Raw genomic sequence first — 72,089 nt, forward strand, 5'->3', positions numbered from 1 at the left:
TCAATCTCATAGGCATGACCGCATGAAGCAACCAACCCCAAAAACACTCTAGTAAGTTACACAAAAAATTATGACTTGATGAATAATTTATACTGTATAGTTTATACATAATTGATAAATAAATAATACCCAAAAATAAAACAATTCATAATTAATAACCAAAAGTTGGTCTAAAAGTCTACACACAATCTCCACTTTTGCAGTTTAATTCCTACTTCTGTCAAAAGATGAAACATACCATTCACAATTACAAGATATTCTTAAGATTGATTCTATTAATGCAACATTCACTCTCATCATGTTAGTCAATACTCCTATACCATTTCAACAAGTACGAATATAAAAAAAATCAAGCAAAAATATTACAAAGTTAAACAAGTAAATAAGCAAAACCTGTCACCCTTAGGTTTCCTTATGCGATCTCCAGCACTAAAATTAGCCATGTTGTACTCACGCCGAACCTACAGACATACAAAGCCCATAGACAGAAATTAAGTTTTCATTACAATGGATATAAATCCACTAACAATACACTCAATATATTATAACTCAAAATAAAAAAATCTACCAGAGCATGGCTACTAATTTGTTGGCTCCTATTTTGCACCTGAAATGCATAAAAGTTACTAAAGAAAAATAGAAAATCATCTAAAGCTCAAATGCAACTTCAACACTTTTTTGAACATTAAGCCGGTTAACACACATAAAAGATATTAACCCTTCTTCATTTTATGTAGATAACAATGAATAAGCAAAGTAAATAATTAAAAAGTACCTCTCTAGGGCCATAAACAGCAACAATAACTTTTGTATTACCCATCTCAAAAATGGCATAACTGATTCCAAAATGAAAAAAAAAGGTTAAATGCTTCAAATGAAATCACAACTTAATTTTTAAAAAGCTAAAATTCATTTACCCGTCTGCTTTGGATACAACACCAATCTCTGCACGGATTTGTCGCATCTAGGATATACCAAGAGGGGGGAAATGGTAATGACAAAGATCAGAAGAGAAAGAAACACAAATCATATATTTTGGTTACCCTAAAGTGAAGGGAAGTGTACAATAGAGGATATAGTGCAGTAATAGTTGTTTAGATTTTAACATCATAGTTTGTGATACATGTATTGTCTGCTTATCCTTAATCAACAGTTATGACTTCACCTTATACTTATCCTCTAAAATGCATCACCTAAGTTCTTGTCTGCTTACGGTGAGCCAGACCTTCTTGATTATTGTTTCTAACCTCTTCGAATTCCACTAAGATAATTTGATTCCAAATGTGTCCTTGGTGTACTTGGTAACACATTTTTTCTAGTTCAATGCCCCCTTACACATTTCCATTACCTATGGCCCAGCTATGAACAAAAAGCCACTACAAGTTGTTTCTATGTAAGAATTTATAAAGTTCAGCATTTAATGTGCTAATGAAACTTTAAAATTAGAATAAAAAAGGGGGGAAAATAATAGTAGTACCTCCATGCGTCAACGACCATCCAAGCGAAGTCCTTCTGGGCTGACTTATTCCATTCTCAGTGTCAATCTGTGCAGTGTTGTAGCGAACAGGGTTTTGCAAATAGGGTTTATCAATTTACAAAGGCATACTTCTGTGCTTGTTCGTGACTCTTCAGTTAATTGCCTCCTCCTTTTCGTTTCAAAAAATAAAAGAATTTCTAACTCGAACCCAGTTTTCAAATAACCTAGCGGCTAGGAGGTTTAACCCAGAAACTAGATCTTTGAAAAAAAATGCAATTAAAATGAAATAATATTTAACAACGAAGGACTCATCAACAATGAAGGACTTACACAACATTTGAAACTGGTGCAACTTCCATGCGATCGTATGAATGTTATTCAGAGAAAAGGCTTAATAGGGGTAGAGAAAACGAATGAAATCGTGAAGGTAAGTGATGGAGGACCATTCTTGAGACATCATATAGGGCCTATCACAAGGTCCATGGCTAGGAGAGTAGAGGAAGATGAAGAACACACCACACCAAAAGCCATGATCATCATGTGTGTGGATTTTGGGCCCTCTCCTTAGCTTGTTGCTTTCCTTTCCTATTTTGCCCTTATATTTTGGGGTACATTAGCTATTAGGATTTTATTGTGTATTTTTATTTAGCCTTTGTTTTATGCGGCAAAATTAGGCTTAGGATTTATTTAGGGACTTAACCTTGACTAGTAAGGTCAAAAGTCCATTTCTTTCATTTTCTAGGACTAAGGGTGCTTTAGTCTTTTTGGAGAGATGAGAGCCATTTCATTTGGGATGCATCTAGGGTTCATTTAGGGTGCATTTGGGCTTGAAATTTTTGGCCAAATGCTCCCAAGAAATCATAGGATGCTCTCCTCTCTCTATAAGTACTCTAGTCCCTCCACCTTGTACCCACTTTGGAATATATGCATTTTGAGTGAGCCTTTGTGCCTCAAAATCCTTCCTTAGTCTCCTAGGGTCCTCATGCCTAACCGCCTCTCCTCTCTATCCTAAAGAGAGTTTGAGTTTCCCTTGAGTGGCCTCCACCAACCCTTGGTGGAGAGAGCGAGTCAAGAGCACCATAAACACCTTCCACCTTCTCTTCTCCATTTTCGCCCACCTTGACCCCCACCTCTTAAATATTGTTTTTCCACCACCCTTGAGGAACATCCAGCCATCATCCTTCTTCCTAGTCCGTGGAGAAAGAGGGAGCTCCTCCTTGGAAGCCAAAGACCACACCATGGAAGGAAGAAGCCCATCAGTAAGGTGAAGCTAAATGAAGAGAATGAAGGGTAAAAGGTGTATTTATAATGAGAGCATTGGATTCCATGGTAGCCCAGAACGGGCCGTTCCAAAACCAGAACGGGTCATTCTAGGCTACTAAAAAGGCCTGAAACCCTATTTTAGAACAACTTGTTCCAAACAAGCATCTTAAGGCCTTTTTAGTAGCCCAGAACGGGCCGTTCCAAAACCAGTACGACCATTCCAAACTAGGGTTTAAGGCCTTTCTAGTAGCCCAGAACGACCCGTTCCAAAATCAACACGGCCCGTGCCAAACTATTAAACAACAAAGCTTTCTTTATCGAATTTTGGCGTACCTATTTCTCCAAAATTCAAGGCAACTTATGAAATTAAACATCAACGTTCTTTAGCAACGACCAAACTTAACCAACCCGCTAAAAGATTTTGGTTCTAACTTTAGATAATTAATTCTCCATTTGTTAGAGTGCCAGATTCAGATCCCTAGTTCCACTCGACATGCCTTCTACTTTTGGGGGACTTTCGTTAAAAAACGAACATTAACTCAAAATAATTCATAAATTTGCTACTTCAGTCGACAAGGCAAGTTGGAAGAAATGAGAAACCAATTCTACAAACTACAGTTTACGTTTTAGTCAGCGCCGTATACAAAAATAAATGTTTCCAGTAAAATAGGAAAAAAATAGAAAGCATTAAATGGAAGCAAATAAGAAACAATACTTTTGCTACAAAACTATACACCTCGTCGATACTCGAGTTGATTTGTGTTCTCCAGTAAAATATGCCAGCCAACAAAATCGGGATTTTAGTAATGAAATGAGTGTGTACTACGTTTTGACTCCTCTTAGTATAATCACAATTGACGATAGTTCTTACTTCTCTAATGTAGTTTGTTATTGCTTTGCAGCCTTCAATTGCCAATTGCATTACATTTTCCAAAAGGTCAATTGGTAGTTTAGAATCTATCTACAACTAGTAACAAGAAATTAGTGCAAATAAAATTAAACTAAAAGCTTTTCCCCTCTAAATTATGGAATGACAGTCAGTGAATACTTGAGAAAATTTGATAAAATAAACTGGAGTTCAAAAGAAAAGCACTGCATGTTGCTCATGATAATGCTACTCAAGGATTAAAACTCTGAAGTCTGAACTATTCCCACTAAAGCACAACCATTACTTTAAATGAGCCAAATCCAAAATCTTGCACACAAAAATTTTGGAAGGAGGGAGAGGCATAACAGCTTGAAAACCAAAAGGCTTATCAGTGAAAGAAAGCAATAGTTGAAAAAAGATGGGTCAAGAGCTCAAGGGCTCAAAAGGGTAATACCTAGAGTAAAGACGACAAAAACTTTCTAATGGCAACTCCAAGTGGAATTGATTGATGTTCTCCACTCCTTGAGTTTCTCGGCCTTATGATCACTTCCCTTGAGGTGATGAAGAGATGGATTGTTCACGGAAGGAAAGAAGAAGATGAAGATGGAAGGAGAAGGAAGCACTTGAGCTAAAGGAGCAAAAGATTGCTCACAAAGTTTGACCTAATTTCCTAGAAGAAAGCTAAGAAACTTTCGATCAAGGTGACTTTGAGGGAGAGACTTGGCTGAATAATTTTCAGAAATCTCATTAATGATTCAAAGTCCTTACAAAGAGTGAAGGAACAAGCACTTATAGATCCTAGAAGCAAGCTAGGTGGCGCCAACTTCACTAGCCAATATTGGAGCCAAAAATTCAAATTTCAAATGGAAATTTGAATTCAAATTCAAGGCTCCATGTGCTTAGTCCGTGAATATGGGGCTGCCATGCATCTAAATGTCATTTAGGGGACATTTAGAGTATATTTGGAGCTGCACATGTTCAACCATGCTTGGCAAGAAACATGTGATCCAAATGCATCTCAAATGACTACTAAATGAAACCTAGATTTTAGCTTCTTGGTCTATTTTACTATTCCTTCAATATTCTTATGCTAATGGCCTAAATACAATGGCCAAACATATACAAATATTAGGAAATAATAAAAGAAATAAAATGAGCCCAATATTGGGTACCGAAAGACCAAAGGCCCATGAAGCCCAAAACTAGGCCTAATAAGCTTATGGCCAAAAATGATAAACTATGTGGTCCAAAATACAAGACCAAAATATGTGAAACCTATACTAATATAATATGTACAAAATATAAGAAAAAATGGATTTATCAAGAGATGGCCCATGTGAAGCTCAACTTGGGCCTTCCAAGCCCATCGGGCCCGTTGGGCCTTGACTGGCCCAACCCTTCATGTCTAGCCAACTCCTCTTGGCTCCTTCAATGTGTCACCCCTTGCCTTCCTAGGCATGATTCCATCACTTTCACAATATACAAGCAAGAGCAACACACTCCATCACTTATTCAGGAATTTGCAAGGGAGCATAAAATTTCTCCTTTTTCCTGAATTAATTTACTTTTCTGGATACGAAACAAATAGAGAGAAAATAACAAGACATGGAAGATTAACCTGGAGAAGTGTCACTTTATCCAGCTTCGGCAGAATTCCTAGAGTTACATAAGAACCTCCAGCACTATCTTCTACGAAGTTCAAATCTGTTCATATTCATTGACCAACTTTTAATAATTATGATAGAACAAGATTCAAATATTGACTGAAATAGAAGTAGACACACCACCCTTGGATTTAGCCAGTTAAAGTTTCAAGTAAAAGATAAATATACCGAGCAGAGGGGTGCTATTAAGGTATCCAGCACTATAGGAAGTTACAAGAGGACGCATAGGGATCCCAGCATAGGCAAGGGCCAAAGTTGCAGTATTTATACAAGTAGATCTAGTTCCTGTCAGAGGCATGTCAAGAACAAAAGTTATATAAAAGTACAATGACATATTTTAACCTTGCCAAAAATTAACCCACATGTTATAAGAGTAGAAAAGAGAGAATATAAAATGGCAATCACAAGATCCCATTATCAGGTTTTAGTTACCTCCATCTGCTTGGAGAACTTGAACATAAACATCTATCTGTAAATTTAATAATTAAAGCATAAAAAATTTAAAAATAAAAGACAATTTACATTTATACAAAAAAAGTTCTGAATGTGTAATAAAACCTAGGAACACGGCAATAAATGTGTTAATATACACGCTTCCATGGTTTGGCAAATAACCAGAAAAATTTCAGTTGATCTCCTGTAGCATGAGAAAACTTCAATCAACCAAAGTAGTAAAAACAAGAGGTCATCACATTATTCTTGTGTAAGAGTACCTTACAAGGAAAACCAAATTAAAAACTCTGAAGGAGAAGCAAAGCAAGCTAAAATTTATATCCACAAATGTTGATGGTTAAGCAAGTTGAAAAATATATGCAAATTTTGGCCACAGATGACTATAAAAGTTAAGGCTCAAAGAAAAGATAAAAAAAAATGAAGGGGGGTATAATTATGCTAAGGGTTTTACTTTTCATTGTTCTGTCATACATAACCCATTACTCAGCATGTAGTCATCAATCTCATAGGCATGACCGCATGAAGCAACCAACCCCAAAAACACTCTAGTAAGTTATACCAAAAATTATGACTTGATGAATAATTTATACTATATAGTTTATACATAATTGATAAATAAATAATACCCAAAAATAAAACAATTCAAAATTAATAACCAAAAGTCGGTCTAAAAGTTTACACCCAATCTCCACTTTTGCAGTTTAATTCCTACTTCTGTCAAAAGATGAAACAGACCATTCACAATTACAAGATATTCTTAAGATTGATTCTATTAATGCAACATTCACTCTCATCCTGTTAGTCAATACTTCTATACCATTTCAATAATTACGAATATAACAAAAATCAAGCAAAAAGATTACAAAGTTAAACAAGTAAATAAGTGAAACATGTCACCCTTAGGTTTCCTCATGTGATCTCCAACGCTTAAATTAGCCATGCTGTACTCACACCGAACCTACAGACATATAAAGCCCATAGACAGAAATTGTTTTAATTACAATGGATATAAATCCACTAACAATACACTCAATATATTATAAATAAACGAAAAAAATCTACCAGAGCATGGCAACTAATTTGTTGGCTCCTATTTTGCACCTAAAATGCATAGAAGTTACTAAAGAAAAACAAAAAATCATCTAAAGCTCAAATGCAACTTCAACACTTTTTTAAACATTAAGTTGATTAACATAGATAAAAGATATTAACCCTTCTTCATTTTATGTAGATAACCATGAATAAGCAAAGTAAATAATTAAAAAGTACCTCTTTAGGGCCATAAACAGCAACAATAACTTTTGTATTACCCATCTCAAAAATGGCATAACTGATTCCAAAATGAAAAAAAAAAGGTTAAATGCATCAAATGAAATCATAACTTAATTTTTAAAAAGCTAAAATTCATTTACCTGAATGCTTTGGATACAACACCAATCTCTGCATGGATTTGTCACATCTAGGATACACCAAAAGGGGGGAAATGGTAAGGACAAAGATCAGAAGAAAAAGAAACACAAATCATATATTTTGGTTACCCTAAAGTGAAGGGAAGTGCACAATAGAGGCTATAGTGCAGTAATAGTTGTTTAGATTTTAACATCATAGTTTGTGATACATGTATTGTCTACTTATCCTAAATCAACAGTTATGACTTCACCTTATCCTTATCCTCTAAAATGCATCACCTAAGTTCTTGTCTGCTTACGGTGAGCCAGACCTTCTTGATTATTGTTTCTAACCTCTTCGAATTCCACTAAGATAATTTGATTCCAAATGTGTCCTCGGTGTACTTGGTAACACATTTTTTCTAGTTCAATGCCCCCTTACACATTTCCATTACTTATGGCCCAACTATGAACAAAAAGCTATTGCAAGTTGTGTCTATGTAAAAATTTATAATGTTCAACATTTAATGTGCTATTGAAACTTTAAAATTAGAATAAAAAAAAGGGGAAACTAATAGTAGTACCTCCATGCATCGGCGACCATCCAAGCGAAGGCCTTCTGGGCTGACGTATTCCATTCTCAGGGTCAATCTGTGCAGTGTTGTAGCGAATAGGATTTTGCGAATAGGGTTTATCAATTTACAAAGGCATACTTTTGTGCTCGTTTGTGACTCTTCAGTTAATTGCCTCCTCCTTTTCGTTTCAAAAAAATAAAAGAATTTCTAACTCGAACCCGGTTTTCGAATATCCTAGCGGCTAGGAGGTTTAACCCGGAAACTAGATCTTTGAAAAAAATGCAATAAAAAACTGAAATAATATTTAACAATGAAGAACTCATCAACATCGAAGGACTTATACAACATTTGAAACTGGTGCCACTTCCATGCGATCGTATGAACGTGATTCAGAGAAAAGGCTTAATAGGGGTAGAGAAAACGAATGAAATCGTGAAGGTAAGGTGAAGCTGAATGAAGAGAATGAAGGGTAGAGGGTGTATTTATAATGGGAGCATTGGATTCCATGGTAGCCCAAAACGGGTCGTTCCAAAACCAAAACAGGCCGTTCTAGGCTACTAAAAAAGCCTGAAACCCTATTTTAGAACAGCCTGTTCCAAACAAGCATCTTAAGGCCTTTTTAGTAGGCTAGAACAACCCGTTCCAAAACCAGAACGACTGTTCCAAACTAGGGTTTAAGGCCTTTTTAGTATCCCAGAACGGACCGTTCCAAAATCAACACAGCCCGTTCCAAACTATTAAACAATAAAGCTTTCTTTATCGAATTTTGACGTACCTATTTCTCCAAAATTCAAGGTAACTTATGAAATTAAACATCAACGTTCTTTAGCAATGACCAAACCCAACCAACCCGCTAAAATATTTTGGTTCAAACTTTATATAATTAATTCTCCATTTGTTAGAGTGCAAGATTCAGATCCCTATAGTTCCACTCCACATGCCTTCTACTTTTGGGGGATTTTCGGTAAACAATGAACATGAACTCAAAATAATTCATAAATTTTCTACTTCAGTCGACAAGGCAAGTTGGAAGAAATGAGAAATCAATTCTACAAAATACAGTTTACGTTTTAGTCAGCACCGTATACCAAAATAAATGTTTCCAGTAAAATAGGAAACAAATAGAAAGCATTAAATGGAAGCAAATAAGAAACAATACTTTTGCTACAAAACTATACACCTCGTCGATACTCGAGTTGATTTGTGTTCTCCAGTAAAATCTGCCAGCCAACAAAATCGGGATTTTAGTAATAAAATGAGTGTGAACTATGTTTTGACTCCTCTTATTATTATAATCACAATTGACGATAGTTCTTACTTCTCTAATGTAGTTTACTATTGCTTTGCAGCCTTCAATTGCCAGTTGCATTACATTTTCCAAAAGGTCAATTGGTAGTTTAGAATCCATCTACAGCTAGTAACAAGAAATTAGTGCAAATAAAATTAAACTAAAAGCTTTTCCCCTCTAAATTACGGAATAACAGTCAATGAATACTTGAGAAAATTTGATAAAATAAACTGGAGTTCAAAAGAAAAGCACTACATGTTGCTCATGATAATGCTGCTCAAGGATTAAAACTCTGAAATCTGAACTATTCCCACTAAAGCACAACCATTACTTTAAATGAGCCAAATCCAAAATCTTGCACACAACAATTTTGGAAGGAGGGAAAGGGGTAACAACTTGAAAAACAAAAGACTTATCAATGACAGAAAGCAATAGTTGAAAAAACATGGATCAAGAGCTCAAGGGCTCAAAAGGGTAATACCCAGAGTAAGGACGACAGAAACTTTCACAATATACAAGCAAGAGCAACACACTCCATCACTTATCCAGGAATTTGCAAGGGAGCATAAAATTTCTCCTTTTTCCTGAATTAATTTACTTTTCTGGATACGAAACAAATAGAGAGAAAATAACAAGACATGGAAGATTAACCTGGAGAAGTGTCACTTTATCCAGCTTTGAAAGAATTCCTAGAGTTACATCAAGACCTCCAACACTATCTTCTACGAAGTTCGAATATGTTCATATTCATTGACCAACTTTTAATAATTATGATAGACCAAGATTCAAATATTGACTGAAATAGAAGTAGACACACCACCCTTGGATTTAGCCAGTTAAAGTTTCAAGTAAAAGATAAATATACCGAGCAGAGGGGTGCTATTAACGTATCCAACACTACAAGAAGTTACAAGAGGATGCATAGGCATCCTAGCATAGGGAAGGGCCAAAGTTGCAGCATTTATACAAGTAGATCTAGTTCCTGTCAAAGGCATGTCGAGAACAAAAGTTATATAAAAGTACAATGACATATTTTAACCTTGCCAAAAAATTAACCCACAAGTTATAAGAGTAGAAAAGAGAGAATATAAAATGACAATCACAAGATCTCATTATCAGGTCTTAGCTACCTCCATCTGCTTGGAGAACTTGAACATAAATATCTATCTACAAATTTAATAATTACATCATAAAAAATTTAAAAATAAAAGACAATTTACATTTATACAAAAAAAGTTCTGAATGTGTAATAAAACTTGGGAATGCGGCAATAAATGTGTCAATATACACGCTACCATGGTTTGGCGAATAACTAGAGAAATTTCAGTTGATCTCCTGTAGCATGAGAAAACTTCAATAAACCTAAGTAGTAAAAACAAGAGGTCATCACATTATTCTTGCGTAAGACTACCTTACAAGGAAAACCAAATTAAAAACTCTAAAGGAGAAGCAAAACAAGATAACATTTATATCCACAAATGTTGATGGTTAAGCAAGTTGAAAAATATATGCAAATTTTGGCCACAGATAACAATAAAAGTTAAGGCTCAAAGAAAACATAAAAAAAATGAAGGGGGGCAGTAATGATGCTAAGGGTTTTACTTTTCACTGCTCTGTGATACATAGCCCATTACTCAGCATGTAGTCATCAATCTCATAGGCATGACTGCATGAAGCAACCATCCCCAAAAACACTCTCGTAAGTTATATAAAAAATTATGACTTGATAATAATTTATACTGTATAGTTTATACATAATTGATAAATAAATAATACCAAAAAATAAAACAATTCATAATTAATAACCAAAAGTCAGTCTAAAAGTCTACACACAATCTCCATTTATGCAGTTTAATTCCTACTTCTGTCAAAAGATGAAACAGACCATTCATAGTTACAAGATATTCTTAAGATTGATTTTATTAATGCAACATTCACTCTCATCCTGTTAGTCAATACTCCTATACCATTTCAACAAGTACAAATATAACAAAAATCAAGCAAAAAGATTACAAAGTTAAACAAGTAAATAAGCAAAACCTGTCACCCTTAAGTTTCCTCATGCAATCTCCAGCGCTAAAATTAGCCATGCTGTAGTCACATCGAACCTAGAGACATACAAAGCCCATAGACAGAAATTAAGTTTTCATTATAATGGATATAAATCCACTAACAATACACTCAATATATTATAACTTAAAAGAAAAAAATCTACCAGAACATGGCTACTAATTTGTTGGCTCCTATTTTGCACCTGAAATGCATAGAAGTTACTAAAGAAAAACAGAAAATCATCTAAAGCTCAAGTGCAACTTCAACACTTTTTTAAACATTAAGCCGATTAACATACATAAAAGATATTAACCCTTCTTCATTTTATGTAGATAACCATGAATAAGCAAAGTAAATAATTAAAAAGTACCTCTCTAGGGCTATAAACAGCAGTAATAACTTTTGTATTACCCATCTCAAAAAATGGCATAACTGATTCCAAAATGAAAAAAAAAGGTTAAATGCTTCAAATGAAATCACAACTTAATTTTTAAAAAGCTAAAATTCATTTACCCGTCTGCTTTGGATACAACACCAATCTCTGCACGGATTTTTTGCATCTAGGATATACCGAGAAGGGGGAAATGGTATGGACAAAGATCAGAAGAGAAAGAAACACAAATCATATATTTTGGTTTCCCTAAAGTGAAGGGAAGTGCACAATAGAGGCTATAGTGCAGTAATAGTTGTTTAGATTTTAACATCATAGTTTGTGATACATGTATTGCCTGCTTATCCTTAATCAATAGTTATGACTTCACCTTATCCTTATCCTCTAAAATGCATCACCTAAGTTCTTATCTACTTACAGTGCGCCAGACCTTGTTGATTATTGTTTCTAACCTCTTCGAATTCCACTAAGATAATTTGATTCCAAATGTGTCCTCGGAGTACTTGGTAACACATTTTTTCTAGTTCAATGCCCCCTTACACATTTCCATTACCTATGGCCCAAATATGAAAAAAAGCTATTGCAAGTTGTGTCTATGTAAGAATTTATAAAGTTCAGCATTTATTGTGCTAATGAAACTTTAAAATTGGAATAAAAAAAAGGGGGGAAAATAATAGTAGTACCTCCATGTGTCGGCAACCATCCAAGCGAAGTCCTTCTAGGCTGAAGTATTCCATTCTCAGGGTCAATCTGTGCAGTGTTGTAGCGAATAGGGTTTTGCGAATAGGGTTTATCAATTTACAAAGGCATACTTTTGTGCTCGTTCGTGACTCTTCAGTTAATTGCTTCCTCCTTTTCGTTTCAAAAAAATAAAAGAATTTCTAACTCGAACCCGGTTTTCGAATAACCTAGCGGCTAGGAGGTTTAACTCGGAAACTAGATCTTTGAAAAAAAAATGCAATAAAAAACTGAAATAATATTTAACAACGAAGGATTCATCAACAACGAAGGACTTACACAACATTTGAAACTGGTGCAACTTCCATGCGATCGTATGAATGTGATTCAGAGAAAAAGGCTTAATAGGAGTAGAGAAAATGAATGAAATCGTGAAGGTAAGGTAAAGCTGAATGAAGAGAATCAAGGGTAGAGGGTGTATTTATAATGGGAGCATTGGATTCCATGGTAGCCCAAAACGGGCTGTTCCAAAAGCAGAACAGGTCGTTCTAGGCTACTAAAAAGGCCTGAAACCCTATTTTAGAACAGCCTGTTCCAAACAAGCATCTTAAAGCCTTTTTAGTAGCATAGAACAGCCCGTTTCAAAATCATAACGACTGTTCCAAACTAGGGTTTAAGGCCTTTTTAGTAGCCCAGAACGGCCCGTTCCAAAACCAACACGGCCCGTTCCAAACTATTAAACAAAAAAGCTTTCTTTATCGAATTTTAACGTACCTGTTTCAACAAAATTGAAGGCAACTTATGAAATTAAACATCAACGTTCTTTAGCAACGACCAAACTCAACCAACCCGCTAAAAGATTTTGGTTCTAACTTTAGATAATTAATTCTCCATTTGTTAGAGTGCCAGATTCAAATCCCTAGTTCCACTCCACATGCCTTCTACTTTTGGGGGATTTTCGGTAAACGACGAACATGAACTCAAAATAATTCATAAATTTGCTACTTCAGTCGACAAGGCTAGTTGGAAGAAATGAGAAATCAATTCTACAAACTACAGTTTACGTTTTAGTCAGCACCGTATACCAAAATAAATGTTTCCAGTAAAATAGGCACTACTAGAAAAATTAATATTTGTGACGAATTTTTGTGACAGTAAAAATAGCGTCACTAATAGAGACGATTTTTGTGAGGGAATTTTAATTTTTGTGACGAACTACCATTTATTGAAGTTTGTAACAGATTAAATTATCTCTAAAAAATTCGTCACAATACACCAATTTTAGTTTTGATCTCCCTAAATATACTCAACTTCTATTTTAGTCACCCTAAGTATATACTTTATTCTTGCTTTAGTCCCTATATGCTATAACGATTAAAATGCAATTATGATGTATTTATAAAGACTAAAGCAAAAACAAATTATATTTATAGAAACTAATTTTTTTTTTGCTATATTTTGTTGACATGTCTAATGGTAAATACTAAAAAGAAAATAAAGGGGCAAAACGAGCAAATATTATTTTTAAAAGAATTAAAAGTGAAAGACTCTTATAGAGATTTTATTTTATTTTATTTTATCATTTCTTATATCGTATAGACTGAAGATATATTTATATATTAATATTTTATTGTGTGAATTCACCATTGTACTCACCTAAAAGGTTTGGTTATCAAGTGACGGACATTGAATACGTGTGGGAAATGAGATTTCTAATTAACGTATATAAAACCTTTAATTTCGTGCCTTTATTTTTCTTTAGCCATACTGACATGTTTGACTTCAGTTTTAAAATTTTAAATGATTTTAAAATAATTAATTCGTGTTTAGGAATGATATTTAAAAAATATAAAAAGGTTATTTTAAAAATGAACTCACTAGAAAGGGCATAATACCTGTAAAAAAGGGCATAATATAAATTTATGAAAGAACTGTTGTGGAATTGAAAAAAGAGTTTAATTATAACATGGTATAAAATATATATATATTATTTTTAAATAGTTACCACATTGTAAGACCCCTTTCAACTAAGTAGTAGTTAATTTAAGTGATATATTTCTTGATTTCTCCTAAAGTTGTTGTCATTCTTACGAATAAAAAAAAAAAAAAACCTTTTCTCAGTTGTGACTAAAATTGATCCTAGGAACCATTTTTTCATCATTAAAACGTAAATGTTACCTAAACATAACGAACACCCTTTAACTCCATATTTCTGATGTAGTGAACGTTTGTGGCTAAATCTAAAACAAATAATGACCACTTTACATAGAAGTTTCCATTCAACATACATTCTCTTTACTTAAATAATTGGGTTTGATTCTTTCTCTTGAGACAAGTCTGATAACCATATTTTCCCTTTTGATTCAATTATTAATGAAAAAGGAAAGATACTACAGGGTGCCAATTTGTGGAGATCGACCACCATCACATGTTATTTAGATTTTTTTTCCCTATCTTAATATAATTAAAATTTATCATCTAAAAGGAAAATGGACAACGCTTTTTTGAATAACCAAATTCTCATTATTGCACGAGTCTTGCATTCAACAGGAGGGGATTAGCAAGACAGTGCAATATCAGATCCATTTAGGAGAAAAATATATGAATATAAATCTATTTAATATATAAATACACACAGTTTTAATATTGATTTTGAATAAGATTTAAGAATATACATTATGTGTTATCATAATTTACATATATATTTTTTAACAATATATCAACATATATTATATTTATAATATAAATAAAAGTAATTTTTAATGATAAATATTATGTTATTATATAACAATTTTTTTTTTTGTAATGATGGTGCAAGATATAGAATTTAGTGTGAAATCGAAGAGAGATTTAACATGATGAAAACACATAAAAAATGATAACCACATCTATTTTTTATTTTTAAAACACTTGTTTTTGAAAAAATAAATAAAACTTAAATAGATATTAGATAGAAAGTGGTCGTTGAGTAATATGAAATTGTTTAAGAAAATATTTTTTAAAAAAACAAAAAAAAAAAACGAAGCAAACAACAGTGCTTTAAAAATTGCAGTTCAAGCATGTATCTAAAGGTATTACTATTAAATACCAGTACTATGTATTTGGGTAAAGTTTGAAGTGTCATAGCAGGCCCGGCTTAACTTAAAAGCTGAATAAAACAAAATGGCCCAAATTTAAGGGGAATAAAATATCACGTGTTAGTAAATCAAAAACAAATTATATGGTTTATCAAGAATTGAAGTATAATTCTCGTTTCCGATATGATGAAATTATGACAAGATACTACTTTACCCTCATATGAACTCATCTGCTAGAAAAAAAAAAAAAAAAAGAGTTATACCTCTATCAAATTTTATAAAAAAATCATTAAAAATATTGATACACACAACTTATAGATCATGACTCTCTTGTAACCATGAAGTACCCTTTCATGAATAATTGTATCTTCAGAATCTTGCAGTCAAAAAGATTTTTAAAGTCATTAACGAAAAATTACAACTATTATATATATATATATATATATATATATATATATATATATTTCTTATTTTTATTTGTTCATCCAAACAATTGAAATACAAGTTATAGTATCTACACATTATATATAGACCACACCAAACAAAATGTTACAAATCTCAATAAACTCATCTTATAATAATCACTTTAAGAGAGAGAAACTCTTATAAGATAAGGTATAATATATAATACATTATTTAATATTTTATGTAGATTCACGTATTAAAAATACGTAACAATTAATAACTAGAGAGACCATTCAATAAGATTAAAAGTGGACACAAAAATGGAAAGTAAAATTTCATTTGATAATTTATAAAGAAGTATACGATGATTGTAAGTAGGGTAAAGTATATTATATGATTACCCTGTGTCCCCATCACTAGTAATTTGTTTAATGTGTTTTAAGGCAATTAGGCAGCATAAAGCAAGAGATGTGACCTTTCAATCCAGACAATTCTTTTTCCGGTAAATAAAAACATTCCTTGATTGAGATGCAGAGGACAAGACAATTCCATAGGCTAATAGAAACATTAAACAAGATTAATGAAAACTCTTGCAGAAACGAAAATACTATATTATATCTTTTTGTTACATGGAAACTGGAAATATCATTAAATTGTAACATAGGGAAGCCTAATGTCAGAACTTTATGGTTGGTTACAAAGAAACATGACCTTTTTTTTTTGTCATAGATTATTTGATGCCTAAGTACGTAGTGTTGCATATTTATGGGGTATCAATAGGATTAATCTATTAAGAGATATCACTTTAATTTCATTCACTTGTGTCCTTCACCCGGGCTGGGATTAGATACTACTTCTTCATTTGAAAAATGTGAGACAAAGCTTCCACTCCCACGAGAGGGATAACTAGTACTAGTCTTAATTGAAGGTGGTGTACCCTTCAAAGAGAGGACTTTTGTCTCAAATTTGAGAATCTTTCGGGCATCCAAGACTGAGGAATGGCACACCAAAACAAGTAGAGTGATGAACAAAAGAGAGTTCAAGCGAGCCATGTGGAGCACTAATGTGAGTAAAGAAAGGTATATACCAATGTGTTTGTGCCTTTGTGCCTTTGTGATGTGTTGGAAGAAAGAATGGTATGTGCATGGTATTTATATCATTTGGAACCTCGTGAAACCCTTTTCTCACATGTAAGTGGGAAAAGACACAATAACGACTTTAACAATGAGTCAATTGTGTATGGTTTCATTCAACTTTGTTTTGTATCTTTCTTTAACATGAGAAGAAACACGAGAGGGAAAAAAAACATGATGTGACACAAATTCCTATTAAATACTCGAAAAAGAGAAGAGTGAGACGTGAGGGTTATGCTATTTGGCCAAATAGAAAATTTAGCTTAAATTTGCATAAAGAATAATGGGCACACGTGATACTATAAGAATGATAAGTGTCCTAAATTTTCCTGTAGATGTTGGGTTAGGTTAAGATGATATTGATCTTGCTTGTTTTCTCCAAACTCCATGGTGAGTTGCTTGCAAAGTTGAATCTTCTTCACCACAAGGCATGTGGTTTTGATTATAAAGACTGCACTCACTCATAGTTCATTGGCTAAGAGTTCATATTATGGCGGCCACTTTTGATATATATATTCCTTTGTGGTTTTATTCTTTCTCACGTACCGAGCCATCAATAATATTAATTCCATGAACCAATTATATGAGTCAATTTTATTCATTTATTTGTCTTGAAACAATGGATATGGCTAAATTAGTAGTTCCACCAATATACCAATGCCTTGAAAACTTGTAGAAATTATTGTGACCCTTTTTACTAGTCATGTTCTTCAATCCACTAGATAACGGGACATGAGTTTGGTTTGGGTCAAATGCTCAATAATCAACTTAGAAAGACAAGAAAAAAAAATTGCCATTTAATAATATGCACATTATAACAATAATATTTATTATTAAAAAATATTTTTACTTATACTATAAATATAATATATGTTGATATATTATTAAAAAACATAAATATAAAATATAATAATGTATAATATATATTAAATTTCATTTAAAATATATTAATATTAAAATTATATATAACTATATATCAAATAAATTTATATTTATATATATTATATTTATAATAACATTTTTCTATATGTAACATTTCTTTTAATAATACTTAGGATTTCTCATAACATTTTAAATATTTTGGAGAATATAGTTAAAAGTTTTTTGTGACTATCATAATTGTCTACGACAAGATATGCTATTCATGGTAGGGGTCTGAATACATGATATTAGTGGAGAGAATTCAGGTCAGCGGCACTTCCGAAGTGTGAAAATTAAACATTATTGGTGACTTGTGCCATGATATTTCTTCTTGAATATGATTGTTTATATATGTGAAGACAAAAGAAAAAAGAAAAAAAAAGCAACAAGCAACTAAAAGTGATGAATGGGAGACATTAATTAGTTACTTTTAAGAGGAATGATATGTACATGTATTTTATTATTATTTTTTTCAATTACATCATTATCTATCATATCTATGATACTTTTCTCCTTCTATCAATGTATATTAGATTTTTTAATGTCCATATTTTTGTAGTTTTGAAAAGAAGACTTATAAATTATAATATCACGTATTGTGGAAGTTTACTTGCACCTGAAAAAGTACATGATAGGGAGGGGTGGTATTATGGGGTACAGGTACCTAACCTATCAAACCACACAAAAAAATGGTTATGTGACTTTCTTTGGGACAATTGAGATTTAGTTGTTTAAGTAATCAAAGTAGGAAGGTTCATTCTTTTAGCCCCCACCTGGTCAACTCGACCCATCTTCAGATTTTAATATTTTATGGTCTGTGGCAAAAAAAAAAAGCATTTAAAGTGTAAAATTGATTATGAAATAACGTGATTTATGTTTCAAATGTTTTTATTATAAAAACAAGTTAGCAGTAAAACTTGGTATAATTTTTTTTTTATCAAACGCAGAAGCTACGTTCTTCAACGCAAAATCAATTAATTGACGGCTAATAATCAATTTCTCGACATAAATTATTAAATATGCGAAAATTTAATTAGCTATGTTAATTTGGTTCTTCAATGTGATTATATATGAAGAATGTACTGTGAAACTCGGCACACACTTAAAAAAAAAAAAAAAACTAATGGAACCATTAATGAAGGATAAACTCAAAAGAACCTAGTTAAATTTGCAATGATAGGAGAATTTTGCTTTGTACTTTTCGTCTTTCTTACCGAAAGTAGGGTAAGGGAATCCATTTCAAGTTTGCAATCAGACCAAAGAAAAGTATAAACAAAACACCTGTCATTTGCAGCTTCTACCTGACCCTCGTCTTCTTATTATAATTTTTTTTATATATAATTATGATATTAGTAAACTTCATTTTTTTTAATAAATAAGTATCCTAAAAGTTAATTTTATTTTGATCAATATGTAAATTTTATCTTATTTGTAAATAAATGTCATAAATTTTGATTTTATTTTAATTAATTCTTAAATTTTATTTCATTTATAAACAAACACTTTCAACTTTAATATCATTTTAATTGGTATGTACCATTTATCTTCTTACAAATATTTCTTTTATTAATTTGGAATTAATTATTTATCTTAAATGTCAATCATTCATCATCTTTTTCTTCTTTTATTATGATTATTTTTTTAAAATATAATATGAATTTAGAAAGAAATAAAAGAAGAGAATAATAAATAAATAAAAAACAATAAAAAGCTATTATTTTATTTTTTAATTCAAATTTTTATGACTTCATTATAGAAAAATAATATATAAAAATAAAACTAATGATGAGTGTGATTAAAAAAAAAAAAAGTTGATAATTTCTTCTTTCTTTATTGTTTAGTCATAATATAATACTAGAGATGACTACATATAATAATAAGAGATAAATTGATTTTGTGAGGGACAATTTTCATAAACCTTAAGCGGATATGATGATTATCAATTTGCATATATATAATATAATTAGCTTGAGAAACCATTTTTTAATACTATCAAGTTGGATCCAGTGATAAGGAATTGGAATAACATATATAATGTCTTAGATTCTACTGTAATTTTGATGAATAATAAAATAAAAAATTAAAGCAAACGCTTATAAAGGACAAATGAACATTTTTTAGTGTTGACATCAATATCTAACATATGCTAAAAAACAAGAATTAAGTTGGATTGTTTTTTAATAAGATTAGTCATGAATAGGCAACTATAGTTAATCAAATTGCGGTTATTTTACAAAGTATTTATCAGAGGGAATGTTTTCAAATTATTTATTATTAGAATGCATGGGACAATCAACACAAGAAAATATTAGTCAATATTTTTTATTAAGAAACACCAAAGTGGCACACAAAGCAAAAGAAACGCACATATAGTGGCTCCAGCTGCACGTATAAACTCCATTATATGTAATGATACCTAATATATTAGCCCATAGTACAGGTTCAAGTTCAACCATATTGCAGAAATATTTGTAAATCAATTTTTATTCTTAGCCAATTTAACGTGTACAGTACAAAGTACAAACGCTATTTTCACCAGCATCTTTTACTAGAAAAATAATTAATAATCTTGAAAATACTATGTGTACAGGGAGAACCACATCGTGACACCCTCCCGGTCATCGAAACGATTGAGACAAAGGTGTTTTCCAAAGTACAGTAAACTCGGTCATCTTAGTCACTGAGACAGCCAAAATATAAGAATTTCTACATCAGCTGGTTTACCACTGCTCTCGGATACGTCAGCGGTCGAGATGGCTAAACCTACAAGGTCCCTTGCGCACAAAAAGTCGAAGACTCGACCATGTTAGTAACATAACTAGCCGGCCAGATAACGTCTCGGCTCGGCCAGAGGCCGAGACTCGAAGAACAACTTCAGTCTTACACCTCTCGGCTCGGCCAACGGCCGAGACGACTAAATACAACAATTAGAACAACGATCATGATTAACAAGGACAAACACATGATTGAGATATATAATCAGCCGGTTAGCACCGTATTACCTAATTTGGTAAATGTTAGAGGAGACCTAACTACCGCACTCATGGCCCATTATAACTAGTATAAATAGGTCACGTAAAGAGGTATGTCACTGTCCATTTATTACTATCAAGATTCATGCTTATCCTGATTTGAGTGTCGGAGTGCCTTTTACAGTCCCCCGTTCGGAGTGTTTGCCCGAAGCTCTCGTTCGACCTTCAAACTTAGAAGATTACGAGTGTGTCCTTAAACAGGTATACTATGTAATAAGATTAAAGTTTCTTTTTCACTAATTAATATATATATATATATATATATATATATATATATATATATATATATATATATATATATATATATATATATAATCTCACCCTAGTGTCACGTGCATCCCATGTGAAAAGCTGTAGTTTCAGTGAATTTTTTCACAAGAAGCTATTCTGGTAAATAAATATTAATTTAAATATGTTTTTACTATGTAAAATGTTAAAATTTTAATTTTAGTTTCTATAAGTTTTTGTTTTTATATATATATATTTTTTTTTTCTTCTAAATTTTGAAAGTATGTTCTTAATCTTTATATTATTATATGATTATTTTAAACTACTTATATATATATATTAGAAAGTCAAGTAATAATCTCATAATCACATTCATAATTGTCTGTGATATTTTTGTCAACGTTTGAGTCTTTTAAAGAAATTATAAATTTTTAGAATAAATATTATTTATATATTTAAAATGATCTTTAGATTTAAAAAAAATGAGAAATAATAAAAAAAAAATTCACATGAACTAAAGCTAATTTTTGCTCATTTTACATAAATAAAAAAGTAAAGTTTATAAATTTTAGAATAATAAAAAAAGAGATTTTTGTTGAAAAATTAGCGTAATATAAACACTAGTTACCTCTATTTATTTATTGAAAATAAAAATAAATAAGTTCTTTGAATCAATGTCACTTTCTTTCATAGCTCTTTATGGTCACCTTTACTTAGTTTTTTTGAAAGAAAAATAAGAAAAAAAAATAATAGAAGAAATTACAAAAATAGTTATTAGTTTGTAATGTGATAGGAAAGTGAATAATTAATTACAAAGATAAACATGTTATAAGAAAATATATACGTGGAAAGGTTGTTTCGCCCTTTATATAAATATTATATATTTTTATGGATTTAATTATAAAATAATCCCAATTTGTTCAATTAGCACGAAAGTGCAGGAATTGTGGGAACACTGAAAATAGTTGCACATAGAAAATCTTGCTCACACATTTTAGTCTGTGTATATGAAGCTCACACAAAACATAAATCCAAAGAGATTATATGATTGGCATGTATACACCTCCTACATTAGCTACCTTTAAATTATGGTAAAGGTTATGGTGCTCTCTTCAAATCTGCATAATATAAAACTCAATTATACATATACAATTGGAATCAATTATACAGACCAAATAGAAATACAGAAACAGAAAACTTTATTATGCTTTAATTCTCACTTCTGCTAAACTTAGACCATCTTGCACATGCCATATATAATATGATCAATATTGTTGCAAGTATTTGATGTTACTTTTAGGTTTGTGTTATTTATTGGTTTAGATATATCAGCTGTTTTAGTAGTTCTATACAAATGGAAACATGTGGACGCAAAGGTCACGGATATAGGACTAGAAAAATAAATCTTAGCATGAGTTCATAAAATACCATAACTCAAAGGTGAGATAGCATGCCAAGTTGCCAATTATTGTTGGAAATTTAAATTTGACTACAAACTTGCTTTGAAGTTTTGGATCTATTAGGACGCCCATCTTCCCTACCCTTGATCAAAATGGGGTAAATGTGAAAAAAGAAAAAAGTAAAGCCACCTTTGGCTTGAAAATCAAAAAGGGAAAGCTCTTTTTTATCTACCAATAATGTGAAGCAATCAAGTTTCTTATCAAATAGTATTTGTAAGTTGACTATGCATTTAAGTGGACCTCTTTGTTAACATAATAATAACATCCCTAATACTTTCATCTTTCTCTCTTTGTTATTTAAGAGGACTTATTTTTATCACTAATTTTGTCAAATAGTTGTCTCTTTTCTTTCCAATATAATGTTTCTAGGTGTCTATTCCGTAAGTATTAATGTATTTAGGTGAATTAAATGGCTTTCAAAATCTGCCAATAAATAATACAAAGCTCTTCCATTGTGATTTCAACTCTTGAAGCATCGACTTGAACGATTTTTTTAATTATGTAATTAATTTGAAATATTATTGATTTTGTAGATATGATTAATCTTTATATAAAAATATGATTGATCATTTTTAATGAGACTCCCCCCTTCAATCATATTTTTTCATTTACAAGATTTGAATCATATATTAGGATGACAATGTAGGTTGAATTCAGTGGGTCAACTTGTCAATTTACATTTTTTTAGCGAGTTAAATAAACTTGCCCAACCTACGAGTTGATAGGTTAACTTGCCATCTCTTTTTTATGGTCTTAAAGACAAATTTGTAGTGAATTATGTTGGATTAATATTTTTATTTTATAGATTAACTTCTCATTCTAAATGATTTTTCTTATTTTATATGGAATAAAAGTATATTATTTTAATCGCATAATTTTTACTATTACATTTTTATGTAGTGTTTTTTTTAATAGAACATTTTTTTGACATTTTGTTTGAGTTATATTAGTTTAAATTAGGATTAATTTTCAAGCTTATTGTAACACTGTGATTTTTTTTTTATATTTGTTGATTTTGTTGATTTAATTGATTATATGGTTAGTTGTTTAATTGTATAAGAATTAAAGAATTCTTATGAGTAAATTTGTTTAAGAATTGTTTAAGATAAGGTCAAAGTTGACAGTTTATAAGAAGGTATATATAAGGTTTTCCTTAAGACTTGAACTTCATAAGTTCATTTCTTAATTAAGAGATCTAGAGAGAAGTTCTAAAACCAAATAGACTTTTTTCCTTTTGTTGACTTCGTAGAGAGTGTAGAGCCCTTTTCTTAAATAGATTGAGTAGTTGTGTAGAGATTCAAAGCTTTTGGAGCTAAGATTCAAATACCTTAGAGCCCTTTGTTATAAGGGATCTAAGGTAAGGAAAACTTGCATGTTGAATTATAATTATATTCTATGTTTGATTATAACTTGAATTTCATTTCTTATGGCTATGTTATTGAATCGAAGAAGATATATATCTTGTTTTGGGTTTTTGTTAGTTTTTGAAGAAGTTGAGAAGAAAGTGATGATTTGAGCTATTAGTTGGTTGCATGTTGAAATTTATGATATATATGGGTTGATTATGATGTATAGTTGTGTTTTCTTGTATTGAATGTTGTTTTGGATTGAGTTTCAGGTAATGGGAGCCAAAATTGTGATTTTGTCAAGTGCAGAAATCACCATTGCACCAGGGGTAGCTTCATGGCACTAGGTGTGATGTAGGTTAGAGGCTTTCTACCTCATTAATGTTGAGTGCAAGATTGGTAGCGTCAGACATGAGTTAGAGGGGAACTCCTTGATTTGGCCACGTTAGGGGTGGGTTGAGGGGTATCAGGTGTGATCACCCTTGAAGCTCTTTGACTTGGTGATGTCGGGCTCAAGATGAGTGGTGTCAAGCGTAATCAAGTCAATGACTTTCTGCTTGGATGACACTGGATGCAAATTTTGTGGCGTTGAATGTGAGTCAAGTAGAGGCTCTCTTCCTGATGAGGTTGAGCACTACAACTATCTTGACAAGGAGATCACATGTTTCAATAGTAATGACAAATGACCATATTAGTTCTCAATTTTCTTAGTTGCCAAAGCCATGCATAGCTGGAGCAGGAGCTAGTTTTCAATTTGGGTGTTCAAAAACTACTAAAAGAGTATTTGTTCTTAGTGGTGCTGAAGCTGCTCAGTTCGAGAATTTAATACAAGGTATTTGTTTCATAGTTGAGAATCCTTTTATTGTATTATTTGAGTATGGTGCAACCCATTCTTTTATTTCTTTTGCCTGTGTCCAAAAATTGAAATTTCATGTGTCATGTTGGAACTATTATTTGGTTGTGAAAACTCTCATTAATTATTTTTGAAAAACATTTTCTGGTTGATCTTATCTGTTTGTCTCTTAGTCAACTAAATATTATTTTTGGAATGGATTGGTTATCTTTCAATCACATTCTTTTAAATTGATTTGAAAAATCTATATCTTTTAGTGAGAGTGAGATTACAAAGTTTTTAAGTGCTAATAAGATAAAAACTTATTTAAAAGAAAAGGATACGGTATACATGATTATTGCCTGTTTGAAACTTGAGAAGGATAATGAGTTTAGTAAAAACCCTTAGTGAGTGAGTTTCTTGAGGTTTTCTTTGAGGACATGTTTAGCTTACCACTTGAGAGAAAGACTGAGTTTTTCATAGACTGGGAAACATCTGTCACTACAAGAAAAATACAAAATAGCGACCGAAATTAGCGACCGAAATTTTTCGGTCGCTATTTTGCGACCGAATAATTTAGCGACTGATTTAGCGACGGAATTTGATCAGTCGCTGTTTAGCGACGGATTTTATCAGTAGCAATAAAATCGGTCGCTAAATCAGTCGCTGTTTAATTTTGTTTCATGAGAACGTAATTTGCGACGGAATTAGCGACATATTTTGAAAAAATTATCAAAAAATTGCTCTTTTGAAATTTTTAGCGACCGATTAAATTTCGGTAGCTAAACAATACAAACAAACTTAGCGACCGAATTAAAATCGGTCGCTAAATGTTTTTTATTAAATTTTATAAATAGACTAAAATTACACTTTTCATTAAAGTTACACAGCCAGGTTTCGATCCCGGGTCCTGTAGGCAACCATGGGCCAACTACGAAACCACTACGCCAGTTTGATTCATTAATATTATACTGAAAGTAATTTTATATATATATATATATATATATAATACAGAAGCTTATAATTTTTATTTTCTTATAATTTAATATTAGATTTCTTTTAATTATAAAATATAGTAAATAAAATCTAAAATTTGTATCAGTTTCTTTGATAAAAATATTTAATTAAATTTTAAAAAAATATTTAATTATAATCTTTTGATTTAATACTGGATTTGTTTTGATTATAATATTTTAATGTGTTTTATTTGAAATATCAGTTAAAATATTTTATTATCTTTTCATTTTAATTTATTGTAAAATAATTAGAATATTTAATTTAGTATCATTAAAAAAATAACCATTATAAGATTTAATTTATTTAATTTCATTATTTATTATAATACTTTTAGTTACTGTATTGATATAAAAATATATTTAATTAAAATATATTTTAAAATTTTAATTAATTTATTATCATTCACTTACTTTGTTAAAAAGTGATCAAATATAATTTATTTTCAATTAATTTAATAAAATAAAAACTTTAAAATATATATTTAAAATCTGTAATAATTTCTTAAATACAAATATTTAATTAATTTTAATATATACTAAATTTAATATTAGAAAATTTATTAAGATTTTAGTTATAATTTTTATTATCTTTTGATTTAATATTGGATTTCTTTTTATTATAAAACATAGTAAATAAAATCTAAAATCTAAAAATATTTAATTACTTTTAATATATAATAAATTTAATATCAAATTATTTATTATGATTTGAATTATAATTTTTATAATCTTTTGATTTAATATTAGATATGTTTTGATTATAAAGTATAATAAATAAAATCTAAAATCTGTAGCAATTTTTTTATACAAATATTTAATATCAGAATATTTATTATAATTTTAGTTATAATTTTTATTATCTTTTGATTTAATATTGGATTTCTTTTGATTATGAAAGATAGTAAATAAAATCTAAAATTTGTATGAGTTTGTTTGATAAAAATGTTTAATTAATTTTAATATATAATAAATTTAATATCAAAATATTTACCTGGATTTGAGTTATAATTTTTATAATCTTTTGATTTAATATTGGATTTTATTGATTATAAAACATAATAAAAAAAATCTAAAATCTAGAACAATTTCTTTGATACAAATATGTAATTAATTTTAATATATAATAAATTTAATATCATAATATTTATTATAATTTTAGTTATGATTTATATAATCTTTTGATTTAATATTAAATTTCTTTTGATTATAATATTTTAATATATTTTATTTGAAATATCAATTAATATATTTTATTATATTTTTATTTTAATGTATTATAAACTAATTAGAATATTTAATTTAGTATTATGAAAAAAATAACCATTATAAGATTTAATTTATTTAATTTTATTATTTATTATAATACTTTTTAGTCACCGTATTGACTAAAAAATTATTTTTAAAAAAATATATTTCAAAATTTTAATTAATTCATAAAAATAAAAAAAATTATTGTAAAAACTAATATTAAATAACTTAGTTAAAAATGACTATAGTTAATAATTTAATGTAGAATTTGTTTAAAAAATGTTTTTGAAAAATCTGAAAATAAATAATAAAACACAATTGTTTCCCTCCCAAGCGCGCCCCAATCTGAAAAATCTGAAGTCACCACTCTCCCTCCTCCTCCACCTGCTCTCGTATTCTTCTTACGTTAGGGTTTTCATCTCAGTTCAATCCCACGCTCTTTCTTCGCTTAACTCATCGCTTCTTTTCACTTTCAGCTGTTGGCCCCCAGGATAGGCTACTTGCCTTTGTTGATTTCGCTTTTGAAGCCTCACTTCAGCACCGCGCTTCCCCCTGGAGTTGACACCATTTGGTTTGAATACAATGCTTTTCTGCCTCAGCTTCGGCGCCGTGCGACGCGGCAGCGACGGCAGGCTCGACAGTGTCAGCGATTACTGCGTTCACCACTGCGTCTGTCCCATGGTCGTCGTGCGTTATCCCGACGATGTTGCCTCCGTCGCAGCGGAGGCGGTGGTCACGCGCGGTCAAGGAGGGCGACGAGGGCGAGGCCGTCATCCAGCCCGTGCCGCATAAGAAAGGTTAGGGTTGGGGTTAGAGTTAGGGTTTTTTGTGTTATTGATTGGTGGAGATTGTAATCGAGGTTTTGAATTGTTGTTTGCATTTGTCTGCAATTAATTTCCTGCAATATTTGTATTTGACTTCAATTTCTTGCAATATTTGCATTTTTCTGCAATTTCGTTGGTTTTAAATTACTGTTTGGATTTTTCTGCATTTTAATGCTATATTTGCATCTGCCTACAATGCAAATATAGCATTGCATTCTTTCTTATGCGTTTTTTGATGATATGGGATGGCTAATGCATGCAAATTGTTTGTGATATGGTTGGACTTGTTTTTCTCTAAATTTTGGCTTCTGTTAGGGAGGCTAAGAGAAGAGATTGCATTCTTTGTGATTATCAACAAATCACTATGGCTTGTTGTTGTGAGTACAGCGAGCCATGTCTACAAGTGAAATCCCTGCCTGTTGTGGTTCCATGTTGAAGTTTGTTTCTCCATTGTGTTGTGAATTTGGAAACTAAGATATTAAGTTACTGAACTTTGCAGTTGCCATTCATTGTGCATGCTTGATAAACTTATTGTTGGCTTGTTTCAATATTGTGCCTTTTGGATTTGGAGTAAATGCAAATCAGTGTTGATTGTTAAATAAAGACATCGTTTTCTAAAAAAAGTGTGTAAACCATGGTGATGGATTATCATTGTTGTGTATGGTTTGCCATTTTTCATTGTTTAATATCTGATGTAACTGTCTCAATACAGAATTTGGTGAGCTTTGCAAGAGTGTTGAAATACATGGCTTAGTATGTTGATCTAGTTTTTTTTTTTTTTTGAATTTCTTGGTTTTGTCATGTGTATCAAGCAATTCAACTCTGGATGATGGATGAAAACTGGATAGTATTATGTTAATTTGAATATTTAATGCATTGCTCGGATTGGATGTGGTTTCAATTAATTAGTTTCTCTCAAAATATCATTTTAAGTATGCTTTCCTTATTTTTAGAGCCTTCTAACAAAGATTGATGTGATTTATATAATTTAGAGTTATATCTGCACTTTGATTTCAAGATGTCCCACAGCATTGTTGATGTTTGGTTTTCTACTTCATTAATACATTTATGCTGATTGAGAAATTGAAGTTGACTTCATATTTATTGGTTGCTTTGGGCAGAGGATTAGTTGGAGCCAACTCATCACTTCAACCCTGTCTCTGAAGGTATGCTCTTAGTCCCTTTTTGTCCTTACTTTGTGCAATTGAAATGTTAAAAGAGTTTGTTTTATATTTGTCATTGGATGGGGTCTGGTGCTTTATTCTGCTCTTTGTTCTTTTTGTTTGGGCCCGTATTGCTTGCTTGACTATTAGCTAACAACCGATGATGCTGTTTTTTCTTTAAGCTTTCATGTGAAATATCTTGATAAATCTCAGGCATCTTAATTTGTTTTTCAATGGATACAGAATGTTTCTGATCCGAAGGGATTGGTGGAAATGGGTTGTAGAGTACACTTTAGAGGATATCCAAGTAATTTGTTGCTTCCCAGTGAAGGTGAAGACAGCGTGAAATGGAGCTTTATAAACTCATTAAAAGAGGTCAGTTGTGTGATTTCTTCTGTGTGTGCATCGAGTTTCTGGGAAGAAAGGAATGATGCTAATGGAGTAATGGACCAAAATATCTGTGATATTTGGCTGCTATAATAACTTCTATTTTGGTTATTTATAGGTTTATTCTCCTTTCCCTTTTTAGGCTCCTAGATTAGTGTACAATCTTTCCTATTTATTCTGCTACTATTTAATTGTTTATGGTTTAACTATAAATTTTGATATTTATAATGTTACCTTTTATAATATTTGTAATGATTTTTAAGATATGCTCAGAAATTTGCATATTGATTTAAAAGTATATAAATTGAAGAAGTCGTGTGAAATTATTATTCTCCTAAGATATATAGGATAGAAAATTATTCTTATAACTGGTGGGAACTTCTGAATTGATGCCAACACTTTCTTTTGTCTCTTTCTTTATTCTCAGAGACAATTTTTTAATGTTAACGTAACATTTTTCTTCATAATTGATTAGAAAAATTTATATTTACACAATCTGTGTAATAAATTTCATATTATTATAAATTGTGTAATAAACTTATTGTTAATTTCATATTCGTTAACAGGTATAAATTTATAATTAAAAAAGAATTTAAAAATACTGGTATATTTTAGCGACTGAAATAGCGACCGAAATTATTTGTAGCTAATTCAAGTTATTAGCGATCGAAATAGTGACCACAACAATTGGTAGCTATTTCAAATTTTTAGCGACCGAAATAGCGATCGATTTTATCCGTACCTGTTTCGTTTTTTAATGACCGAAATAGTGATCAATTTTATCCATACCTATTTCAGCTTTTTTAATATTTTATTTCAATAATTGAAATATCAACAATATTTCTTATAATAACTCGATAATTAATATATAATGAATATAAAATAATATAATAATTTATAATATATATAATAATATAAAAATAAAAAATATAAATTTCTATTTTTAGCGACCGAAATAGCGACCGATTTTATCCGTAGCTATTTAAGTTTTTTAGCGACCGATTTAGCGACTGATTTATAAAATGTTTTTATTAAATAAATACAAAAATTAGCGACGGAAATTGCTACCAAAAAATTTGGTCGCAAAATTGGTCTCCAGAAGTTAGGAGACCAAAATTTTAGCGACGGATTTTTATTGGCTAGTGACTGATTTTTCGGTCGCTAAATTGCGACGGAAAAAATTTCGGTCGCTATTTGAAATAGCGACCAGGGTTTTAGCGACGTATTTTTTCAGTCGCTATTTCGGTCGCTGAATGAAATAGCGACTGAATTTACCTAAATAGCGACCGATTTTGGTGGTCGCTAAAACTTGATTTTTTTGTAGTGTGTGTTGTTAGTGAAAAAAAATATGACGTAGACTACCGTCAACTTAACAAAGTTACCATTAAGAATAAACATTATTTGCCTATGATAGATGACCTAATGGACCAGTTAGTTGGGGCTTGTGTATTTAGTGAGATAGATTTGAGATTAGGTTACCATTATACTCATGTGATATCTGAGGATATTCCAAAGATTTCTTTTTAGGACATGTTATGGGCACTAGTTGTAGATCCTTCTAAGTTAGAAGTTGTACTCAAGTGGAAAACACCTAAGTTAGTTTTTGAAATTAGGAGTTTCCTAGGATTAGCTGGTTACTATAGGAGGTTTATAGAGAATTCTTTAGGTTAGCTTTGCCTTTAACTAAGTTAACTAGGAAGAATCAACCTTTTTGTGTGTGACTTTAAGTGTGAGGAAAGTTTTCAGGAGCTTAAGAAGAGATTACCTAGTGAACCTATTTTAGTTTTACTTGACCCTTGTGAGACATTTTTAGTGTATTATGATGCATCTACAACGAGTTTAGGGGGTGTGCTTATGTAGAAGGGGGAGGTAGTGGCTTATGCATCTAGGTAGTTGAAAACCCACGAGTAGAACTACCCTACCTATGATCTAGAGTTAACTTCCATAATTACCTGTTTGGATCTAAGTTTGAAGTGTTTACTAACCATAAAATCCTTAAGTACCTTTTTGACCAAAAAGAGCTTGACAAGAGACAAAGGAGATGGTTAGAGTTTTTTTTAAGGATTATGATTTTGATAACAAATTTTGATAAAGAATTGATTTTTAAGAAAGATAACAATTCAAATCCCTTCTCATTGCCTAACATTCACTTCAATTTATGCTATAAACTCATCAAAGTATAGTTGCCAATTTATATGAATAATAATAATAAACATTATATACTTATAATCAAATAATTATTCTTATTTAAAAATGACAATAAAAAAGACTTACATGTTTTCGCTTAATCAATTTAAGTTGTTTATGATAATATTTCAAGTCATCTCATTATTTATTACACGACTTGTGTTAGACCATCTAAAATAAAATACAAATTTTTAGATTCATAACCAATTTGACATAACATAACATAACTTTTTTAATTTAATATTATTTCACAATTACCTTAAACATATTGGACATCTAGGAGAAATGGGTGGTGAAACTGATGGACCTAGCCTTTGAAAACATTCTCATTCCCACCAATTGACGAGGTATCATAATTGGTTGATATGAATAATTATCAATAAAGATATCTTAATGCAGCAATACCCTATGCATAGTTCTTTATCACGTCAAAATCACACAAATAAAGTAACTACCTCAACTTACCCAATTAGAGCCCCTATCAACAAATATAATACCTTCGATAAATATCAATATCCATGCTTTCCCCATGTGATGCAAGTATTGAAGGTCATTGTTATATTTGTCGATGTTAATGTTTCACCCAACCATGACAATTTTAAGACAAATCCTTAAATTTTATCATTAGGTGAAACAATCCCTAAATACTAGTAAGATACATTATATGAAAATTTTCACTATTAAATTTTGTGCGTTTCATATTAATGAACAATTATATAATAAATGAATATTTAACTAAAATATGATTAGTTAAATAAGTATGAAATTCTCACCTAATGTTTTTCAGTCAACATCCTATCTCGATAAAATTGCTTTTCCATCAACATGAAATCCAACAAGTAATGCTACATCTTATAGAGTAATGCTACATTCTCTAAAAAGCATGAAATGTATGTGTCTTTAGTCTCCATCTCTTTACTCTAGTTGAAATAGGACCAGAACTAACTCTTATAAAATTGAGTATGATAATATGGTTTAGGCTTTCTGTTGCACACATGCTGAGAAACATGTTTGGCCTACAAAGTCAACAAGTCCGTCTTTAGTGGTCCACAAATACCACGTGTACAAGATGACAATTCCATCTACATAGAAAATATTACATATTACAAATGGTGGTATCTTAAATAACGACATAAAAAAAATACTCACACTAGGGTCAAAGCTTGAGAGGTGTAAAAAGAAGCAAGGGTCAAATATTAGGAGATGAAAAAATTATTATTTGAGTCAAACAAAAGCAAAGGGACTAAGAGGAGAAGTGGGGAAGTGGAGACCCCTTAACCGTATATATTAGATGTAAAAAAAAATACTAACTACTTCGCGACACATGTCTCCATTTCATTGGAGAATAATATGGCAACATGCATATGCCATTGTATGTGAGAACACCACTTGCATGCATGCATGTGTTGCTGTTCAGGCCAACAACAATTGAAGCATGCTAGTGTCGCTGCCCCCAACAACACCACTTGTAGTAATGCATGTGACGCTCTCTACAACAACCCCACATGTTGACACTTAATAAATAAGTCATTAGTTTTTATACATATAATTTATTAATTAATAAAATATATATATAGTAATTAGAAAAATATAATTTAGTTAAATATATATATACATGTAATTAATTAATAAATAATAATTTATTACATTTAAAATTTTAATAATTTTGTTTAAAATTAAAATTTAAAATAAATATGTTATCATTTTTTAATTTAAATTATATTTAAAAATTAAAATTAATAAATTACTTTGTAATTATAAACATAAATTAACACAAACAATTTAAATAAACCTAAAAATTTGAAGCATATAATAAATAAAATTTTATTTATTATTCAATAAACATTAACATTACGAATCACATAAATTAGTTGATGAATCATCATCATACATACTTTCACGTAAACAAACAATAATTTCATTTGGAGTCCATGGTTGACGCAAACATTGCAAAATAACTTCTGCAATTCTCTTAATCTTAGCATATAATTCAATCGGATATGTCTTATAAAATCCTTTATATATAGAAAACATATAATCTACATCCTCATTGTTCATGAATTGAAGGGGAGCATAATCAACACAATCATTTTCTTAACAATAAACTTAATGTCGATAATGAAATTCTTTTATATTGTCAACATTTCTTATTCCAATAACTTATTTGATTTGATTTTTCAACATGTGTAAAGTTATGTCTTTGTCAATTTTAAATAACTTAAGAATATCACATTCTTCAAGGCTTTCTTCTGTTCTAAAGATACTATTAGTTTTGTGGCCATTGCTTAGAATACATCAGGTCTTCCTTTGGAGGCTCATATGCATCTTCTCGCCCTAGTTACCAAAGAAAAGGTGTTTTAGGCCCTCCTAAGCATGAAATCTTACAAGGCCCCGGGACCCGATCGCTTTCAACCTATATTCTTTAAAATGTATTGGGAGGATGTAGGTGATATGGTTTGAAGTTTTGTGGCAAAGGCTTTTGCTACTGGCACTTTTTTGGCTAGAGTTTTTGACACTTTATTGGTTCTCATTCCTAAAGGTGAAAGTCAACACACTTTCAAAGACTTCCGCCCAATCAGTCTTTGTAATGTAATTTACAAACAAGTGTCTAAGGTTTTGGTGAGTAGATTATGCCCCTACTTAGACTCCATTATTCATCCGTGGCAGAGTAGTTTGATTCTAGGAAGAAGCACAAAAGATAATGTTATAGTTCTTCAAGAGGTTGTTCATCACATGCTTAAATCCAAGGGTAAAACTGGTGATTTCCTACTTAAGATTGATTTGGAGAAAGCTTATGATAGGCTTGACTAGGATTTCCTCAAACAAACCCTCAAGTTATATGGGTTTCCGAAACGGATTGTTTTATTGATCATGCATGGCATTACCTCTACTAGTTTGTCTCTACTTTGGAATGGTAATAAATTGGATGGGTTCAAACCTGTCAGAGGACTCTGGCAAGGTGACCCTCTCTCGCCTTATCTTTTCGTTCTATGTATGGAGTACTTTGGCATGATGATTCAATGGGAAGTGGAAGAAGGTACTTGGAAACCCATCCATTTAACTAGACATGGCCTGAAATTGTCTTATATCTTTTTTTGCAACTGATGTCTTGTTGTTTGCTAAGGCAGAAAAAGAGCAGGCTATCACTATCAATAAAGTTTTGGAGAGCTTTTGTCGTATGTCTGGTTTGAGGATTAACATTCAAAATTCTCGAGCCTTGGCTTCAAAGCGTGTGCCAAGTCAACAAAAGGAAACTATTACTACTGTTACTCAAATTCGTTTCACCTCTAGGATTGAAAACTACTTGGGGTTTCCTATTTTTCAAGGCTGGATCCACTGCCGAGATTTTATGGCACTCATTAAAAGGGTTTAGGGTTTAAGTCGAAGTTGACTGGCTAGAAGAGTGTATTGTTAAACAAGGCAGGCAAGGTTACTCTTGCCAATGCAGTTCTCACGGCATTACCTTCCTATGGCATGTAGTTATATTGGTATCCTGAACATATTTGTGATTTTATTGACAGGTCAGTGCGTTCTTTTATCTGGTAGAGTAGGGAAGGTAAAGGCCCACACATGGTTGGATGGGACAAGCTTACTCGACCAAAGCGTTGTGGTGGGTTGGCGATTCGCACCGCTCAAAACCAAAATACTGCATTGTTAGGGAAGTTAGTATGGGATCTACTACATCCAACAAGTCAACTATAGGTTTTGGTACTCAAGGATACATATCTCTTACAAGACTCACTTTTCTTATCCAATAGGAAATCAGGTTCACCCACCTAGAGGGCCATCATTTAGGCGTTGGCTCTTTTAGAAGACAGTCTAGTTCTCAAGTTGGGTAATGGAGAGCTTGATGTTTGGTAGGATGTTTGGGTGGGTAAGGAACCACTAGCGACATCTATCTCGTGGATGGATATTCACGATTTTGGGTTGCAAGTCAAAGATATCTGGGATGGTTCCTCGTGGCGGATGGACCAGCTTTATACACCCTTGTCAAAGGCTCTTCGTCTCAAGATATCTCGTTTAACTTCGCATCTTGTCATAGGTGTGTCAGATTTGTGGACATGGGCACATGATATCCTTGGGAAGTACATGGTACAATTAGCTTACAGGTGGTTGTCAGAGGATTATGGGTTGGAAACTTCTGCAAGTTGGAATTAGAACTTCCAGCTAGTTTGTGTTTCTTTCTCTAGCAGGGTTGTCATCTTGCACTACCTGTTAAGAAGGTTCTCTATCAACGTGGCATTTTGGCCTCCAATACCTACCCTAGGTGTGACACTGCAAACGCATGCAATTTTGTTTATAATAATTATGTGGTTTATCTAGTGCCACAAGAATAGACTCATTTTTTATCAGGTGGATTGGAACTTAACGTCTATTCTAGTTCAAGCAAATGCTTTACTTTAGTTCTCTGTTTCTGCTTTTACGACTATTGATTGTTCGTGTCGACCTCTGCCTCATTTGGTGCATTGGACTCACCCCTAGTGGATACTGTGGCCTTGAATGTGGATGAGAGTGTGATTGGCATGTCTAGTAGAGGGGGCTTTGGTGGCTTGTGTCGAGAACATGAAGGACAATTCCTTTTTGGTTTTTATGGCTTTTTATGAGAGGTTTTTGTTCTCCATACAGATATTTTAGCTCTTCTCCATGGCCTTCATCTTTGTTAGAATAAAGGGTTTCGAAGGATTGTTTGTTACTCAGATTCTACTTTGGTGGTATCCATCTTACAGGGATCTATTCCAGTGTTTCATCACTAAGGAAATAAGTTCATGGGGATTCATCAATTGCTCAATCGTGATTGGATTTACACTGTCGTTCACACCTTATGTGAGAATAATAGTTGCGCAGATGTTTTGATTCGAAGGGGTCTTTAGGTAATGATAGACTAGTTATTTTACAAAATTATCTTTTAACTCTTACTAATTTATTACTTGCTGACTTTCTGGAGACTGTTTTTCAAATAGGCTAATTTTTTATATTTTCTTTTTTATTTCTCATTCCAATACAAAAAAAATATCAACCACATAGATGATTTTGTATAAGATATGGAGAAATTGTTGAATTTATTTTTTAATAACCATTGGTTCTACTTCTAATAACTTCCAACTTCTCAACGCCAGATCAGTCTCGCATGTCCCTGCGAATCAAAACAAAGACCAAAAAGAAAAAGAAAAAAAATAGAAAACAATATTTGATGAGTGGCGCTTTTTTAAGCGTTTTCACACATACCACTCTCTCTTTCTTTCTTTCTTTCTTTTCACTACTTGTCCCTTCTCTTCTCTTCCTTTCCTTTGTTTCCTTAACACAACAGATAGAGCAGCAGCAATGGCGGGTTACAGAGCCGACGACGACTACGACTACCTCTTCAAGGTGGTTCTGATCGGCGACTCCGGCGTCGGAAAGTCCAACCTCCTCTCGCGTTTCACCAAGAACGAGTTCAACTTGGAGTCCAAGTCCACCATTGGCGTCGAGTTCGCAACTCGCACTTTGAACGTCGATTCCAAAGTCATCAAGGCCCAGATCTGGGACACTGCAGGCCAAGAAAGGTTCCTCTTTTTCTCATTCCCTCTCCCACAATGCAAGATCATGCTCCACTAACTAATGGGCACCCCAGTTTCGACTAAAAAACTGTTCTTTTTTTTTTGGAATAATTTTTTTTTTGATTTTGATGGGTTGGTTTTAGTTGGGTGGATCTAATTTTGCTGATTCTCCACTTGGGTCGGTTTAAAAGGCGTCGTGTGATCCATGTACTCGACCTTACCTAGTGGTGAAGGGTTTTGTTGATGTTGTTGTTGTTGTTCAATTGGATGGATCGTGATCTTGTGTGGAAGTTTGCTCTAATTTAAGTAACGTCAATGAGTTGTTAATCGGTGTTAAAAAAAAAAGGTAAGTGAAGTGTTTTTGTGGAATTAGGTTACTGAGTGTTGTGCTAGATTTGGTTTGTGGAGATTTGTGTTTTTGAGATCGGGAGTAGAAGTGGGACTGTGGATGAGGCGGTGTAGTGTTAATATTGATGATGTGTTGCTGTGTTATTTTATGAGTTAGGAATCTCGTGATGTGAGTGTTGACATAGTCAAATTTATTAAATGTGTGTGGTTTTAAACTTTGGATTGGATGGTGGTGTGGAATTTGAAGTCAACAATTGTTTCATTTAGAAGGTCTCAAAATAGAAACTTGTATGGCACTTGAATTTTAAAAAAACCGTCTTCAGTTTAGCTTGGCTAATGTCTAAGAGATATCTTTGACTAGATTATACTGCATTCGGGTCTTTTAATGGTTCATGCACAAGCAATGCTTCATACCACGGATTTTCCCTCTTTAGAAAAGACTATGCTGTTGTTGTCTACTAGTAGTTTTTGTCTGATAGGTGTTAGTTAGTTAGTCACTACTTACTAGTTTATTGTTAATAAAATATTGATCTTCTTGTCTTTAATTAAAACTACTTATAATCTATTTGTCTGTAAATGGATGTTCCCATTGTGCTTAATTTTAAATGTTCTATTAGTTTATTCTATTTTTAATATTATTTTCTTCATGAGCTGACCTTTGAATATTGCTCAAATTTCTTTGTTTGAGATCTTAGTTCTATGGATAAGCCTTATGTTGAACTTTAGCCTTATGTGTATATATGTGGGTTGTGTAGGCTTTGATCATCTGTGATCTCAGCTGAGTTTGGGCCTGAACTCAGCTGAATTTGGGCCTGGTTGCTGCAAAGATAAAATCAAGCATGCCTTGATTAATCAAATGCCAATAGATATTGATTATATGTTTTTTCATTTGCAGTGTATATGGTAAGGCATTTGAGGAACTTATAAGTTCCTCTGACCAACTTATAAGTTACTTTGATTAAAATAAGTTTGTTTAGTATAAGAGTTTATATTAGGAACTTATAACTTATTTCCATAAGCTAAATGAAGTATCTTATTACTTATAAGCTCTTAACATTTTTTTCCTCTCTGTTTTACCCTCATTAATTTTTTTTTTGAAATCCTTTTTTACTTTTTTTAAAATAAAAACCATTTACCTACATGCTATCCCCTCATTCATTATTAATAAATAGATGTCATTTTACATTAATTAGGTAGTCTATCAGCTAATCTTATCAAACACTTTCAATTTAATCAGTTAACTTATTAGCTTTCAGCTTCTAGCTTATAGCTTACAGCTAACTTGTGTAAGCTTTTTGCCAGCCTATAAGCTAGTTTTACCGAACACATCCTTATACATGCCATGTGAATGATCCCTTGAAAGGGTAAGTTTTGACCTTGGGCTACTTACAAGAGTTATTAATCATACTCCTTGTTGACATCATTGTATTCTACGTAAACTATGATGAAATTGGTGAATCTTATAGAATGAAGCAAGTTCAATTCCATCTTAGACTCAAGGAAAAATATATCTGGTAAGTTGTCCAAAAGAAAGAAAGAGAGAAAGAAAATTATACCTTCTCTTTTACATGCGATCAGTAATTATATTGATGCAGGCTTATATGTTGGATTGCTGACACACGGATAATATTTTAATCATTCATAGTCTTCCTTGCTATTCTCATTAGACACTTGTCCAATTTCAACAATGCACCATAATGGTCAATACTTATATTATGGTGACAACATTTTGGCCAGTAGTTCTGTACTGTTTACCATCAACTATTTACTTCTAAGAGTTCAACAAACCATAGCTCTATTTTGTCAACACTTCCCTTGCCTGAAATTGATCAAATTTTACTACATACACCGTTTGAGACTTTGTAATTGACTGAAAGTGTCTATTGGAAACTTGATTGTTGCATCTGAAAGGCTGAAAACATTCTATGTGGAACCATGGATACGTGGCAGAGATCAACAGTGCTTTATTTGGACAAAGTCATTTGGTTGATGCTATTCTTTCCAATAACTTCGTTAAAACCCAATAATTTCCTGTACCACTTAAATTATTAATATATGCTTCGTATTTTTTCTATAGAATACATTGATCAAATTGTCTCTTTTTCCATCAAAGTTTGTGCTGAATGTGAAACATCTTCTCCCGTTGTATTGTATTGCCTAAAGCAGTAAGATATACAAATTATTAGTGAAAATTTAAGGTATTCACTTTTCAGTCTTCTTTATATCCCCCACTGACTTTGTATTGACCCTAATCTTTGTTAAAGGAATTGTCTAATTGTGAATATTCTACTTGCAAATGTTGGGTATGGAATTGCAGTCTTATTCAAGTTTTGTTACCAATGTTATGATATGTCTTGTCTTGATTTATGTCCTTTACCTTGTGACTGCCTTAATGAATGCAGGTTTTCTTTGTTGCCTAACCTATGAGGTACTGACACATATACAGAACGTCGTGTTGACGTGTCTGATACATTTTAGACATGACACTTATCAGACACACCTTAACATCCCATTGTTATGATTTATTATGTATAATAAGTTAACCAAATTTGTAAATTGATTTCCCACCATCTTGCATGTTGTTAATTCACATTATTTCTCTTTGTAGGTATCGTGCCATCACCAGCGCTTACTATCGTGGGGCGGTTGGTGCACTTCTTGTGTACGACGTCACTCGCCATGCAACATTCGAGAATGTTGACAGATGGCTGAAAGAATTGCGGAACCACACAGACGCCAACATTGTTGTGATGCTTGTCGGTAACAAATCAGACCTTCGTCACCTTGTGGCTGTGTCAACCGAAGATGGGAAATCCTATGCTGAGAAAGAATCACTTTACTTCATGGAAACCTCAGCTCTTGAGGCCACCAATGTAGAGAATGCATTTGCTGAAGTTCTGACTCAAATCTACCGAATTGTTAGCAAGAAAGCAGTAGAGGGGGCTGAAAATGGAACTGCATCTGTGCCTGCCAAAGGAGAGAAAATTGATCTGAAAAATGATGTGTCTGCTTTGAAGAGAGTTGGTTGCTGCTCGAGCTGAGGTTGGGAAGCATAGTTCAATTGGTTGGTATCGGCTCTGTTGTACGTGTAATATTCTGAGAAATACGAACTAGAAGAAAAGTGAAATTTAATTTGTCATAGCATGTTAGACTCTTTGTGTAACCTTAAAAAAACTAAGTTTGGTGTTTCAATAGGGTGAAGCAAGTTGATTGCTAAGTGGCCTAGTCTTACTTGTTGTAGTGTTGTTATTATTGTTTTTGGAATGCTTTCACATGCAAAGAGGTTCAAGCTTGGGATTAATTGAAGCTATTGTTTCATTTAATATTTTGTAGTATTATGTGGTGGACATGGTTTACCAAAAAATGAGAACATTGTAGTTCATAACAATTACTATCTTGGCATCTGCGGGCAGATTTTTGTAGCAGGCTCTTTCTTTCTTAAAGGAAAAAGTTCTTTTTAATTAAAAATGTTTAAAACATTTCATAATAATTATGGTGGTTTCTCAGAAAATGTAATCGAAAAAACCGTTGCTATTTTTTCTTTTGAAGTAAAAGATTTCTAGCTAAGTTATATTGTCAATTACTTTTTAAACTTAAATATGATGTTTTTCTTATTCATGGGAATTGAACATGCTAACAAGATAGATTACAACAGTTACATATTTTGTTAAACTATTTGAGTTAGACCCTCTTGATCTTTGTTCAACTAAATGACTTAGACTCTCTTAATCAGAGACCTTTTGTTTATAACAATTTTGGAAAATATATTATTTTAAGAAATAGTTAACAAATCAATCATAAAATGCAATTTCGGTATTCAGATATTTGGATACTGAGGGTGTTTTATTCTCATTTTTTGGCTTTAAGAACTGTTTGTAAAATAACTTTGCAGTACTCAATACTCAATTTTTCATCTAAAATACTTTGTTATGAAAATTGTCTCTAAAATAAATATTTTAAAAATCAAAAACAAAAACACAGGTAAGATGTTTCGTCATTCTTTTCTTTTTATTTTGAAGTCCTAATTCTAGGGTGTGAATCATGGGCTTGGTGTGAGTGAAACCTGGTCGAAACAGTTGATTTTGCATAAATTTATTCATGATTTCAAAATAACAGCAATATTAAGAAATAGTTAGGAAAATATGTAAAATTCCACTTCGGATAATTACCAAAAAATATATAAGTTATCTTATTTTAAGAAATATTTGGCAAAACATGCATGGACTCGGGTAAAATTATAAAGTTATAAAAAATAAAAAAAAATAAAAAAAAGAATTCCGTTGCCGGGACTTGAACCCGGGTCTTTCGGGTGAGAGCCGAATATCCTGACCAACTAGACTACAACGGAATCGCTGACAATGATGAGGTTTAGACATTTATAAAGGATATACGGAAGTTCCAAATCAGACTCTGCTGCAGAGATAGAATGAGGGAGGACAAGACAGGGACCCTCAGGGGAGTGATGACCTTCCATGTTTCTCATCTCAAATGCTTTTTATTTTTATTTTTTATTTCAATCTTCATTTTAATTTTTAAGGGAACTGAAAAACTGGTAGGTATACAAAATATATTTTATATTGATTTTCTACGGAAAATGTAGTATATTATGGAGTAGAAATATTAAGTGCTGCATGTATGAAGAGTAATTATTAGAATGCATTTGCTGGTAGAAAAGCTCCTTATAAGTGCAAAGCTGTTATGATATGAGAGCTGACCCTTATGTTTATAATAGTAAATAATAGACTCCATGTGTAAGCCTTTAATAGGAGTTTTAGATTACTCTAATATATATATATATACACTTTGTATGTGTCAAGTGTGATTCTTTATTGATGATCTTTTAAGGCTCCAAGAAATGTCATGGTACTAGAATATATTTTGGGGCTAATTTGCATGTGTTGATTTATAGCTGTATCAGTAAAATATGAGCCTTGATTTGTGATTTGATATAGTACTCTTAACTAAGGCTTCATTTTCACACAATTGTTGGTTGTCCCCCTATCCTAGATCTGATCCTTCTTTCCCAAATGAACAGTTCCAATCATTTTACTCTTCAGGCTTTTTATGTTTCTCTGTAGAACATAATTCATATCCATTCACCTTTTAAGAATTTAATACGAGTTATGAAATAGTGTGACATTGTTTGGCTTCTGTTAATTTTAGCTCGTCAAGAAAATTCATGCTTCCTGACCAATAAGACAAGTTAAAAGGTGCGGATTTTGGTCCATATCATAAGGTTGTTTTGTATGAGATAATCCTATTCAAATTGAGAAAGATAACTATAAATAGTAAAATTCTCTCTTTGAGATTCAACTGTATATTCATGACTTGAATTTGATAACATTGGTTAAACTGATCAACTCTGCGCCAATTGATCTACCGAATTATTTAAAGAATTATATTATTATTATTATTATTATTATTATTATTACTTTTTATAATCTGAATTCTGAAAACAATAAATCTTTTACTTTTTTTATTTTATTAACCAGTGTCATAACATAAACACTTAAATACTGCATTGGGCAAACACTTCAAATCCTTTCATTCAACAATGTATTTGGTCACTGATTGGATCCTCTAGGATTGCTAGAAAGCTCTCCCTCCCAAAAATAAAATACCTTCCTATCTTCTAAACTGTGCAATAGCCAAGCCAAACTGACACATTTTATCAAGCACATTGCTTATCAAGCACATTGCTTTCCAACACAGCACATGCATTTGCCACAATAAGCACATGTATTTGTCATAATTTTCCATAAAAAGCGGGAAAAAACATTTTCCCAATTTTATTCACTGGAACCAAAATCATACAAAGTACTATTATTCTTTCTTCAAATCCCTGCTTCCACACTAATTGATTCAATTCAAGAAATATTGCTGGATCAAAGGATATTATTCACTCAAAACATTATTGTAATTATTTGGAGAAAGGACATTTTTGAGAAGGTGCTGAAGTTTTGGTGCCATCAATGTCATCCTCTATGGTGTGATTTGTGTTCTTCCCTGATAGAAGGCCTCCAAGCATCTCTGCTGGGTCATAGTAAATCTCCACCTCTTCAACTTTCAAAGAGTCATCCACCTGTGCAGACAAATTAAACCTCATGAGTCATGATTGTGATAGAGCCTTAAATAAAATTGTTTCTTATGACCACTAAGTGAAAAAATCACATCACTAGCTTTCAATACATAGTGAAAAAAATTGTTTTACTGGGAAATTCTTGTTTTGATCATGAGTGATTAAATTTTTGGATACTTGTGCTTCCTATTTTCCTTCAAAGTATTTTTTTTTTTGTTAATAAACATAATTTACGCAATATTGCAAAGTTGATAATGAAAGATTAATTTGTATTTACAGAGTGCCTTCTACTGATCAAACATTATTAGATACAGTGTAAGAGTTATACCTTCACAGTTCCCAAGCCATAAAATTGGACCATGTTGCCAGTAGGGGCATGTCCCTTAAAATGACCTTCAAAGAAGCCCCAGTGTCTAAACTTGAAAGCAATTTCAGGTGGTCCACTATAAACTTTGATCACTTCCCAAGCAAATCCTCGAGGTAAAGCTGATCTGAAGGCTTCATGAGATGATTCAAAAGTCTCTTCATCTGCTTTGTAAGGCTTCAACTCTTCTGGCAAAGAACTTTGCAACAGAGCATTATAACTTCCCAGCCTTAGAGTTTCCTCTCCAGATAATCCCTCCCTCCCTGAAAATGAAACATGACACTATAGTTTATCATTAAATTCACTTCAAAAACATGTCTGCTACTAGAAAATACTTGCATGAGAAATAAAAATGTTACAGAATTTTTCTTATGGGGGGATCTCCTTTTGCTTCAGAACTAAAAAGTTCCCCAATTCAAACTTGAACCAATTTTCGTCCATGTGGGTGGATAGGGGCAAATTTGATCTTTATTGTGGAACTGTGGAAGTGGGGTGTATGTATAATGACTATTAATGAGAAGTACTAGGTACATTAGAAAAATACATGGTGAAAATTTTGATCCATTCATTCTCACCCTTAATTATGTGAATAGAAATCAATCAAATAGTACTAATGGACTAAAGCAAAGTGTCCATGTATCTATCTACCAAAAGATTCAAAACCCTTAACATTTCCATTGAAAAAGATGGAGATGAAACAAATTTGACACATCTAAGTCCATACCATTGACAAAGAGCTTGAACTTGTCAGGGTTTATTGTCTTGAAATCTTGTAAGCGAGTCTTGTGTGAGAGCTCCATCTCCCATGACTTGATAGCATTTTGGACTGTCTCCTCTAATGATCCTTCTGGCCATTCCTGCAACATGCAATACAAAGTGAACACAGAATATAGAGAGAAGAGTGGATAAGAGGGTATGGTGGTTGCACCTTGGTTCTTCCTTCTTCAAAAAGCTTGTTAACCTCATCATAAGTGGGGGGGCCACCATGTCTCCACTGAACGCTCTCAGGCTCATCATGCAAGAAAGACCTGTACTTGTCTTTAGCCATGTCAAATTATGCTACGCCTTGCACATAGGAAAGATGGTGATCAATGATAATGGTGTGCAACATGAGTTCTTATATAGACCCTCTTCATGGAGAAATTATTTGGTAATATTAGATCATATGATCTTTTAATTAATCTCTAATGACATGTAAATAAATAGTATTAATTTTTATAAATTAAAACATTTAAATACATATTATATAAAAATTGAATAGAATATGAATAATTCTGAATTATCTAATAATTAATTTGCCTCATCTTAATTATTAGGTAAGAGTTGCTTTTCTTGTATTTCTGAGATATATATTTTTTTATTCTCAGGATGATTAAATAGCAGTTTAATATCTATCTAAACAGTATTGAAAGTATTGGAAGAAATGATAGATTTAACTTCTGGCGGTAGTCGACAATTAATTGCTTCCGATATTTTTAGTCGTTGATTTTTTTTTTTTAATTTTATCTCTTTAAGAGTTTTTTTTTTTTTTAATTTATAAGAATCAAACTCGATATTAAGAAAATTTATAATAATTCACATGCCTTATTCAATCAACCGAGCTATATTGAATTTAAAAGTGTGTTTGAGACAACTATAAAAATTAAATTATTTTAATAATAAATTATATGTATAATAAAAATTAATTTTCTTTTAATATTTATTTATAAATGATTTTAAGGTGTGTAATTTCATTTGGATATAACAAAAAAAATGTTGGGATATTTTTGTACAACTTATATAAGATATCACATTAATTTGTGTTAAATTTGCTCTAATGTATTATGTGGATAAATTAAGCATAACATTTTTTTTTATAAGTAAGCATAATTCATTTCTATCTAGTCAAATTCTAAAGAGGTAAAATGGTACCTCCTTTAGTTAGAACTTCATGTCCATGGTAGGAATTGAATCCCAACCTTTGATTAACGAACAAACATACTAAATTACTTGATCTAATAACTTTTGGTACAATTTTTAGTCTTTAATAACTACTTATGTGTTCATTAGAATGTTAATTGACCATCCTAGATGACACCTACAAATGTATGTGACACTATGTTAGTGTACGACATTTCTAATTATTTTAATAGATCTCCTTAAATTAAAATAAATGTTATTTATTTAGTTTAAAATGATTATTAAGGATAAAAAAAGTGATTTTAGATTTTAGAGGAATAAAAGTAATAAATATTTTACAAGACAAAAAAACTAGAATTTGTTCATTTTTCAAAGGTCAATAACAATGGTTACAAATTTTTTTTTAAAAAAAAGTAAAGCAAAGAAATAATTTTAAAAAGACAAATAAAAACTCACTCATTTTACAAAAACTAATATCATATTAGGCATGTGAAAAAAGTGTTAACATTTATTACTTTAATGAATACTTAAATAACCATAATCTTAAAATAATTTTGTACTACTAGGTCAACTTAACGATATATTGAGACAATAATAATATACACAAGATCTTAAATTTAAAATTCATTATTGTTATTATAATTCTATTAGATAAAATAATAATTTTTAAAATGTTGTTTGAAAGTTAGATTTTTTTTAAGAGAAACGTATAATCTTATTAAATAAATAGGATAAATGTCTAATTTATATTTATTTTGGACAAAATTTTATTAACATAAATTTTAATTACATATTTGATTTGCATATATTAACATAAATTCGGTGTAAAAAAAATAAATTTTAATTAATATCAACCAAATAAGATTAAGTTATTAAATCAATAAGATAATAAATAATACAAAAAAAAATTAATAAGATAATAAATAATACAAAAAAAAATTAATAAGATAATAAATAATACAAAAAAAAATTAATAAGATAATAAATGATTAATTAATTAATTAACATGAAAAATAAATTATTTATTAAATAAAATAAAGTGGTAAAGTTCAAATACATGCAAGTAATAAAATACAAAGATAAAATCTGTTGATATTAGGTGTAATTGTGCAAATATAAACAATTATACTAAATCTAAATCATTAATACACATAAATCTTACTATAATAGAGTCAGGATTCATTGACACATGGTGTCAAATTAGTAAAATCATACTTTCAATATTTTTTTATAAAATAAAAATGTTACTCTATCCAATTGTTGTATTTAAGGGTTTTACTCATAGTTTTAAAAACCGGACCGGTCATCAAACCGGTTAAGGTACTGGGTCAGTGGGTCAAAGGTTGAACCGGTGGGTCACTAGTTAAACCGCATGACTCAATTTTTATTAAAAAATATTTATATTAAATATATTTTATACTTATAAATTTTAATAAATTCATATCTTATTTTAAATTTCAATTTTTCTATCTTATTTAAAATTATTTTTATTTTTATTTTGTAAAAAAATACATAAAAAAATTACATGTTAAACGGTATATTAATACAAATTAAAAATATAAATAATATGTACATATATAATATGCTTGTAATTAATATCACAAAATAATATATGTAATATTTACATAGATATTGCATTATTAAATATATAATTTAAAATTAATAATATACTGTAAAAGTTATTTAAGTTGTATATATCGCAAACAAATATATTAGAACAAGTAGTCATTGTTATATTTAATAAGACTCCTTGCTTTTTCATTAAGAGATTCAATTTTCATTATTATTTTTGTGATTTATGATCCCTTAAAAAAATTTAAAAAAAATAAGAAAAAAAAGTGGTTGAACCGGTTTGACCCACCGGTTCACCGGTTGAACCGGAAAATTGACCGGTTCAATCCGGTTTGAAACGGGTCGACTGCATAACCGATCCAACTTCAAATTCGAACCGGCTGGACCACCGGTTCCCGGTCCAACCGGTCCGACCGGCCGGGTCGGTCCGGGTTTTAAAACACTGGTTTTACTAATTAGATTAATTATACAAATTTTTATATAATTATAAAATTATGTTTTAATTTATCATATTATTTTATTTTAATAAATAAAATAATATTCAAAAAAATATATAAATACTATTTTTATATAAGATATTTAAAAGAGTTCAAAATAATATGAAATCCAGGAATCTCATAGTTTGAAGGGTCAGCTCTCATAACAGCTTTACACTCATAGAGAGCTTTTCTACAGCAAATGCATTCTAATAATTACTCTTCATACATGCAGCACTTAATATTTCTACTCCATAATTTACTACATTAATTAGCCGTAGAAAATCAATATAAAGTATATTTTGTAGATTTAAATAAAAAAATAAAAATAAAAAATAAAAAATAAAAGGTATTTGAGATGAGAAACATGGAAGGTCATCACTCCCCTAACCCTAAGGGTCCCTGTCTTGTCCTCCATCATCATTCTATCTCTAGTGAAAATTCTGGTTTGGAACTCTTATATTCTTTATAAACACTTAAATCCAAATAATATCAATAATTCCGTTGTAGTCTAGTTGGTTAGGATATTCGGCTCTCACCCGAAAGACCCGGGTTCAAGTCCCGGCAACGGAAAAACAGCTTTTTATAATAATTGACAAAACATCTCTTGCTTATTGTTTTATAAAAATTTGCGTTGAAAATAATTTCCAAAATTCAATTATTTTTGGATGAGAAGATTTTTGAATGCTACATTATTCTAATTTAATTGGCAAGTGTGTTACAGAATTTTTTTCTGAAATAATATTTTTTTAAAAAGTTTACAAAAATGATATTTACAAGAGTAGAATCGTTTACTGTTGAAGATAGAATTCGGTTCCCCGACACTAAATTCTAACCTCCTCCATGGCTCGCAGCGTGTGTTGTGGCTGCCGAAATTCGGTTCCAGGGAGCCGAATTCCGAGTAGCCTTATACTTTTTTTTTTGTTTCTATTAAATTATTTTATTTTAAAAAAAGAATTTAAAGTTTGTAAAGAATTTTAAAAATATGTAATATTTAAATAAAAATTGTTTATTAATATTTATAAAAAAAACTAAGTTAGTTTTTTAATTTAATAAATAAAAAATGTAATAGGTTATAATGTTAATTAATAATAATTTTAATAAGTTATATTTATAATAAATTACAAATTTAATAAATAATAAATATATTGTTATATTTATATGTGTGTGTTTTAAAATATTAATAATATATATAATTAAAATATATTTATAATTACTAAAATTAATAAAGTAGAATGTATTAAAAATATTTTTTTTTATATTTACAATGAAAATTACATTTATCAGAATTAAAACTCATTACAACAATAGAGATCAATTGTGGTGGGAACTAAATACATGACTAATATTTGAACATGTCTTCCTAGTGTGACCAGAGGTGTGACAATAGGAACAATTTTTTACACAATTATGTTGTTCTCTAATGTCCATCTTTGTTCTAATCCTGCTGGACTTGGGTCGACCCTTGGAAGTTCTCTTGAGTTTCAAATTTGGTCACAAAGTTGGACTAGTGTAACTAAACCAATAATTTTCATGTCGGAGCTCTCCAAGGACCCATCAACAACGAAGGACTTCCACAACATTTGAAACTAGTGTGACTTCCATGTCATCATATGAAGAGACTCATCAACATGTATTAAATCCTCCACACAACATCATGCCACAAGAAAATATAATTGTCAGAAGACATTCGTTTACAACAACTTCAAAAGATTTTTTTACAAATTTATTTGGAGTAGATTTTAGAACTCCATCTTCAGCACAATCATATATGCAATCTCTTTACTAATCGAATTTTGCTAATGAACCTGGTAGTTCTTCAGCACTTCAGCTACATTTCAACAACCAGTACTTGATGATTGTGACACCCTCTACCCCAACATTATTAATAAACCTAAACTATATTTATAAAAGATTATCATAGAATGATATAAAACAATAAGTATCATAAGGTAGAAGATGCACATTCATAATTCATACACATAAATATTAAACTCAAGAAATTATTATAAAACAAAGATTATAAATCAATCCCAGTAAAGGTGGCAGTGCCTCCTAGTTAGGAATCAATTTATAATTTATTAAATTACACAAGAAAAGAAAATATTTTTAGAACAAGAAATACATAAGAGAAATCCTAGCTAAACCCGATGTCACATCCTATCAGAGCATGCCCCAAGAAGCCTTTAGGCCTCATCACCAACATCCTCATGATGATGATCACCTGCAACATAAATTTAAACATATACAAAAAAAATAACAAGGGAGTGAGAAACATCTCACTCAGTTGTAGATGAAGAAATAAAAGTTAAATAGCACACACACATAATCATTATCATATATAATAATTATTTATCATGCAATGATGTCATAGACTCAACTCATAAATATATGCATGTGGCGCCATACGGAAGTTCACATATCATCATTGGTGACCCTAAGGCACACCTAGTTAGCATATCGTGGGTGACCCAAAGGAACACCTGGTTACATCATTGGTGACCCAAAGGCACACCTTGTTAGTCGTGGGTATGCGGCCTCAGCGGCACACCTGGAGTATATATGCATATGATGCATGTCATACAATCATAAACTTAACATTTCACATGTTACAGAATTTCCTATAATATACCATATCATAAGCTTAATTCATACTTATATTATATTTTATTAATCCAATAGTCCAAAGGTCCAATAATTCAATAGTCCCATAGTCCAAAGGTTCAATAGTCCAATAGTCCATTGTCCAACAGTCCAACAGTTCAATAGTCCAAGGTCATTAAGTCAAGGGTCCAATAGTTCAAAGGTCTTTAGGGATCATATAATTTATATTTCCTGGTATAATTATATCCTTAAGTAAAATAGGAAGCTTAATGAAAATAAGGAGGCTCGGCCTTCCATTTAGATAATAAAGTCTAAATTTATAAGTTAATAGGAGATTTAGTCTTCCATTCAATGAATATTTTAGAATAGTAAAAGTGAAGTTATCCATTAATTATAATTATTAATTACCGCAACAAGAAAATCAAGTAGTACAAACAAAACACAGTAATAATATATATTCAAATAATCAAACAACAGACAAGGGATCGGGAGCCAATCCAACAAACAGACTATTTAACAATTATTTCTACACCCCCAAGCAAGATTTCCCACTCCCCCCTTACCTGGGTAAATAGGAATTTGGGCAGAATCTCCTCTCTTTCTCCTTAAACCGGAACCGGAACTAGAGCAGAACCTTCTCTATTCTCCTCCTCTTTTCACAACCTAGGCAGAACCTTCTCTCTTACTTTCTCTCTCTATTTCTCTAGAATTTCCTTCTCTCTAGAATTCTAAATTTTCCAAAACCTTAGGCCCCTATTTATAGAAATTTTGAAGTTACTATGCACTATGCACTATTCATTAAAATAATATTATAAGTTACTATGCACTATGCACTATTCATTAAAATAATAAATATAATTACTATTCATGAATAGTAAAATACTATTCATCCAAATAATTTGAGTTTTGCGTAAGCGCTTACGTTTTTTTTCAAAATTACTATTCATATGAATAGTAAAATACTATTCATAAATACGTATATATAAATAGTAAAATACGTATACATAAATAGTAAAATACATATACATGAATAGTAAAATACGGGAATAAAATACTTATTCTCATAATAAATAACTCTTTTCATTTGAATAAAATTTTGGGATATTACATTTCTCTCCTCCTTTAAGAAATTTCGTCCCCGAAATTTTCCTGAAATAGAAAAGGATAATCTTCACGCATCTTGCTTTCTAACTCCCAAGTAGCACTTTCTTCAAAATGTCCTCCCCAAACGACCTTAACCAAAGGAATTTCCTTTCCTCTTAGTTGTTTCACCCTCGTATCATCAATTCTTAAAGGAACTGTTTCATAGGTGAGATTATCTTTCAATTGAACATTGTCAGACTCGATGATATGGGAAGGATCATGGACATATTTTCTGAGTTGGGAAACATGAAAGACATTATGAAGATTTGAAAGAGATGGGGGTAAGGCAATTTGATAGGCTACTTCACCAATTCTTTTAAGGATTTGATAAGGACCAATGAAACGTGGAGTAAGCTTACGCGATTTTAGTGCTCTGCCTACTCCTGTCCAAGGAGTAACTTTAAGGAATACATGATCACCTTCATTAAACTCAAGGTCCTTTCTCCTCTTATCACTGTAACTCTTCTGCCTACTCTGAGCTGCTCTCATTCTCTCCTGGATCATCTTAACTTGTTCAGTAGTTTGTTGAACTATCTCAGGTCCTAAGATAGCATTCTCTCCAGGTTCTACCCAACACAAGGGTGTTCTACATCTCCTACCATATAGAGCTTCATAGGGTGCCATCCCAATACTGGAATGGTAGCTATTGTTGTAGGTAAATTCTATCAAAGGTAGGAAACTATCCCAACTACCCCCATGTTCTAAGATGCAAGCTCTCAACAAGTCTTCCAAAGATTGAATAGTTCTTTCGGTTTGGCCATCTGTTTGGGGATGGTAGGCTGAACTCAATCTAAGCTTAGTGCCTAAAGCCTCATGCAAACTCTCCCAAAATTTAGAGGTAAACCTAGGATCTCTGTCAGAAACTATACTAGTAGGAACCCCATGCAATCTCACAATCTCACTTATGTACAACTTGGTTAGTCTCTCCAAAGAGTATCTAATGTTAATGGGAATAAAATGGGCAGACTTAGTCAATCTATCTACAATAACCCATATAGCATCTAAGTTTTTCGTAGTTTTAGGTAATCCAACTATGAAATCCATAGAGATGTTATCCCATTTCCATACAGGCACATCCAAAGGTTGCATCAAACCTGAAGGTTTTTGGTGTTCTACCTTAGCTTTTTGACATACTAGGCAGGCATACACAAATTCCTCCACTTCCTTCTTCATCTTAGGCCACCAAAACATCTTCTTAAGGTCTTGGTACATCTTAGTGGCTCCAGGATGAATACTAAGGCTACTCCTATGTCCTTCTTCAAGAATTGCTCTCTTAAGTTCAGGCACACTAGGAATACACAACCTATCTCTAAACCTCAATACTCCATCTATTCCAATTTTAAATTCACTTTCCACACCTTGATTTAACTTCTCAACTTGACTCAATAAGAAAGGATCTACCTTCTGACCTTTTCTAATTTCATCTATCAAGTTATTAGTCACCTTCAAGGTTCCCAACCTAATACTCTTAGAGGTTAGTTCACACCCTAAACTCATATCCCTAAATTCCTCAATCATGTGCAATTCCCTCATCATTAAAGAAGAAATTCTCAAGGATTTCCTACTCAAAGCGTCAGCTACCACATTAGCTTTGCCTGGGTGATAGTTCAACTGAAAGTCATAATCCTTAAGAAACTCTAACCATCTTCTCTGTCTCATATTTAATTCCTTTTGGTCAAACAAGTACTTAAGGCTTTTATGATCACTAAACACCTCAAATCTAGATCCAAACAAGTAGTGTCTCCACAACTTAAGCACAAATACTATTGCAGCTAACTCAAGATCATGGGTAGGATAGTTTTGCTCATGGGTTTTAAGTTGTCTAGACGCATAGGCTACTACCCTTCTCTCCTGCATAAGTACTCCACCTAAACCTGATTTGGAAGCATCACAAAATACCTCAAAAGTCTTGCTAGGGTCAGGTAATACTAACACAGGGGTACTAGTTAGTCTTCTCTTAAGTTCTTGAAAACTCTCTTCACACTTAGAGTCCCACACAAAAGGTTGGTTTTTCCTAGTCAATTTGGTCAAAGGTAAAGCTAATTTAGAAAAACCCTCTATAAATCTCCTATAATACCCAGCTAGTCCTAGAAAACTCCTAATTTCAAAAACTGACTTAGGTGTTTTCCATTCAAGAACCGCCTCTACCTTAGAAGGATCTACAGCTATCCCATCCTTGGATATCACATGCCCTAGAAAATTTACACTCTCCAACCAAAATTCACATTTTGCCAATTTAGCATACAACTGTTTCTCCTTAAGGGTTTGAAGAACGATCCTAAGGTGCTCAGCATGCTCCTCCCTATTCTTAGAATACACTAGGATATCATCTATGAAGACCACTACAAATCTATCCAAGTAAGGGTGAAAGATCCTATTCATGTAATCCATGAAAACACTAGGTGCATTAGTCACACCAAAAGGCATCACTAAATACTCATAGTGCCCATAGCGGGTCCTAAAAGCAGTCTTTGGGATATCCTCGGATTTCACTCGGATTTGGTGATAACCTGATCTCAAATCTATCTTACTAAACACACAAGCCCCAACTAGCTGGTCCATAAGGTCATCTATTCTAGGCAATGGATACTTATTCTTAATGGTTACCTTATTCAATTGTCTATAATCTATGCACAATCTCATGCTCCCATCTTTCTTCTTGACCAATAGAACAGGCGCTCCCCAAGGTGAAACACTAGGCCTAATGAATTGTTTCTCTTGTAGTTCCTCTATCTGTTTCTTAAGCTCAACTAACTCTTTAGGAGACATCCTATAGGGTGCTATAGATATGGGTGCGGTACCTGGCACTAAGTCTATACTGAACTCAATCTCTCTCTCAGGTGGTAAACTAGACACATCCTTAGGAAATACTTCTGGAAATTCTCTCACTAAGGGAATCTCATCTAGCTTATTCTCAGTCTCAACTGTTAATGAAGATAAGATCATGTATACCCTTTCATTTTCCTTTAAACAAGTTTTAATGTTAGAAGCACTAAGAAATTCCGTACTCTTACATTCACCAAATGAAATGGATTTATCAAAGCAATTTAAAAGAACATGGTGAGAAGATAGCCAATCCATACCAAGGATTACATCTAATTGACTAAGAGGCAGACAGATTAAGTCAACTAGAAACTGTTTATCAGAAATTGTCAAAGGGCATTTTAAACACACTAGGGATGTAGTTACTGAACCATTAGTAGGGGTTTCAACAACTAAATCAAAATTTAACAAAGACACAGGCAATTTCAGTTTTTGGACACAAGAGATGGAAATAAAGGAATGAGTTGCACCAGAATCAAATAGTACAACAAAAGGAGTCTCAGCTATGAAACAAGTACCTTGTATCAAATTTTCTGACTGAGCAGCTTCAACACCACTAAGAGCAAATACTCTTCCTACAGTCTTTGGTCGTTCGGTTTGCGATCCTGATCCAACGACACGTGTTCTTGGTGGTTCAGAACATTGAGTGCTAATATGTCCTTTACCACTACAATTGAAACAGGTAATCTCCTTGTCACGACATTCTGACTTGTTATGACCAACACGTCCACACCTCCCACATCTCCCTGAAAAAGTAGATCCTCCAACACTTCCAGTAGTATTTACAGTGGTTCCTCTAGTAAAGGAATTACTTCTATTATTAGTAGTCATATTCCCTTGAAATCTTGTAGGGTTGGAATAAGGCTTACTTCTACCAGAAGTATTAGAATTCACTGTACGAGCAGGGCCTCCAGCTCCTTTATAGAAAGCAGCACGAGCACGGTTGTCACGATCATAAATACTGCACTTATTAACCAGAGTGGGAAAATGATATATCTCCTGATAGTTGATTGCTGTTTTCACTTCAGGACGCAGACCATTTACAAACTTTATGCATTTGGCCCTTTCCCCACCTTCACCATGATAGTGTGTACAGTAGCGGACCAAAGCATCAAACTTTGCAGCATATACCTCTACCGTATCGTTTCCTTGTTTTAGTTCAAGAAATTCCATTTCCTTCCTACTCCTTACATCATCTGGAAAATATTTTTCAAGAAAGACCCTCTTGAAGGTCTCCCAATTCAAATGTACGCCTCCATCAATTATCCTCCGAAGTGCTCCTTCCCACCAAAAGTAAGCATCAGCTGTCAGCATGAAAGTGGCTAGCTTCACTCTCTCTGTAAGGGGACAATCCATAACATTAAAGATTTTCTCGATCTCTGATAACCAATTCATGGCGGCATCTGGGTCATAACCTCCTTTGAAAGTGGGTGGATTATTCCTCTGAAATTGCTCCAACCAGTTAGGAGCAACTCCATTCATATTATTGTTGTTCATAGCTTGGGCTAATGCTTGGAGAGCATCAGCAATCGCACGATCATTTCTACCAGCCATATTCTAAAGAAATAATACAATTAATAGACATAGGCAAGCATCATATCAATATAATAGATCTCACAATCAATTCATTTATCAATAAATATAGTAGACACATAACTCACGGCCGATAAAATCGACCTGCTCTGATACCAAATGTAACAGCCCAAGCCACCCGCATGAGGATATTGTCCGCTTTGGCCCACGGCCGCACGGTTTTGCTCTTGGCGATGACACGCATGCCACCCCAAAAGGCCTCCTCACAAGGAAGGTATCCACACCCATATATATGGCATGCTTCGTTCGCCTTCCTAACCGATGTGGGACTATATCAAATGTAATATCCCAAAATTTTATTCAAATGAAAAGAGTTATTTATTATGAGAATAAGTATTTTATTCCCGTATTTTACTATTCATGTATATGTATTTTACTATTTATGTATACGTATTTTACTATTTATATATACGTATTTATGAATAGTATTTTACTATTCATATGAATAGTAATTTTGAAAAAAAACGTAAGCGCTTACGCAAAACTCAAATTATTTGGATGAATAGTATTTTACTATTCATGAATAGTAATTATATTTATTATTTTAATGAATAGTGCATAGTGCATAGTAACTTATAATATTATTTTAATGAATAGTGCATAGTGCATAGTAACTTCAAAATTTCTATAAATAGGGGCCTAAGGTTTTGGAAAATTTAGAATTCTAGAGAGAAGGAAATTCTAGAGAAATAGAGAGAGAAAGTAAGAGAGAAGGTTCTGCCTAGGTTGTGAAAAGAGGAGGAGAATAGAGAAGGTTCTGCTCTAGTTCCGGTTCCGGTTTAAGGAGAAAGAGAGGAGATTCTGCCCAAATTCCTATTTACCCAGGTAAGGGGAGAGTGGGAAATCTTGCTTGGGGGTGTAGAAATAATTGTTAAATAGTCTGTTTGTTGGATTGGCTCCCGATCCCTTGTCTGTTGTTTGATTATTTGAATATATATTATTACTGTGTTTTGTTTGTACTACTTGATTTTCTTGTTGCGGTAATTAATAATTATAATTAATGGATAACTTCACTTTTACTATTCTAAAATATTCATTGAATGGAAGACTAAATCTCCTATTAACTTATAAATTTAGACTTTATTATCTAAATGGAAGGCCGAGCCTCCTTATTTTCATTAAGCTTCCTATTTTACTTAAGGATATAATTATACCAGGAAATATAAATTATATGATCCCTAAAGACCTTTGAACTATTGGACCCTTGACTTAATGACCTTGGACTATTGAACTGTTGGACTGTTGGACAATGGACTATTGGACTATTGAACCTTTGGACTATGGGACTATTGAATTATTGGACCTTTGGACTATTGGATTAATAAAATATAATATAAGTATGAATTAAGCTTATGATATGGTATATTATAGGAAATTCTGTAACATGTGAAATGTTAAGTTTATGATTGTATGACATGCATCATATGCATATATACTCCAGGTGTGCCGCTGAGGCCGCATACCCACGACTAACAAGGTGTGCCTTTGGGTCACCAATGATGTAACCAGGTGTTCCTTTGGGTCACCCACGATATGCTAACTAGGTGTGCCTTAGGGTCACCAATGATGATATGTGAACTTCCGTATGGCGCCACATGCATATATTTATGAGTTGAGTCTATGACATCATTGCATGATAAATAATTATTATATATGATAATGATTATGTGTGTGTGCTATTTAACTTTTATTTCTTCATCTACAACTGAGTGAGATGTTTCTCACTCCCTTGTTATTTTTTTTGTATATGTTTAAATTTATGTTGCAGGTGATCATCATCATGAGGATGTTGGTGATGAGGCCTAAAGGCTTCTTGGGGCATGCTCTGATAGGATGTGACATCGGGTTTAGCTAGGATTTCTCTTATGTATTTCTTGTTCTAAAAATATTTTCTTTTCTTGTGTAATTTAATAAATTATAAATTGATTCCTAACTAGGAGGCACTGCCACCTTTACTGGGATTGATTTATAATCTTTGTTTTATAATAATTTCTTGAGTTTAATATTTATGTGTATGAATTATGAATGTGCATCTTCTACCTTATGATACTTATTGTTTTATATCATTCTATGATAATCTTTTATAAATATAGTTTAGGTTTATTAATAATGTTGGGGTAGAGGGTGTCACATTTAGTGGTATCAGAGCCGGGGCCCGGATCGGTGTGCCAGCGAGGGCGCTGGACTCCCTTGAGGGGGGGTGGATATAGTCCCACATCGGTTAGGAAGGCGAACGAAGCATGCCATATATATGGGTGTGGATACCTTCCTTGTGAGGAGGCCTTTTGGGGTGGCATGCGTGTCATCGCCAAGAGCAAAACCGTGCGGCCGTGGGCCAAAGCGGACAATATCCTCATGCGGGTGGCTTGGGCTGTTACAATGATGATCCAAATCCTGCTGAGCAACAACCTCCACGACGTAATCCAGGCCGCAACAGACGTCGCTCTCGTTGTGAAACTGGACACCATTACGGAGATTAAAAACCTTATATAATTCACTCTATCTTAATGTTATGAATTTTTAGTTTTAATGCACTCTCACTCTTTATCAATGTAATATTTAAGTTATTAATATTATAAATTATTAAATTATAAACTATTAATATTATAAAGTATTAACATTATACATTATTAAAATTATACATTATTATAAAATTTAAAACACATATATTAAAATTATTACTTATTAAAATTATTAATAATTTAAATTATTAATTATAAAAGTTATTAATATTTTATACACATATATATTTATAATTCATTTTTACACTTTTTATAATATTTATTTTAAATATATATATATATATATATAATTTTAATATTTTATACGCATATATATTTATATTAACATCATAACTTATTAGATTTTTAATTTGTTAAATTTAAAAACTAACTTACTTTTTTTAAAATATTATTAAACAAATATTATTAAAATATTACATATTTTTTAAATTGTTTAAAAACTATAAATTATTTTTTAAAAAAATTTCAATTTAATCAAAACGAAAAAAAAAGGAAAATGCTGCTCGAAATTCGGCTCCTCGTGAACCGAATTTTGGCAGCCAAAATGCATTGAGGAACTGACATATAAGGTCTGAATTCTGAACCGGAATAGTGATCCGTTCTACTTTGGTAAATAATTTTAGTGGGGTCCCAATTTTGTAAATATATTTTTAAAAAATAATATTCCAGAAAAAAAAAATTGTGTTACATTGTTTCATTTATTATTTTAAATTTTAGCTCGGACTGATGAGTTCAATTGAGATTCAAATACATAGTCGGTTTAAGTAGGGAGTTGGATTTGTTATGCACATAACCTATTGATTATGTCATCAAACTAGTTAAAATTAGTGAAAACTCAAGTTGAATCACCAAATATTCGGGCCAATTAAACATTTCTTTTTTAAAAATTTTATTTGTTTGGTGTAGTTTGTAACACTATAAGTAATAGTGTTGTTATTAATTTCATTAATTATATGTGATTGTATTTAATTATTATTTTGTATTGAGGAACTTTGGAATCTGAGGTTTCTTTACGAGTTTAGGTAGTTTTAGGGGTTTTTCTGGACAAAGGTACAAATATTTAACCTTGAGGAAAAAAATATATAAAGTTTTCGTTCATAACTAAGCTTCATAAGTTTCGTTCTTCAAAAATCTTAAAGAGAGAATCTTACAGAAAAAGACTCTAAGACCCTAACCTTAGAGAGAGGATCCTAGAGAAAGAGACTTTAAGACCCTAACTTCTTCTTTTTATTCTAGGCTCCTCGAATTAGTGAGATTACTTGTTGGGTGTTAGCTCACATCCTTGGAGTCGTGTATCTATGTTGTTGAGACATACGAAGCTCATTTCCTTTTCTTCTACCTCAGTCCAACACGACCAAGAGGTAAGGGAAGTTGGATTATTATGTATGGTTGAATGGTTGAGTTGTTTAGTGATTCAAGAGCTAAATGTTGTTTTGAATCTATGAATTTCGTAGTTGTATTGATTGATTTGAGTAGGTTAAATGTTGGAATTGGGGTTTTGGTTTTTATGAAGTATGTTCATGTCAATTAATGAATTAACCAAATCAATGTTGCATGTTGTTTTTGTGGTAGAAAATGAGTTGTATATGTTTTGTAGGAATTATTTTTACCATTGCATGTTGGAGATTTTTTATTTTTTATTTTTAGGTGACTTGAGCCAAATTCGTGAGTCTGCAAATGCATATTTCACTATCGCACCGGGCACGCCTTTATCGTGTCAAGCATGACTCACGTTAGAAACTCTCTGCCTCATTCACATCAAGTGTAGGATTGTTGGCGCTAGACATGGACTAGGGAGAAGTCTTGAACTTGGTCACACCAAGCGTGGCGTGAGGAATGAGAATCGTCTCAGGTTGGGATCACACTAGGAACCAATGAAGTGACTTCGAGTGGGGATCAGCTCGAGGCTTTCTGCCTAGTTAGGGTCGGGCGTGAGATTTTACCATGTCAGGTATGAGGTCCTGAGGCTCTCCACCTAATCCATATTGGACATAGGTTGAACGATGTCAAGCATGGGTGAGGTAGAGAGTCCCTGCCTCAAATGGTGTTGAGTGTGGGTCGTATTACTTTATGTTATATGATGTTGATGTCTAAGTAGTATTATATGTTGTATTCTGATGTATGATGTTGAAACGCTATATATTGATCTAGGGTAGTGTAGAGTTAATGTTGTTGAGTTGAGTTGTATGTTGTTTAGTTGAATGGTTGAAAGTTGAGCTGAGTTGTATGATGTTGTTGAGTAGTTATGTTAAAAATGCTTTGGCATTAAAGTTGTAATGTGTTGATCGCCCTAGGACTAGAAGAGAGGTTTTAAAAGTTGCATATCTCATTGTGGATATATTATGTTGTGGATGCTCCGAGAGTCCAATTTATTGAAAACCTTTCTTGAGAAGTTGACCTTTGAAGTGAATAGTTGAATCTCCCCTAGGACCTTAGTTGATGCGATATGTGGGCAAGGTTGAGGCATAACGACTATAAGTGACCAATGTTGATCCATATGTGGGCTAGGTTAAGGCATACATATATAAGACGATTGAAATTTGAGTAAAGTACAAGGCTAAGGATTAAAGTGCCTAATCGAGTATCGGAAGGATGTAGTATTTAAAAAGTAGTTGACGGGCTAATCTTATATGTGGGTTAGTGATGCTAACTAATGTTGTGGTATGCTCATAACTAAGTTATTTTATTTTGGCAGAAATATTAGACTTCCTAGTTTAAGTGATGATATTTGAGAAACCATGTTATTAGGAATTGTTATTCCATTTGAATGTTGACTTAGCTTGATTGAAAAGGTTAGGTTATTGGTTCGGTAAGGTTAAGTTACTTAAATAGCTTATATGTGTTGTAAGAGATCTCCTAGTTAAAATGCATGACGACACATGTAGTTATTGTGTTGTATATACTATGTTGTTGAATTGAAATACGAGTTGTTAATATTGTGTTGTTCATTTGAAATGTGAATTGATGATGAAGTGTGTTATCCTATTGATATCGTGTTGATGAAATGATGTATTAGTTGAAAGCATGTAATATTGTGTTGAAAGTTGTATAAGCTATAAGTTGGCAATGTGTTGTAATAGACTGAGTTGCTTACATTGGTGGTATAATTGTTTTACTCCTATACTAATTATGTCGATTCTTTGAACTCTAGTTTATCTTTGCATGTTCCCATGTGGTTGGACTATAATAATCATATATGGTATGAGAGTAGAGCATGGATAAGTTTTAGAGAGAGCTATTTTGGAGGCATGTTGAGATTGGCAGTGCTGATATTTTTGGGTTACCTTGGAGCATCTTGGTCTTTTCTTTCCTAGGGATATTATTTCTCTCATTCAAAACATTGATCCTCCTACTATTAGTCATGGGAAGGGCAGGCCTCTTTGGGGCTGCATTACTAATGGTATTTTCACAATTAAATTGACTTATTCATTTTTATATGTTCATGATCACTCTAATAACATTAGCTTTAATTGGGAAATCTTATGGAGATGGAAGGGGCCTCGTAGAGTTAAGGTGTTTATTTGAATGATCATGCAAGATGGTCTCAAAACCAATGTGAGAAGGTTTTTGTTTGGGTTGTCTAACAGTGATAATTGCCTTATTTGTGGTATCCAAGTTGAGCCCCAAACAACCATATTCTCAAAGATTGCAGTTTGGTGAGGCCTATTTGGACGACTATGGGTAAAAAGTTTGGCTTTAGTTTAGGGAGTTCTTTTGATGGAGATGTGAAAATCTATATCATGGCTAGAAATGCCTTAATTTTTTTTAGCAAAGTTTTCAATAGTAAGGACATTATGAGGAAGACTAAATTTATGGTCCTAGATGTGTCTCAAAATTGGAAGTTGGAGGTCCATAAGCTTCCTCACATTGATGATAGATTTGTTAAATGGAGACCTCTTGATCCAGGTTAGGTGAAGTTTAATGTCGATGCATCAATTTTGTTTGAAGGATCTCTAGCTAGTTGTGGGGGTGTGCTTAGGGATGAAAAAGGTCACTAGTTGTATGGCTTTTGTAGAAAATTGGATCATGTTTTTGTTTTCAGTGTTTAGGAGTGGGCTATTCTTTCTACTCTCAAGAATGCTTGGCTGTTGGGTTTTTGGAAAGTCTTGGTGAACTTTGACTCTCAAGAAGCAGCTCATGCTCTTAGTTATGGCATTTTTGGTTGACCATTCAGATGTTAATTTGTCGAGGCAAGGTTTGGTGTGGTTGGATCTTCAATGAGAGGTTAAATTTTGTTCAATGGTTCGTGAAGCTAATAGTGTTGCTCATAGTCTAGTTGTCTACTCGAATGATATGAGTCTAGATGGACCCGGGTCCGCGGACTGGTCTGTAAGCCCGCAGATTTCGCGGATAACGGACCATTTTTTTCAAATCCGTATAATTATGTTTGATTTTTGAGCCCTACCCGTGAAGTCCGCGGACTTGGCGCATTTAATCTGCGGGGTCGCGCGCTAGTCCGCAAACTTCACTAATTAATATTTTTAAATATTGATTTTAATATTAAGTTGTGTATTTAATTTTTTAAATTATTATGATATTAAAATTATATTTAGTTAGTATGTATTTGTCATTTGAATTATTTTTATGACATTTTGATGCTTTTATTATTGAAAGTTTGGTACTATTATTTAAGTATTTGTAATTATTTTTATTTTAATATTTTAATATTGAGTATTTTAAACCATTTTAACTATTGATAAATTTTAGTATGATAAAATTTAGCTTATAAATAAAAAAATATTTTTTTCTTCTAATTTTATGTATTTTTATTTTTTAAAAAATTATTTTTTTTGAACTATTAATTAGACTCGCGGACTAGTCCGTTATCCGCGAATTTTGGCGGGCCGTATACAAACTTAAAAAATAAGTTCATTTATTTTACGGACTGAACTTATCCAGCCTGTATAAAACGTGAGTTTTATAGACCGGGCCTTAAACGGGCCGAACCGATCCGTATACCCACCCCTAATCTTGAGACATATTTCTTGAGCTCCCTCAGTTTGTATCCCATCCTTCTTGATGGATGCTACTGTGTCCTAGTTCTTCTTTCTCTTCACTTTTGTGTGTCTAGGCGTATTGAAAAAATTGATGCTTATATATAGATCTTAATATATATTCAAAATACATAGTTTTAAATTTTCTCACTCGCGTCACTTACCATAAAAGAACTATGATGCTTAAAAATCGATCTTTAAATTTAGATCATATATGAGTTAAGTTGTTTAATTTTCTTGTTATTTTTTTAAAATCAATTTCACATATTAGTCACTAAACATTTTTTTTCTTTCAAAATTATTTCTAGAATAAGTATTTTAAAAAACATAGTTTGGAGATTTTTTTATTTATCATTTTCTTATATTTATATCTTGTTTAATCTCTCTGAACATCTTGAAAACATCATGAATTAAAATATATCTTCATAAAAAATAACATATAAGTCAAACTTTAAAGAACTAATTCATATTTTTATAAATGATTTTAAAATAAAATGAATTACACATTTAATTTTGCTAAGCATAAATCAACCAGTACAAGGTTTTACTCATCAAAAAAGCCATGATAACATTGTTGAAGTTTAACTGATAATTTGAAGTCGATCTGTGTGTGTTGTTGTTTTAAATATATAAAAGAATTTTTTTTTTCACTATAGTAGTCTTGTATAATTTGATTGAGATTGTCTCCATTAGTTTGTACCCAAAAAAATGTTATCTTTAGATAAAAAAAAAAGAGCATAAATATGATTTTAATTCTCGCTAATAAATAGGTTTTTTTATATAAAATAAATAGGTTTTGATTTTAGTTTGTAAATTTTTTATCTTTATTTTTTATTTTTCTAAAATTTAAAACTATTATTTTTACTATCTATTATTAATTTATTATATAATTATTTTTAACTACTTTATTTATTTATTAAAAAGTCAAGTAATAATCTTAGGTGATGTCTCCCAATTGTTAGTGATATAATGATGATGTGTAAGTGTAACACTTCTAAATTCTTTTATAAATCCTTAAAATGAATGTTGTGTATCTTAAAATCATTATTAAGGATTAAAAATAGTAATTTTTTATTTTAGAAGGATGGAATTAAATAAAAAATATTTTATTGAGACTAAAATAAAAATTTATTTATTTTATAAAAGTTAGTTTTTTTTTCAAGAATTAAAAACTGTAAACAATGTTCATAAATTTAAAAAATGAAAAATAAAAAAAAATAATTTATAAGATCTAAAATAAAAATTCACATATTTTATTGAAATCGAAAACATATTTAAATTTATAAAAAAAATAATAAAATGAAGAATTATCTTACATATTTTGATTAAAATTTAAGGACTTAAATATGTGAAATTATCCAAATGCGCCAAAAAAAAAAATTAACTCTTGGATAATATCCGTGATTTGATTATTATGGATAAAAAAATTTGAATGCACACATTCAATGGTTAATATCAATTTCTTCATTTCGATTCGAGAGTTATTATGTGTTTCATCTCAATTTAATCATAGATTATTATGACAATTTTGTTTACTTATACTATACTTTAAAAGACATATATAAAATATTTTCTAATAAAATATAACCTCCGAATATATTTTATTAAAAGTCTAGATCTAATAATATATGTCAAATTATTTAAATTAAAAAAATAAAAAAAATTAAGAAATACAATCAATGCTTGTAGATCTCGATATTATAATAAAATGGTAAAAATTTATGAAATCTTATCGTTGCAAGAGCTCGTTATTATTCGAGTTTTTAATTGGTAAGGCTGATATGTTGTCTCAATAAAATAAAATAAAATAGTATATATTCTTTTTAAATGCTTCCTAGTTCCTATATCTTGATTTTATTTGAATTGCGTATTATTTTAAATTTTCAGATCGCACATATATAGGGGCAAAATATAAAATAATATCCTGAAATCTAGGTCATGTTTGATTTTGTCTCTTAAAAAGGTGTAGTTACATTCTTAAAACGTTTTTAAAATATAACTATAGTTGTTCTTTTAATTTTTAATTGAAAATGAACATAATTCACCACCTAATTAGTACATAATCATTGTATTCATACTAATGGATGAGTTATTCCATACATCTTAAATTTAAAAAAAAAAAAAAAACTATACATCTGAAAAATGATAAGATCAGTAAGAATTGTCTTTTTAAATATTGTTGACTAAATTATTTAGGTTAAATAATAGTTTTTGGTCTTTATTTTATTTTATTTATATTTATTTCAGTATTTTATTTATTAAAATGTTTATTTGATTTTTTAAATTTTTATATTTAGATTGATTCGAGTCTTTTTGAGATAATGATCGTTTTCAATTTTATGTATAATAATAATATTGAATAAATTGTTGATCGATTCAATAAAATAAAAATTATAACATTACAATTAGGGATGGCAACGAGGCGGGTCGGGTACGAGTTTCATGACGTCCTCGTCCTCGCGAGTTAAATCCATCCTCGTCCCCGTTTTCATACCCGTCGGGTATAGATTTTCATCCCCATCCCCGTTCCCGTCGGGTATCGGGTATACATGTACTCGTACCCGTACCCGTCAATTTTTTTATTTTTTATTTTTTGTAAAAAAAATAATATTTTTAAGTTATTTTTTTATTATATTATAATTATAATTAGGTTATTTTTTTATCTTATATTGTAATAAATAATCACACATAAAAAAATATTAATTTTTTTTAATATAATTAAATTAAAAATGAGTATTAAATTAAAAATGAAAACGAGGACGGGTACGGGGCGGGTAAGTACATACCCGTACCCGTACCCGTACCCCGATTTAATATATCGGGTTTTACCCATACCCGTACCCGTACCCGGTCAAATCGGGTATTCCCCGTCAAAGTCGGGACGGGTTCGGGTATTACCCGCGGGTATGGGTATGTTTGCCATCCCTAATTACAATTCACTTGTATGAAAATTATGAAATTTAATTGATGTTTAAATCTAAAACGATTTTGAATCTAAAATAATTATACACATAGTAAAAAATATATCTTGCAAGCAACTAGAAAATAGTGTAAGTTTGTTTTTGAATTTTTTTTATTTCTTTTTGAACTTATTTTTATGTAATTTTCACCATGTTTATAATATTTTTTATTTAAACTTTAGTTGCATTCAATAATTTTATGCAAGTGAATTTTATGAGACAAATTTTAAATTTTGAATTAAAAAAAAAATTCAAAATCTTGTCTTAAAATTAAAAGTAACTATTGTTTCAATAAGATTAAATTGACCCAAATTTTAGAATTAAAAAACCAAAATAAACATTTAAAAAAAAATAAAGAATCAAAAATATAATTTAACTAACTAATTATAATTCAAACTTTAGAATTAAAAAACCAAAATAAACATTTTAAAAAAAATAAAGAATCAAAAATATAATTTAAATAAAAAATTGATGGTAAAGATTTTCACGTAAGAGGATCTAAACGAAAACTCATACGAAAATATCATTCCCATGGATTTTGTCATGTTTTATAAAAAAGAAAAGAAAAGAGCTTAGTAGGCTGAAAAAGTAGGTGAGATTTTATTATCAATATTGAATAATGAAGGCAAAGCATGAGTAGGTCATAATAATGATACGACCATTCTCATCCAACCATTCAATATAGGTGCAATAATAACAAGGAACAAATATTTCCAACAAAAAGATATTAACAAAAAAATTTGAAACACACTCATACACCGTTTTAAATATACTGTTTATAGATCTTATCTTATTTAATAATTCTCTTTCATGATTTTATAACCTTAAATAAATTTTAATCAATAGAGGAGATTATATCACTGTATAAAAGTGACAAGATGAATTCAACTCAATAAATAAATCAACATAATCAATTCAAATAGATTAAGTTTGATTGTATTTATTAATCTTTTGACTCGCATAATTTAACTCATCAATCAAATAAATTAAAAACAAATTAGGTTGAATTCACTGTTAAATTAGTTCATTAGATTGATCTATATTTTTTTTTCTTAATTTTTACCTATTGACATTGCCTTAAGTTATTTTACTTATAATTCATTTATTTTTTCAAATTTATTTGTTACTATGTTATGTATTTATTTTATTATTGTGATGAAAATATTCACATGCCTCTGTTACTTTGTCTTAAATTTAGATTGGGCTAACTTAATTTCCCATATTAACTTATTTAGAGAGGATTATATAAATCTTTTAAAGTTTTATTTTGATTATAATTATAAATGATGTGAGACATCAAGCACTTCTCTTATGTTTAAGGTGATATCTAAACTCTTATGTTTAAGATGATATCTAAACTTGTTTGATTGGAAAGATAGAAATAGATACTATTAAAGATACTAAGACACTTCCTATGTCTCATTATAAATACAATTTAATTTTTTATATAAATTAAGAAAATCTAATAAACTAAAAAAGATAACAATTTAAAAAAAATTAACATCATTATAATTTTTTTTAATGAAAACGATACAACATTAAAAAATATTATTTATTATAGATATAATACAAAAGAAAATGGTACTTAATAGTTAATACTAGCCTCTCCATCCCAAATATTTAGTCCTTTTAGCCACTTTCTTTTGTGTCAAAATAATTAACATTTTAGAGTATATTTATTTTTTAAATAATACCCCCATTTAATAGACATTTTATCCATCAGCTATTCACTTAATTTTACAAAAATAAAATAACAGAATTAAAATAATAAGATATTAAATAGAACTTTTTAAGTTTAAATTTACATCTATTAAACATTTTTTAATTCATGCACATTAAGACTAAAGAAGATTTTAATTAAAGGGGGAAAAAGTTTGTACACAACCTAAAATTATCTCATCTAATTTTTTTTTCTTAAACCGAACATACTTTTTAGCTTCTATAAACTTTGAAGAGAAAAGTGTTAGCAACTTGCTTGTTAAAATTTATTAAAAACTACAACATCGCAAATGAAAACTCATTAAATAAAAAATGAGATCCATAAAAATTAGTAATTTTTAATAAATTTCAACTATTAGTAAAAGCTTCAAAATATTGGATTAGAATTTGTGTTGCTATCATTTCTCATCTTTGAAATACCTTGTATTGTCAGAAAATACCCTACATTGCTTGCCTCAGAACATTGAACATCTTATCATCTCTGTAATTCAGATGTACATGGTATATTGGTATAAAATAAAAAATTATCTTGAAAATAGAACTTGTAAGCAAATAGTTACGTTAACTAAGCCAACTAAAACCTGAACAGCAAGTTGAATGGTCACCAATAGCAGTTAACAATTTGAGGGCAAAATCACGCAAACCAATGTTAAACTTAGTCCTCCTTTCCCCTATGAATATCAACTAGATACCTATTTAGATGCTGGCCAAATGATTTGGTAGAGAATGACTCAACAACATGCCTCCTAGCTTCTCTGCCCATTTTTTCTGCTCCTTGAAGATCAGTTATGAGCTTAGCCATTGCTAAAGAAAACTCTTGTGGTGTAGGATCACAAAGGAAACCTGTTACACCATTCTTAATGGACTCCACGGGACCACCACTATTGCATGCAATAACAGGTTTATAAGCAGCCATTGCCTCCAAAGGAACAATGCCAAAGTGCTCATCCTGCATCAAAGATCTTTATGTAAAACTCTTTTTCTTCATTCAATTTCAACCAATTGCAAAGAATCATAATTTGCATGGTTTCATATACCTTCGGTGTGTAAAGGACACACAGGCATTCTGAAAGAAGTGCATTTCTTTCAGCTGTAGGGCAAGATGTGATAAATCTTATTTTATCAGAGACTCCTTCCTTTTCAGCTAAATCTTTAAGCTCTTCTAAGTACTCCACATTCTCCTTCAACCGTTTGTCAAAGCCACCTGGAACAATATATGAAATCAGGGTTTTTACTCAAATTGCATGTACACAAATGCTTCAGAATGAAATGAATTTGTCATGTGTGGGTCGTTCAAATTTCAAACTTAAGACCCAGAAGTTATACCAAGAAAATACATTTATAAAGTGAAGCAAAATGCCATAACAAGGCCTTCAAATATAACTATGGAGGAAATCAATAAATTCCTTTCTCTCAACCTTTTCCAAGTCTAACCAAATTTTACACTATTAATTTTTATACTAATGAATCAACAGGTACCATAAACTTACAATAGTCATGATAAATACTGAAACATCCAAAGATTTTTAATAAATTTTTTTTTATCACTTTAAATACAAGGAAGACGTTCATGTATATTGATCCCACAAACTTGCACAATAGAGTGCTTGGTTCCTTGCAATTTATGGCCAATTTTTATCAGCAAATACTAATGAATCACATCCAGACAGCTTAGTGAAAAGTGTTTTAATCATATCATTAACAAGTATTAAATGCCTTTCAATAATATTTTATCATTGTTTTCTGATCAAAATTTGAATGAACACATTTCATTGCCAGATAAATAAATGTGTGCTATTGTAAGTTACAGACTGGTCCCATGTTATATCGAATAATAACATCAACATTTTCTCTGAAATATTATGTTATTAACTATCCTAGAGAAAAGCTGATGACTTGTAGTGATAACCAAACCAAATGAGCATATTATCACATGACCCAAATTGCCTTCTTTAAAGCAATCTGAAGATCTAATTCTTGAACAAATAAAATTTGTAGCCTTGTCATAACCATGCATTCCACTTCTCATTTGATGGAATTAAACTTAAAAGTTAAATAAATGAACTTTCTGTCATCGTATTATATATACTCATTTTTAGTTAAGTAATTATAATAGAAAATAAACTTAATGCACTTTCCATGACAATTATGAAATGGTTCAACATGAAACACTGACAAATCCCAGATAATGCACCTGTTTGACAAATGATTGCACCACAAAGTCACACTAATTTACATACAAACAGCAAGATTGAGCAGATTCTGCATAACAAAATCCCTTGAAAGGATAGAAAGAGAATAGAAGAGTTTTGAAACTTAATTACAAACCAAACAAAGCTTTCATTTAAAATAATATTTTATATTTTGAAAAAAGAAAAAGAAAAAGGACACCACTGTACCAAACTCTGGTATGAGGAACAAACATCAGGAATTCAGGACAGATACTCCTGTCCCATGGCAATTAGTAATGCACATAACATAACCATAATATTTAGCATCAAAAACACAAAGCTATAAGCAAAACATGCTCACCTGCAATAGTCAAAGAAGCATTAGTAATATCCTTGTGCTTCAGAACTCCTTCAGTTGAGTGAAGCATGGCAAAAGCTGAAATTGCTAATTGTATGTTCTTTTTCCTTTCAAAGCGATTGATGGAAAGAAAATTCAGCCTACAGCAGAGGAAACACTACAAATTAAGACTATGATTCTTTAAATAAAAAATATAAAATTAGATACAAAAATAAGCTACATGCATAATCTTGTAAAGTGTCAACCATATATCTACAAACATGTCATTTACTTCAGGGAACTGGGTTCGTTGAACTGATCCACATTAACTGCTGGATATAGAACAGCTGGTCGAATTCCTTTAGCGTCTAGATGCTTAAAAGTATTTGCAAAAGTAGATGCAGTGAAGTTGCTGTTAACAAGTATCAAATCAGCCATTCCTGCAATTTAGCAAAGTTTAATAAGATGCATGATTCAGCATACTCGATAGAAACAGCATTCAGAGTAAAAAAACAATTAAAGCAAGGATAAAAAGTCAAACCAGTTGTTATTTCTTCCGCATAATCTATCGGTTTTCTATACATCCTCCTAATGAAAGTTGAATGTTGAGCCAGCAACAAGTCTGGAAAATGACAGTAGAATACAACCTACCAAAGAAAATCAAACAACTAAGAATTAAAGACATCAAAACTTAAATTCACATATGATTTCCTTTCCCTTCTCTATGGCTACCTTAGACGACCTTTTAAGTTTCAAGATGGGAATAACTACAGAGACTTGATCTGCCAGGATAACATCAAATGAATGCCACATGAAAAGTACACAGAAAGCAACAAATAGGCACCGAAGGTATGCACACAATGCATGAAGACGGTAGAATATATGCCGGGGAAGAAAGGAACCATACACAGTAACCGGAAAGGTACCTGAAAAAATCACAAGTCAAAACTATGTCTTAATGGCAATTCTGTTTATTTATAAAGAACAGAAATGTAATGTGCAACATAAATACATATTATATATGGGAGAAAGATCAATTGACACCAGGTGTCAAACTTTTGTATTTACACCACAAAATTCATCAATACATCTGTTAAATTATTTGATACTATCTTTCTCATAATGTATTACAAATTTCACATAAATTGAACATTTGTTTGTAGATTATCCAGCCATGAAGATTTAATTATATTTTAAGTTGTATGATGAAGTAGCAATTAAATTTTTAATCTGCATGAAACATTATAAACTTGATCTAGTTCATAATTTTTCAATTCACCAGCTGAATTGAGTAATTTCGTGCTGTATAGAAAGTTATCAGGTGTAAGCAAAAGTTTGACTCCTCAAGCCAATTGATCCAATCCCGATATATAGAGAAAGAGATTCACCAGCAACAGTCTCCTCAAAGCATCTATTTTTGTCATGATGTGCAGTAAAAACATGAACTTTATGGCCATGTGATGCAAGTTCAACAGCAGCATCCACAATTAACCTCTCAGCTCCACCTACAAAAACAATCACAAGGTCATGGGAAGAACTACATAGCAAAACATTGCTTCACCAAACCAAAAAAGTTTAAAAAACATATATCA

The 72,089-nt window shown here is 31.4% G+C and overlaps 5 protein-coding genes, 2 long non-coding RNA genes and 2 other non-coding genes across 9 annotated transcripts in view; 4 read left to right on the forward strand and 5 right to left on the reverse strand.

The window, feature by feature from the left end:
• Positions 1–904, reverse strand: part of LOC109795703 (exosome complex component RRP41 homolog) — a 2,692-nt gene extending 1,788 nt beyond the window's left edge. The window contains exons 1-3 of the mRNA XM_083064967.1: positions 776–904; positions 569–607; positions 394–461 (exon numbers count right to left, since the gene is read on the reverse strand). Of these exons, the coding sequence (XP_082921093.1) occupies positions 394–461; positions 569–607; positions 776–820 (152 nt within the window). The 5' untranslated portion in view covers positions 821–904. The remainder of the gene's footprint in view (positions 1–393; positions 462–568; positions 608–775) is intronic.
• A 7,773-nt stretch (positions 905–8,677) lies between these two features.
• Positions 8,678–9,725, reverse strand: LOC109811910 (uncharacterized). Its single transcript, XR_014430264.1, has 3 exons — positions 9,628–9,725; positions 9,007–9,096; positions 8,678–8,908 (listed from the first exon to the last, which is right to left on the reverse strand). It is a non-coding gene; the product is annotated as an uncharacterized LOC109811910 (long non-coding RNA).
• A 14,519-nt stretch (positions 9,726–24,244) lies between these two features.
• LOC145952476 (uncharacterized) lies at positions 24,245–30,226 on the forward strand. The gene is made up of 6 exons (XM_083064835.1): positions 24,245–24,325; positions 24,411–24,511; positions 27,130–27,187; positions 27,272–27,592; positions 28,741–28,785; positions 29,026–30,226. Exons 1-6 carry the CDS (start codon positions 24,245–24,247, stop codon positions 29,260–29,262), a joined length of 843 nt encoding a protein of 280 aa, XP_082920961.1. The 3' UTR covers positions 29,263–30,226.
• Positions 30,227–36,525: 6,299 nt separating this feature from the next.
• On the forward strand, positions 36,526–40,564 carry RABA1B (RAB GTPase homolog A1B). The gene is made up of 2 exons (XM_020375769.2): positions 36,526–36,899; positions 39,850–40,564. Exons 1-2 carry the CDS (start codon positions 36,679–36,681, stop codon positions 40,280–40,282), a joined length of 654 nt encoding a protein of 217 aa, XP_020231358.1. The 5' UTR covers positions 36,526–36,678; the 3' UTR covers positions 40,283–40,564.
• A 952-nt stretch (positions 40,565–41,516) lies between these two features.
• On the reverse strand, positions 41,517–41,589 carry TRNAE-CUC (transfer RNA glutamic acid (anticodon CUC)). The gene has a single exon. It is a non-coding gene; the product is annotated as a tRNA-Glu (tRNA).
• Positions 41,590–42,758: 1,169 nt separating this feature from the next.
• On the reverse strand, positions 42,759–44,796 carry LOC109811948 (pathogen-related protein). The gene is made up of 4 exons (XM_020375801.2): positions 44,613–44,796; positions 44,409–44,541; positions 43,649–43,947; positions 42,759–43,323 (listed from the first exon to the last, which is right to left on the reverse strand). The coding sequence occupies exons 1-4, from the start codon at positions 44,730–44,732 to the stop codon at positions 43,162–43,164; spliced, it is 714 nt and encodes a 237-aa protein (XP_020231390.1). The 5' UTR covers positions 44,733–44,796; the 3' UTR covers positions 42,759–43,161.
• A 3,335-nt stretch (positions 44,797–48,131) lies between these two features.
• Positions 48,132–48,204, forward strand: TRNAE-CUC (transfer RNA glutamic acid (anticodon CUC)). Its single transcript has one exon. It is a non-coding gene; the product is annotated as a tRNA-Glu (tRNA).
• Positions 48,205–56,119: 7,915 nt separating this feature from the next.
• On the forward strand, positions 56,120–57,799 carry LOC145952906 (uncharacterized). The gene is made up of 2 exons (XR_014430399.1): positions 56,120–56,619; positions 57,563–57,799. It is a non-coding gene; the product is annotated as an uncharacterized LOC145952906 (long non-coding RNA).
• Positions 57,800–68,435: 10,636 nt separating this feature from the next.
• The window catches only part of LOC109811934 (UDP-Glycosyltransferase superfamily protein), a 4,022-nt gene continuing 368 nt past the window's right edge, over positions 68,436–72,089 (reverse strand). Inside the window, exons 2-8 of the mRNA XM_020375780.3 lie at positions 71,886–72,002; positions 71,230–71,423; positions 71,039–71,144; positions 70,790–70,937; positions 70,522–70,658; positions 69,027–69,193; positions 68,436–68,938 (exon numbers count right to left, since the gene is read on the reverse strand). Coding sequence (XP_020231369.1) covers positions 68,645–68,938; positions 69,027–69,193; positions 70,522–70,658; positions 70,790–70,937; positions 71,039–71,144; positions 71,230–71,423; positions 71,886–72,002 — 1,163 coding nt within the window. The 3' untranslated portion in view covers positions 68,436–68,644. The remainder of the gene's footprint in view (positions 68,939–69,026; positions 69,194–70,521; positions 70,659–70,789; positions 70,938–71,038; positions 71,145–71,229; positions 71,424–71,885; positions 72,003–72,089) is intronic.

Source organism: Cajanus cajan, chromosome 10 (assembly GCF_000230855.2).
Source record: "Cajanus cajan strain Asha chromosome 10, NIPB_CcT2T_4, whole genome shotgun sequence".
Lineage (NCBI taxonomy): Eukaryota > Viridiplantae > Streptophyta > Magnoliopsida > Fabales > Fabaceae > Cajanus > Cajanus cajan.

Bases quoted from the DNA above. Each gene is read 5' to 3' on its own strand.
- LOC145952476 (XM_083064835.1), top strand. From the start codon at position 24,245: ATGACTTTCTGCTTGGATGACACTGGATGCAAATTTTGTGGCGTTGAA. The intron at 24,512-27,129 runs GTTCGAGAATTT...TTCCCTCCCAAG, and splicing joins AGTGGTGCTGAAGCTGCTCA to CGCGCCCCAATCTGAAAAAT. The intron at 27,593-28,740 runs GTTAGGGTTGGG...TGCTTTGGGCAG, and splicing joins GCCCGTGCCGCATAAGAAAG to AGGATTAGTTGGAGCCAACT.
- LOC109811948 (XM_020375801.2), bottom strand. From the start codon at position 44,732: ATGGCTAAAGACAAGTACAGGTCTTTCTTGCATGATGAGCCTGAGAGC. The intron at 44,542-44,612 runs GTGCAACCACCA...TGCATGTTGCAG, and splicing joins TTGAAGAAGGAAGAACCAAG to GAATGGCCAGAAGGATCATT. The intron at 43,324-43,648 runs GTATAACTCTTA...TTGTCTGCACAG, and splicing joins ATGGCTTGGGAACTGTGAAG to GTGGATGACTCTTTGAAAGT.
- RABA1B (XM_020375769.2), top strand. From the start codon at position 36,679: ATGGCGGGTTACAGAGCCGACGACGACTACGACTACCTCTTCAAGGTG. The intron at 36,900-39,849 runs GTTCCTCTTTTT...TTCTCTTTGTAG, and splicing joins GACACTGCAGGCCAAGAAAG to GTATCGTGCCATCACCAGCG.